Here is a 55,712-nt window from a genome sequence, read left to right as displayed (position 1 = left end):
TGATTTCATTCCCAGCTTTCCAAGGAATCTCCATACTGCTTTCCAAATTGGCTGCAACAATTTATTAAAATTGTGTAATAGGACACACATCCAGAAAGAGCACATGCCTTTATGATCATTGACAGGCAATTGTAATGAACACTCAGGTGCCACATTAGGATGCAGGGGCTCCTGGAATGCTTCTGTCCCCTTTCCTGACCACAGCCTCTAAAGTCATCACTTGGTGATTCAGGCAGTGGCTTCCTGTGTTCCTCTGTTTCCACGCTGCCCAATGCTGCTCACTAATGTCACATCTTGAACATGCGTCCCATGGCATTTCTGCTGAGGATGCACCAAGAGTGCATTGCTGGGACCTGGAATCTCCATAACATCAATTCCATTAGATAAGCTGCTCTTCACAGGGTTGACAGCGCCCAGATGCTCCATGGACGTGGTGGATTCCCGTCACTTATGTCCTCACCAAAGCTGGTCAGGAGCTTCTGTGCTCACTCAGGTCCCTCCACTAGGCCACAGGCTTCCTTGTATACATGGAGGCCAGGCCACAGGGTGAGCCTCTTCAGGCAGCAGTGGGGACAGTATGTCCTGTCTACTCAGCAGGCCAGTCCTCAGAATGGCTTAGAAAAGCATCCCTGGAACTCCCATCTTGGCTGCCCCTCTTGCTAACTGTGTAATCATGGGTAATTTAATTAACCTCCCTGTGCCTCCATGTCCTTGGTTGTGGAGCATTGGTGAGAACATGTGCCTCCCTGGGCCATCTTGATTATTAACAAGTGAAGGCTGCAGAACAATTGGAAGGAGGCAAGTACGCCATAGGGGATCCTTAACTGTGAGCCAGAACTGGAACCTTCCTAGGGAACAATGATGACTATGTTCTACAGATGGCTTAGAAGACAGAAATGGGGCTTGTTCCAAAATACTGATAGAGCTCTGTGTGTCTAAGTGTGTCACCTATCAGGGAGGGACAGGCATCAGCCTATCCAAGCTGAGTCCAGATGAAGGAGTTGGCTGTTTCAAGGACCTGTGTTCACCTGCTGTTCATCACAGTGACCAAAATGCCCCACAATAACAATTTACAAGAAGAAAACATTATTTAGACTCATGGGTTCACAGGTCTCAGTCCATGGTTGGCCCAACTCTAATGCCTTGGGCCTAAGAGTGAGGGAGAGAGATTATACAGCAGGGTATCCCAGAGGACATCTGTTCAGGTCCTGGCAACTGGGAATCAGAGAGAGAGGGAGGAGCTTGGCGGACAAAATATAATCCCCAAGGACATGTCCCCAGTGGCCTAACTCCTCCAGCCATGCCGCACCTGGTTATGGTTACCACCCAGTACAGTAGTCTTCAAATCTATCAAATGGATTAATCCATTGATTAGGGTCATGGTTCTTGTATTGTAATCATTTGAGCTCTGAACACTGCTACCTTGCCTATCAAGAGCTTTTAGGAGGATACTACACATCCAAATGATAACAGGGCTGGTCACTCTTTCAAGAGCAAGAGTGCTTCCTCTCCATGAGGTGTTCAGTGGACAGCAACAGGCTGGGAAAGGAGTACATGGGCTTCTGTTCCACGCTCACAGGGCCTTGTGACTAGTAGGTGGCCATAATGGCCAGGGATAGTACTTCCTTTTGGCAAAATGCACAGATAAAGTTGCTTCAGGGTTTCAGGCAGCTGAGGATGTAATGGTACTGAAGACGAGTGGAGGGTTGCAGGACCTAGCAATGGGCAAGACCACAGCCCATCCAGTACTGGTTCAGTTCAAATTCACTTTCAATCTTCTGATCACAGCAGGTGGAAGTTTCAGTGTAGTCCTGGGAGTGCTGAAAAACTAACATGTGTGTATTTTTTTTGGGGGGGGAGGAAAGGTGAAAACTGGCCATGCCCAGAGCCACCAGAGCCCATTACTTTGCAGAATGTATCATTAGAGTTTGTCTTCATTGGCTAGGATTCTCTTCTCACTGACCAGCATCTGAGGGCTGTGGCTGGGTGTCATCCATGGGGCATGAGTCTCTGTAGCTACTCAAAGATTAAGTCCAATGGAGTCACATCAGCCTTTGAAAATCCTTAATGAGCCTGGTGAGCAAGGTACCTGCATACCTAACCCTGAGCAACTGACCCATTGATGCTCAGCTTATGACAAAGGACATGTGTGCAAACTCAGGTGATGGTACATTTTTAAATACTTGCTTTCTTTCAATTTAGCCCACGCATCACTAAATCTACCCTGTAAAGCAATCCTCTCTCCCTCCTCAGGATATGCATCCTGGCACAGCCCCAGAGGTCTTAGCCATCACCACCATCTAGTTTGATGACAAAGTCACTGATTTTCAAACTGTGTGATTTGACCTCTGGTAAGGAGATGCACTTCCTAATTTGGGGCCCTGGAGGAGGCTCTGAGCTTTATCCCACTACCTGCTTTTACTCTTCTCTGCCTTAAGAGTTACTTTTGAATTGCTTTTATGAATCAGTATTCTTTGTAAATTTTAGGTTTGAAAATCTACGTACGGTTTGCAATTTTTAGGAAAAATCGTAAAAAGTTCTGGCTTAGGCAGTTCAATTGTTTTTGAGGTTGCTTTTAGTTTTAACAGTCCCTGATTATCTGTACCCATTTTCTTACCTGCATAATAACATACATCCTGCCTGATAACCCCTCATACCATCTCTGAGATCTGTTGTAATCCCACAATCCCAGGCCCAGGGCTGGGCAAATCAGAGGATTTCATGAATGTCTGTCAAATCAGTGAGTGAGCTCTGGGCTAACTGCTGCCAGTGTGCAAGAAAGGAAGGGGACAGAGAAAGATTTTCACTATGTTGTAATAGGTCATCAGTGACATTTCATTAACCATGTTGTATCCTACACTGAGCCTTGCATCTTAGCAAATTTTCTTTTTCTTAAAAACAAGCAAACAAATAATGAAGGAGGCCCTCAGTGCTGGTGGTCATGATGACGAGAGACAAAAATGCTTTTTATGCCACAGGGTTATGAGCATGGCCAGCTGACTCCATTAGCTCCTCCTCTGATTTCCCAATTCCATTCTTTTCAAGTCTGTTCAGGCTTTTGCCACCTGCTCTGCACCCTTTCCATCAGTGGACCCTGCTCTTGCAATCTCATCTTTTCAGGCCTATGCCTCAGCAACTCGCCCTCCACTGTTGGCACTCTGTTAGATAATGTGCCAGAAGGTTCTTGTTCCATGCTGTGACTCAGTTCCGGTCACATGTTGAACTTAAAATGCCATATCACCACTGCTCAGAGAAGAGGACCATTGTCTTAGGAGCCTTTTGGTTAGACAGACATCTTTAATGATGCAGCACATCCTGCAAATGCTGTTGTGGAGAGTGGGCTAAAGATGAAAAGCTACTAAGAGGTAGTGGAGGACAGTTGGTGAGGAGCAGAAAGTCCCATACTGATTCAGTCTCTTGTTTTCTACTGGTATGTTTCCTCTTTTCTAGAGAGATGCATACACAGGCCTGGTTGATTGTACTCATCAAGTGGGTTTAGCATGTCCCCAGTGACTGCATTTCATGGCACTGAACAGGCTTGCCTCTTCTCCACAGTGTTGAAATCATGGCAGAGGCCCCACACTGGGGGCCAAGAGACTGGGGTGGGATCCATGTGGTATCTGGTATCTGTCATCATTTGTAGCACTTATCTTCTTCCTGCACAGATGGTAATAGCCAGCATTTGTGTCTCATTTAATCTATCTGGCCTCTCCATGTTGTGTGTGTCTCTCTGGATTGAAATGGAACTTTATATTCTAGGACCCCTTATCTCTGAGTCCCTACTTGTGTTTCACAGTTCAGGGCATGTATAATCTGCTCCATTTTCTATGCAAATTATACACCCAGCCTGGCTCTCAGCAAGCAGCTTCTGTATTCCACACAATGAATCACTTCTGTTGTAACCAAAAAAATGCATGGAGTAATATTTTTTTTATTTGATTTGATGAAACATAACAGAACCAAACATCTCCTATTAATTGTAACTGTTGATTTTAAGGTACATCATATTTAGAACTTTAAATGAAAAAAAAAACTTTATCTTGCAAAGATGGACATATTTCTTTTGAGTAGCTTGCCTTTTTTTCATATACTTCTCTCAGGAGGTAAAAAAGCATTGCTCTAAAACATTTTGAGAGAGAGAGAGAGAGAGAGAGAGAGAATTTTAATATATATAGATTGTTTTTTTTTTTTTTTTAGTTTTCGACAAACACAACATCGTTATTTGTATGTGGTGCTGTGGATGCAACACAGGCCGCACGCATACCAGGTGAGCTAGCTCCACTTGAGCCACATCCCCAGCCCCTACGTTTAATTTTATCAAAACCAGGATCCATTTGTATTAAAATAAAACTACTATGAAAAAAATTCAAGATATACATTCCAAAGTCAAAGTACTTTATGAATTGTTCCCTTTATTTAATCCTTTTAACAGTTAGTTGAATGTTTTGAAATGCAAAAAAAAAAAAAAGAAAAGAAAAGAAAAAGAAAAAGAAACAAAATAACAACAAAAATGTACAATATTGGGAAGGTGGCCCATGCTTGTAATCCCAGTAGCTAGAGAGGTTGATACAGGAGGATTCTTAGTTCAAATCCAGCCTTAGAAGCTGGGAGGCACTAAGCAACTCAGTGAGACCTTGTCTCTGAATAAAATACAAAATAGTGCTGGGATGTGGCTCAGAAGCTGAGTACCCCTGAGTTAAATCCCCAGTATAAAAAAAAAATAAATAATTTTTTGCTAACTTGTATTTTTAAACTTTAAGACTTCACTTTAAGAAAAGGAGCTTTGATTTGTGTTTAGGAAATTTGTGAATATACCATGGGTGTGTGCATGTGAAGTAGCGAAAACTCTTTGTTAAATTTCTTTTTTCCACATTAAAAGTAACTTCAGCAAAAGTGCATGAAAATCATATCTAAAGTGTGTGAATTATAGAATTCTTATTTATAAAAACCTTTTTTAAGAGTAAAGTATTTAAATATTTGACCCAAAGCACTATGAGAAGACATCTTTTTTGATTTGCAATCCTGTGATTTTCTGGAATATCTAAACAGTTTTCCAAATGTGAGATCCCATTATACAAATACTACTTAAATATTTAAGCATGTATTAATGAGACAGGGCACCTATAGTCTGATATTTTTGCTGTAAGATCCTGAGGGTCCAGGAGCAATCCAATCCAGTTCTAACCAACTTGTGATAAGCTGTGTGGTTGAGTGTAATGATAATGTACAGGTCTTTATGGCATCAAAGTGTGGGCCACCCACCCTGTGTGGAATTCAGGTGGAGAAGAAAGTAGATGCAGAAGTGGAGAAGGTTTCTCAGAGAGATATTGTTTCAGTCCAGCATTCCTGTTTGAGAGTCTTCAACTGGGTGAAGAGGGGCTATATGTAGCATATGGAATGGGGTCCATCCCTGGATTTCTGTAATTCCCAGCTCTGTTAAGATGTTGTATACAGTATCTGTAAGATCATAGTGAGGAATGAGTTTCCAATGAATGTAGAGAGAAGATCATAGTCTAAGGTGAATCGTTTAATTGTTTACATTTTATTCTAAGGGACTTTACAAGTTTTTGAAGAATTTCAAGTAAAAGTATTATGAGTTTTGTGACCATGGATTTGAGATGTGTCACTGGGGGAAGGGAAGGCAAGTAGCAATGTTGGTGGCAAGAAGGTCATATGTATGTGTATATATATATATATATATATATATATATATATATATATATATTTATAGTTGTCGTTGTTTTGTTTGGGTTGTAGTTGGACACAATACATTTATTTAATTTTTATGTGGCGCTGAGGATTGAACCCAGCACCCTTCATGTGCAAGGTGAGCGCTCTACTACTGAGCCACAACCCCAGCTCCATCACATATTTCCTTCTAATTCTACACAACATTAAAGAGTGTTGCCATCCAAGTTGAGCAGGACCATTTTGCTGTAGAAAATGTGGAAAATTAAAGTTCTCAATTTTTTGCTTACTTATTTTTGTGGCTGTGATTCACCATATTTCTTATTTTTATTTTATTTTATTATCCAGTGGAAGAAGACAGAGAATAAAGTTCACAATCAGGAAAAGAATCTATATCCACAGCCAGTTATCTGTCTTTACACTCTCTGGAGAGACAAATGAATGGGAACCAAGAGAAGGGGGACCATACTGATAGGAAAAAAAACAAAACTGGAAAAGAGAAGGAAAAAAAGAGAAAAAGAAAGCCAATAAGGGAATGCTGAAGGGATTGGGAGACATGTTCAGGTAAGTCTTTACCACCATATACTGGAGCATCCTTAAATATACAGTCATGCCCTTAACAACAGGGATACCTCTGAGAAAAGCATCTTAGGTGGTTTCATCATTGTGCACACATCTTGGAACTTACATGGTATAGCCTACTGCATGCTCAGCTATGTGGTACATGCTATTATATATGTAGTCTTTGGTTTACCAAAATATTAGGTGGCATATGATTGTATATTACGGTGACATTTAAATAAAAAACACAAGAAGCACCAGTTTGAAAAAAGTATCTTTGAAGACAACGAAAATTATTTTATCATTATCAGCCTTAGCTACTGCACTTTTACTTTTTTCAGGATTTTGCTTTAGTGATTTCAGCAGCTTTCAATATGATATCTTGCCAACAATGTAGATAACCCTGGGAAGGAAGGAGGGAGTCTTCTTTGTCTTCACTCTGCACAACAGGAAAAGGCCCATGGAAACAAAGGGCTATTAAAGTAGGGTTTGTTCTTTTTTTTGTTTGGCACCAGTGGTTCATTATCTAGATTTAACCCAGAGTTCAAGTTGTGGTATCATTTAAAGGTCCATTAATAACAAGTCTAATAAAAAAAAATGTTACACATAGAGCTTTAATTAAGCTGTGTTGATTAATTTAATACTTATTACTTTTAGTCTGCAAAAATTGATTAAATGTAATCTCTGCCTAATTCTTGACAGTTGTTTTTGTGTCCCTACATTATACTCTAGGATTACATCATATCATTTTTTTACAAATCATTGCTGTAAAATAAAAGTCACAAGTTGTTCAGAAGTTTCACTGAAACTCCCCCTTAAATGTTCATCTACGGTGATTTTTAATATTCAGGTATTTAAAGTTAAATATAAAGATTGCCTGATTGTTCCATAAATTAAAGCCCTAAACATATCAAGATGATAGTTTAAAATTGAAATCATGTAGCACAGCCTCTTGACTTTTCAAAAAGGTGTTACCCTAGGTTAAGAATCCCTTTCTTTTAACTTGTTTTTAATTGCAGAATGTGAACAAGAGATTTATTTTCATTGACTTAGGATCCTCATGTTGACCTCAGTAACTTGGGGTGTTACAGGTCTGTCAGATCTGGAAACGTGAGGAATGAGGACTCAGCCAGAGGGTCACACAACAAAGCAGGTGTGTTCTGTAAATATGTTGAAGACAAGTGCATGCAAGAAGCAAACTATAGATTCATATTAACCTAAAATTTGGCCTTTTCAGAGTATTATCTTTGGTTTAAAATAGGATTCATTTCTCCAATCATTCAGAGCAGTGAGATAATCATCACTTTTATTAGACTTTTTCTTATTTATATACTGCTCCTTTTAAATCCATCTTCAGTCAAATCATCATTCTTTATTATATTCCATGTCCAAAAATATTTACGGAACAAAATAGCTCTTACTGCTCCTGTGTTAGCCAGGGGGCTTTTCTTTCCATATATACAATCTGACACCTCAGAAACTGGCACTTACGGAAAGCACAAGACACAGGCTGCTGTCCATCAATTAAAATTTAGGGAATTTGTGCTATTGTCAACCTTAGAGAATAATAGGTAGAAGGAAACCTCCTGCAAGACTGCAGCATAGTCGCATTTCTAGGGCTCTCCTGAAGGCATATTGAAAACTAATGGCTTGTTAGTTTTCATTCATCAACCAACATTTATCTGATGGATAAAAGGGTTCTGTACTTGTTATGATGTAATGGGTAAACAAATTTCTAGTCTTTTGAGATTACTTTCATTATAAATCAACTTTGTCTGCAATTTGCAACTTCAATGGTCGACTTACAATCTGGGGCCAGAGGAGTAGATTTTGGGCAAAATGTATATTGTTTTAAAGGAAGCGTGAACACTTCATGACCCTCCTTTTCTTAAATGACTTGCAGAACATTATATGAAGTTTTCTCCAGATCTAAATCCATAGACTTTACATATATTATGTATGGAGAGCCAGCCTTGTAGTAAAAAAATTTGACCTATTTATAACTTCAAAAACCTGCTTACTCTTGAAAATCAAATTATATATTCTGGGGCAGCGGCTGAAGTTTCTTTCATTTTATTTTCCTTTATTATTTTTTTTTAATTGTGCTAATATTCTTCTAGTACTTAAGAATGGCTGGTAAGAAAATCATAGATACCTAAACTTCTCTGGATACCTGGAATCATTGGTTTGCTAAAGTCAGCCCTCATTTATTTATTGATGGGATTAGTTTTATAAATTTTGCAAATCATTGTTAAACACTACCATTATTAAAAGTTAAGTGCATCAATTAAAAATCAGGAATAATTGATACTCAAAATTCATCCCTTCCTAATTACTTTTACCATACTATTATCCAAGGTTCTGAGATGTTGTATACCTGCTTAAATTTTGGAAATTAATATATGATAATTAACATACCCCTTTCCACAAAACTGACTGCAAGAATTTGTAATGAGATGGCATCAAATATGTAGATAAATTTGGGGAGAACTAATATCTTCATAATATTCAATCTTCTAACCTGTGAGCAGTGGATTTTGCCATGAGACAGGATACCATTCCAGCAGAATCAGCACAGCACCTGGCAGGATGGACATGAGAGGACAGTGGTAGCCAGGAAAAGGGAGTGCTGGAAAGGGAGGTTTCATAGTCCCATGGGCATCTGGAGTGGGGACATCTAATGGGAAAGTGAATAAGGGGCCAGTTGACACTGGGCTGCTTGGGTGTGGGGTCACAATGAACATGGCAGTACTCACTTGAATCTGAGAAGGGGCACTGAAGGAAGGCTCAGAAAGTTCTCTGAACCTTGTGGCAGCTGAGGATTGGTGGAGCTGATGAGGATAGGAGCGCTAATCTCCATGGAGTGGCAGTTGTGGGATGCGTGAAAGGACTTGTTTGCCATGGTGAGGGAAGTGAAGGAGTGGGGATTTTTGGTGTTCTTTTTGGTGTCAGGAGTGCTTTGGGGCAGTGCTACTGTGGGCTGCTGCTGATGTACATGTTTTAGCATCAACTCCTGGCATGGGAGGCTTATCCCATTCTGTCAGCTGCTTAGCATCCAAGTTAAACTCAATGTAGGAAATTAGAAATATTCTTATTTATTCTGCCAACATTCCTTCAGCACAGCTTACATCCACTCTTTGGATCACAGTCAGAACATCATCCTTAACAAACGGAAGGCAGTCATTATCTGCTGCTTTTTTGTCTTTCACTTCAAAGTCATATAGTGCTTTGTACTGAGGTGGGGGCTGAGGCCGTGGTTTAATAATCTGAACTAAGTTTGTTGGGAAAAAGCTATGGATCCCATTGACTTATCCTGTGGAACGAGTTTTCAACAACGTGTCATCAAAAAATGTGACATCATTTGCTGAATTTAAAGTCTCCAGGCTCCTTTTATTCATAGTTTTGTAATATGTTAGGACATGGTAAAGGTACCCCTCACTGGGGCCTCCAGCCTTGCACCCAAGTCTGCCATCCGCACTGGGAGCTCTACAGATCTTTTGCACTACAATTAGCCATAGTGCTGCCCTGAATCCTTAATGCATTTGTTCAATTGGTTCCACTGCCCTCACTGGCTAGGTTTCCAAGGCCTATGATTGATGCCATCCAGAAGCCTGACCAGCAGGATGTTACCTGGAAGCTCATCATGGGAGCCAACAAGAGTCCTCCACTTGGAACAACTGAGGGAACTTACGATCCCAGCAAACATGCTTTGCAAAACCTATGCTGGCAAGACAAGACTTTTGCGGAAGCACTCAGGACACTCCAAAAGATCCAAGGAGACAGATTCATCCATCTTGATGTACATTAATGAGAAAAGGCTTTAGAAATGTTCATAGTTGTGTGCAGCTCTTATAATGATTTGTGTAACATCCATGTCATAATTTGCTCTTGCATCTTGGCTCCTCCTCCTTGTTCCTGATCCTACAGTGGTGGCCCTGGCCAATGCAGATTCCATCCAGCCTTGCCTTCTGATCCCTGTTTCTCTAAAGCAGGCACAGTGGCCTCTGGATACCCTCATCTCTGCTGCCCCCCTCTCTGTGCAGACACATTACACAGATGTCACTGACTCCCACTTGCCCAGCCTTAAATGTTATTGTTTAAATCAATCAAATGCTTGGTGGGTTAAAAACCAATACATGAGAGATGGGATAGTACAAATTTCTATCCTGGCTTGAATATTTTGTGTCAGTGTGACTTTGGAAAAAGGACCTAACTTCTCTGCTTTTTTTTTCTCTGGTGGTAATCATAGTCCCTGTTGTAGGGAACCACAGGCATTACAGACAAAGCTCCAATGCAGTGCGTGTCAAGATACACACTTCAGAACATGGCAGAACTTGTTACCCTGATTTTAATAATCTATGTAACAAAAGCAGTAATGACAGTGACTTGTGGTGATGGGCAGCTGCCAGTGCAGAGGTAGCAAGGACCTTCACTCTTTCTGTGAAGCAGCTGAAGGTCAGACACCAAGGTAGATGGGGTCTGGATGCTTGACACTGGTGACATATTCACAACTCTCCCCCTTTTCTTGCAGAGTGTGCCCCAGGACCTGTCCATCTAGAGTTTTGGGCTGGAGTAGTCCCTCTGGTTGCAGACCTTGCAGGAAATGCTGGCTAACATGGTGAAGAAGTTGGAAGGAGCAAGTACACTTTAGGCTTCAGTATTTTAATGTGCTCAAGTGCTATGGGACAGTGTCTCTTACAGGTATTGAAAATCATGTGTGCAGAGATAAGTCAATGGCTTTCACTTGTGAATCCTTTGGGGTTGACCTTCTGCTTTACCTAGCCACCCTATCAGATCTTTAACTTAAAAACAGAAATTCAAGTGGAATGTGATCTGTGTGGCTGCCTCTTGTGCTCATGGAAGCATCCTTTCTTGGGCATCTTGGGCACAGATGTCTCCCTGCATCTTTAGAGCTCTGACTGCTCCTGTTTTGACCAATTGTTTTGTGCATGGATTTTTCTTATTGATCATTATTTATTGTCATAACTTTAACTGCGTGGCTATGTTCTAAGCTGTTCTTTGTCAAGTAAAATTTCATGGCACTGTTACTTACTTTAGGTTATGAAATCACGGTGATATGGCTTTAGTGAATTGTAAATTTGCAAATAGCTAATCATTTTCTTTTGAAAATTAAGACTTTTATTTCTGTCTACAAATTCAGATGTTTTCCTTCAAAAATTTATATGATGGTTTTAATTATTTTCCATGTGACAAGCTCTTACTGAGTGGGTAGTGCCCATTTTTAACCAATGCATCCAGTTTAATGTTAAGCAGAAGGATAAATGGTCATCTTTTTGGGTCTTCTCTATAATTTTTAGGAGCATTATAAGTGCTACACAGTTGTGTAGTTTAATAAACTCGAGTATTTCCAGGAATAGAGCCAATTTTTTTTCTTTTTCATTAATGATCTCTGCATAGCTTTTATGGTTGAGTTGTTATCCTAGTTGGGATGAGTAAATGGATTAGTAATACATGGTTCCAAAACAATGAATGGTTAATTATGTTGTAACTTATAGTTTTGCACCATCCACAAGGAAATATTATATCTCTTTAGTTTAAAAAAATTTAGTGTCACAGCTTAAAACTTTAATCAGGATGTGTATGAATTCTAAATTAAATTTTATCATACATAATTTGGTGAAAATCTCCTCTAGGGAAGAGATGCATTTCATGGAGTTAGATCTTATTTTCAGCTGCTGGTATTTTTTAGGTAGAAAACACTGTCAAGTAGCTCAAGGGAAAAGTGTCTAAAATTTTAATGGGGAGAAAGTTTCTTACCTAAGAAGCAGTTTTGATGATACCTAGGAGTGATATTCAAATATTTTACAACTGCCTTGGTATGAGTACCAGTCAGTCAGAGTAAAGACATAGTGCTGCAGGTTGTGGTGGTCTGAGTTATTTGTGGGGCTCCTGGAGGACCCCTGGTGTGGTCCAGTGATGTTTACCAAGAGGGATATTTTTTCCCACTGTAACGATAATTTTAGTTATGAGAGTGTTTACTGGTTGTATTTGATCCATGGATTCTGCTGGAACTCATAGGAAACATCTTCCGGACTCCCTGGATGCCCATAGCATTTCTCCTTGAGTTTTTTGATGTCTCCTTCAAATTCTTATGGTACTATGATGGTGAATCTTTTTGTCAAGCAAATTGACATGTCTCAGTAAATTTTGCACAGTAGATTCTCTGGAATGAAGATTCCCATTTCATAGGGTAACGTGTCAGAAAGGAAACATTAATCTTTTCATTTGGTGGTGGTGGTGGGGGGTACCAGGGATTTAACTCAAGGGCACTTGAACACTGAGCCACATCCTCAGCCCTAGTTTGTATTTTATTTAGCAACAGGGTCGCATTGAGTTGCTAAGCACCTCACTTTTTGCTGAAGCTGTCTTTGAACTCATGATCCTACTGTCTCAGCCTCCTGAGCAACTGGAATTAACAAGCATGCACAACCATACCCAGTTAACTAGTTTCTAATTGTAGGGTGCTACTGATTTCCTACAACAGAATGTTGCATCTTACAAAGAAAAACAGTTTGTACTAGAATTTTGGTAAGAAATGTTATTACAAGTTTTGGGAAAGTGCACAAATAGCTGTTCCTGAACTCTGGAAATATTCAGGAAGCACATGGGGTACTGCATCTGTCATCATGATCTCTGGTGATCTGGGGAATGATGATGTGAATGGTGCAGAACTTTCTCACATTTAAATAAGTGGTAAGACCTGGTGCTCATATCACAGAGTGGAAAGTCAAAGGTAATTGACTAAGACTTAACTTTTTTGGCTGGGTGTGGTTTGGTATCTTGTTAGTATTTGATATGCTATTATAGTTTCTATATCATTTGAAAATCCTAGAATCCTTCAAAGTAAAATGATTTTCAAGAATCTTTACTTTTTTTCTTTTCTACAATGAAACAGGAAAAGGAGAGTAGAAAGGAATGAAACAGCATTTGATGTCTGTTCTGTTTGTCCTTTTAATGATGGGAATAGCTCTTTTATAGTGAATATGATGATGATGATGATGATGATGATGATGATGATATTGTTATTGACCTCCATGTTCAGATGAGGAAAAGGCTCAGGAAGTTCACTTGAATGTAGGTACCTTGATACAGACGCTGTAAATGCAAGCAAGCTACTCTCATTTAGTGACTTTTACATCCAAACAGAAACAATTCTGGCAAATAAAGAGGAACTTCAGCCTGGTTTTTGTGTGTTTTACTTGATGGCTAACTGGTTATATTTTGTATGGAACTGGAGACAATTGGCTTGAGTTTGAGAGTTGTTGCCTTTTAGTTGTGTGCCTTAACCAGTAATCTCTCTGAAACTTACTACGATTTCTGTTTCTATAATTGAATATCGCCCTTGGTAAATTATAGAGAAAAGACATTTTATTTAGCATCCAGAGAGGCCTACAGGGTCATGAGGTGACAGAGGACAGCAGGACGTGGTGTTGCATCTTAATGGATCTGGAAGAGCCTGTGGTCTTTTTTTTTTTTTTTTTTTTTTTTTTTTGAGACAGGGTATCCCTATATTGCTGAGGCTGGACTTGAACTTGTGATATTCCTGCCTTAGCCTCTTAAATGGCTACTAGGATTACAGGTGTGTGACACCATGCCCAATTGATAATTTGATTCTGATACATGTATGTATATTGTGAAATATTCACCACAAACTAATTAACATATTTGTAACCTCACATAATTACATTTGTTAAAATGTTTCTAAACTTTTATACCCTTTGGAACTGGACAAGAGTTTTAATTTTTGTTGATAAAACTCTGGCTTTAGAAATAGAATTGGTCTAATCATACATGGTGGCATAACGCCTTTGAAATTTAGAGACATTTAGGAAACCAAAGACTACTAGAGAATGCTTTCCTTCAAACATTAGATTTGGCTGATCAAAAACTCAAGCATAACTAGGAACAAAAATATATTAGGTGTCTTTTATTTACATCAAGCAATGAACTCTATCTTAACAACAACATAATTCATCTACAGGAACTAAAGCCATTTCAAAGAGTCACATCTTATCCTTCTTTTTGCTATATATTTATAATTACCCAGGTACTTAGAAGTTTTTCATCCTATAAGGGTTCAAAAGAACCTCTGAAAAAATGATTTTGAAGACTTAAATAAGTGGTATTCTAGAAAAATTGACATGAAAGCCAACTCAAATTCCAAGTTCCTTTTTTTTAAAGATAGAGGGAGGGAGGGAAGGAGGGAGAGAGAGAGAGAGAGAGAGAGAGAGAGAGAGAGAGAGAGAGAGAGAGTTTTTTTTAACATTTACTTTTTAGTTTTCAGTTGAAACAACATCTTTATTTTATTTGTATGTGGTGCTGAGGATTGAAACCAGTGCAAATGTGCATGCAAGGCAAGCGTGCTACCTCTTGAGCCACATCCCCAACCCCATGTTTGTTTGTTTGTTTGTTTGTTTTTAGAAATATTGCATATGCAGTACTTTAAAAAAGCAACTTGTTACAACTGATTTTTGCCCATGTTAGCAACTTTTCTAAAAAAATACTTTTGAAATAGTCTCACTTGAGAGTTTTTATATAGAAATAAATCAGATTACTTCTATAGTATCAAAATGATGCAGATGTAGCTCAGTGGTAGAGAGCTTGCCTAGCATGGAGAAGGCCTTGGGGTTTAACTCCCAACAATGGAAGAAAAGGAAAGGGAGAGAAGGGAGAAAGAAGGAAGGAAGGAAGGAAAAGAGAGTGGACAAGAGGGGAGGAAAAGGAATGAGCCATAACAATAAAAGGGCAAGTGGTACAAATAAAAATGTATGATATACTAGCTCTTCAAATTATTTTACAAAGTTTTAGATTTTTAGTTATATTAAACTGGTTGACATTATGACTAATGCAATAGCACATAATAAGCTCCACTGTGGCCTGGATGAAACTAAACCAAGGGGTGGGTGGGATGCAAAGGAGCCCTCTCTGGCTCAATTGGGACAGATTTGAACCTGCACTGCTTTAGGACGCACAGCATAGTGAAGGGGCCCAGACTTCCCTGACAGGCACTTGAATGTGCTAGGCCCCTGAGAGCCTATGACTGTGGCTTCCCATGTCTATGCCCACAGCTACACCACCCTGCACCCCTGGAGCTTTTTCACAATGGTATGCTCTGTTGCCTGGTGCAGGTTTGAGTTCCTGAACAAAGACCCGAGTGTCCACAGCCTTTGGGCATGGATGGGCAGGCTGTGTCTGCAGTAGCTGATTGATCCATGGAATCTGCTGGGCCTCATAGGAATCATCTTGTGGACTCCCTGGATGTTCATAGCATCTCTCTTAGAGTTTTTTGATGTCTCCTTCACACTGCAAGCAGCCTTAGTGTGATGGAGGGGCTAAGGGTTGCCCCTCAGCTGTATTTGCAGTTGGTCCAGGAAGAAGTATACATGGCTTCAGCATCATTGTCTGCAGATATGAAACTGGGCCCTCATTCTTATGGATATCCTTGGGAGTTGGTGATACATGCAGCTGTTGGATTTTTTGCTGTTCTTCTGTTTATGTGGAGATGTTGTCAGTGTGTTAGAAGCAGGTGTTATGTGAGAAGAGAAAATAAGGTGGCTCTAAAACTTGCTGGACTAATTGAAGAAAAATGTCAACTACTTGAAAAAGTTAGACTTGTTCAAAAGGAGTATGAAGGCTTAGAGTCATCTTTAAAAGATGCCATTTTGGAGAAGAAGTCAATAGAAGCAGAAAATTTGGAAGCAATATATGAAAAGCTAGATAGGTCTTAATCTAAACTTGGGGATGAAATACTCTTTCTAGAAAAAGAGCTAAAAGAAGAGAAATCTAAACATTCTCTACAGGACAAATTGATGACAGATACATCAAGAAGGATTAAGTTCCTAGAAGATGAATCAAAACCCCTCAAGTTACTATTAGCCAAAGCTGAAACAACCTTGAGAATATTTCAAACGAATGCTGAAGGATTTAAGGAAGCAATAAAAGAGGTTTTCAAAGAAAATTCCCAACTTCAGGATAGTCAGAAACAACTTTTACAAGAAGCTGAAGTATGGAAAGAAAAAGGGAATGACTTTAATAAACAGAAAATAACATTGGTAGACTCTACAGTATATGCAAACAAGTTCTAAGAGAGAAAGAAAAACATGTTAGTCTCTTACCGAACACTTGGTGCAGATGAAAGATTGGGCTTCTGTTCTTGGAGAAGAACTAAAAAATAATGGTAACTTGGAATTCAAAATGAAGAGTGAATCAGAAATTGGTGCTCACTTAGATGATCAGCCAAAAGGAGCTTTGAAGGAACAGGGTTAAATGCCCCATTTAAAACCTTAGAAGGAGAAAGAAATAAAATGTTTACTTTCTTATCTGAAGTAGATGAAGTAAAGGAAGACCTTATAGAACATATTAAAAATCTTAAGACAGGGCAAGCGTCTTTTCAGTCAAAAATACACAATTGTAAAAGAGAGAATCAGAATCTTCAACAGAAATTTAATGTCAAGATTGAACTAAATCAAAGAATGTAATGAAACTCCAAAGAAAATTAATAGTAGAGGAAAATTACTAGGTAGAGTGAGAGGAAAAACTTTCCAAAGTGGATGAAAACATCAGCCATGTAACTGAACAGCTGGAGAACTATAGAAAGCAAGTCAAAGATCTTGAAGAAGAATTGGAGAGAACCATTCATTCTTATCAGGGGCAGATTATGTACTATGAGAAAAAAGCACATGATAATGAGCTTGCAGTTCAAAGTGCTAAAAGATACCTCAAGATTTAAGGAGATAAAATGTTCACAACAGACAAAAATTAACTGAAAATGTGGTTAAATTTAAACTTTTAGGAAAAAAATGATACGTATGCACTTGATGATTAAAATACAGCCTTTGCCAGAGAGCATTCCCCAAATGGTCCCCCAGTATTGGGAATTCAACTGAAATGAGAGGTCCTCTTTTGGAAAAGAAGAATCCACTCATATTCTCATCTTTGGTGCCAGTGGGAGGAGAAAGAGGCTCAAGAGGCCAAGAGAAACCTCTAGGATCTCAGTTTATCAATGAAAAGAGAAAATCAGGCTATGTTGAGTAAACTGATCCTCAGAGAGTGCCTTATAATACTGAGCCCCTGTCACCTCCATGGGAAAAGGCCTGTAGGATGAGGATCCCTTCACCAGGCCAAGCATAGTCTGATCCACATCTTCCTCTACAAAGGCATATATATATCAGGTCATTAGGTTAAGATGTGCTCATTCATGCCAGGATTGTTTGGTAGGAGTATGAGTAATTCTATGGGTTAAAATTATATTCCAATGAGCAGCAAATAGTGCAAAATCACAGGGTATATATGCAGGGGTGTTATCTGTTTTTAAATAAGCAGGCTTGTCCATAGTGGCAAAGCAGAGTAATAAATGGGAATTGTAAGTAGGTAAATATTTACATCAATCTGCAGTAGCCCAAATAAACCCAGACAGATATCAGTGGAAATATGAAGAAAGGAAAAAGAATTAAAAGGAGGAAAATGGGTTAATACCCATTTGCCTAAGTGCTTTAGAACGTTACTCCTTGTGGGTTTACAGATTCCCACATAGGGACCCAGAAGGGTGTACAATGAGAATAGTTATTGACAGTGGCCTGAGCTTTTGGGGAAGAAATGGAAAAATCTTCATTCATGAGCAGAAAATCCATGATTTTTTGATGAGAAAATCCATGAGCTTTACAGCATCTGACAATAAAAGATTAGGAACATTACAGCTGTGTCTTTGTGGATATTATTCTCTGTCAGAGGTCCAGGAATCTTGGTGTGGCCATGCATATGTGCAAGGAAGATGGGGCACTTGTGATGCTGTGAGTCTGAAGTGCTATAAAAAGAGATAGTAAATTGGAATACAGATGAGGGAATAACACAGCTACAGAAATATGAGGAACACGTTTAGATTTATATTCAGAATCTGTGGTAATGTTTAAAGTAGTAGAAAAAAATCTCAGTGCCATGATAATGGAAGTTAATTCAGCTTGCTGTGGAGAGATTTGAGGCAGGATCCTGTTGTTTCTTTAACAACTAAACAAAAAGGGAGAAAGTAGTTTGATGTCAGTAGTAATTTCTAATTTATTCATTTAAGAAATCATATTTATGGAGATTAAGCCAAATTATGTTAAATTTAATTTGCTTATTTTGATTGTAAATTACAATATCAGAAAAATATGATTAACAGTATTAATCATCTCTTCTCTGTAGAAGAAAAATTTAGAAGCAATGGACATTATGTTCCATTTTAAACTTTTTTTTTAGAAATAAAGACTTTATTTTCTGGCCATCTAGAATTTTTTAAAATTTATTTATATGCAGAAGTTTCTTACTCATTGGTGGCATACAAATTAAAACACAATATGTCACTATTGCTCACCCATATAAATCACTAAGATAACAAAATGCAGACTGCAATAAGTTTAATTGAGGATATCCATGTTACTAGTGGATTGAATTCATACAGTTGTTTTGGAAAGCATTGGTAATATATACTAAATTTCAAATATGTGTAACTGATGATCCAGAAATTTACGCTTAGGATATAAATAACAAGAATACTTACATGCAATTTACCCAAACACATCTACAACAGCAATCATAGGAGAATACTTCATCCTCCAAAGAGGAAGCAACCCAAATGCCCACAGGTGGTAAAATTCTTCAAGGCACCTCTTATTCATAGAAAAAAAAAACACACTAGGAGGCTATCAAAAGGCGATGAAGAGACTTGGGCTTCAGGCAGTGGGACATGTGATTCTCACAAACAATACTGAAAATAAAAGGTTACTTCTTTCACTATATAATTCCATATACATAAAATATTAAATGGACACAAAAAAATGCATTCCTATATTGCTAATAGGGTATGTTTAGAGGGTTATGACAGGAAGGGAAAATGGAATTAGAGGCTGCAGGCTCTGCTCTAGTTCTTTTTTGTTTGTTTCAGTTGTAGATGAAAGTAGAATGCAATTATGCAGTTTGGTATATCATACATAGATGGGATATTATTTCTTATTTTTGTGAGTGTACATGTTGCAGAATCATATTGGTCATGCAGTCACATATATACCTACAGTAAAAATGTCTGTTTAAATCAACTCTCTTTTCTATCCCCACATCCTCTCCCCTCCCCTTCCATCACTTTTCTCTACCTAATCTAAGGTAACTATTCTTCCTTACTGACCCCTGCCTTATTGTGAATTAGAATCTGCATATTAGTAAAAAAATAAGAGATGTTTGTTTTTTTGGGATTGCTTATTTTGCTTATCATGATATTCTCCAAATCCAACCATTTACAAGCAAATTCCATAATTTTACTCTTCTTCAAAACTGAGTATATATTCCACATTTTCTTATCCATTCATCTATTGGGAGACACCTAGTTTGGATCCATAGTCTAACTATTGTGAATTGAGGTGCTACAAACACTGATGTGACTGCATCACTACAGTATGTTGATTTTAAGTCTTTTGGGTATAAACCAAGGAGTGGGTCATATGGTGGTTCCATTCCTAATTTTCTGAGAAATCTCCATGATGCTTTCCATAGTGGTTGCACCAATTTTCAGTCCCACCAGCAGTGTATGAGTGTACATTTTTCACTGCATCCTCGCTAACATTTATTGTTGCCTGTATTCTTGATGATTGCCATTCGGACAGGAGTGAGATTAAATATTAGTTTTTATTTGCATTTCTCTAATTTCTAGAGATGTTGAACGCTTTTTCATATGTTGATCCATTGTATTTCTTCTTCTGTGAAGTATCTATTCAGTTCCTTAGCCTATTTATTGATTGGGTTATTTGGTATTTTGGGTGTTAAGGTTTTTTGAGTTCTATATATATCCTAGAGATTAATGTTCATCCTGCTCTAAGGAGTTCATTCTTTGAAGTTTGGAGAGCAGCACCTAGGAAGAAGAAATTGAGGGTAATCTTCTTGGGTATGTGCAACATTGGATGGCATGGCCCACTTTTAAGGGCTATGATATTTCTGGGCTGGAGAACTGCAGCTTGTGCAGACTCTACCTGCCAATGGAAGAAGTGAATTGTGTTTCATCTCAAAACTCCAGTTTCACTAGTGATTCTCCCCACACATCTGAAGGTAACCATGCCAGGTGATGGAAATGCTCATTGCTTGACTGGAAGTCACCTCATGGTGTTAACACACTTCTCAATATTATGTTGTACCCCTTGAATATACACCATTTTATGAATTATGTTTCAGTGAAGCTGAAAAAACAAACTTGCATATTTATATAGTGTAATGCCTCTAAATGCCAAGAAAATATTTACTGCTCCATATCTAGTGCCTGAGTAATTCTGAAACAGGGCTGTGGCCAGAGTCAAGGGCCACAATGTGGCCTGCCAGCCTTTCCAGTGTGGTGCAGGACCACATCTCTAGTGCAGGTGGTTTCCTAGAGGAGTACCTGGGATTCTCCAGGTCTCACTTAGCAGAAGCCAGGCTGTCAAATGATGCTGGTGGTGGGTCCTAGAAAGGTGGCAAGGGCATAGAGCCAGACCCACCTCTCCCTGTGCTCCCTGGTAACTGTACCTCAGAACCCCCAGTGGCTCTCCAAAAAGTCGCTGCCTTGGTGAGCAAAAGAGCTGGAACCCACATCCCTCTGAATTCACTGCATGCTCAGCACCTCTTGCACTCTTGGCTGGTTCCCTCAGGTCAGAAAACTCTGGACCTCTTGCTGGCTATGGCCTCCTGGGGTGGCTTCTCAATCTGGCTTCAAGGAGAAGCTGCACTCATTTGATTCCTACCTAGAGGCTCTGTGAAGCTTTCAAGTCTATTTTCTTCTTTGCTCTGGCTACTAGGAACCCCATTGACTAATATTTGATGGTTAGAGGGTCTCCAGCTACTCTTAATTATCATTAATTTTATTATTTTCCATTTTCTGAATTTCTGTCTTTATAATTTTATGTTACTGAATTATATATTTTTATGAAATGCCATGACTTCTCTTTTAGAACTAGGTTGAATAAAATTAAGAGGTAAGTCAGTTAATTTTTGTCACTCAAAGAGAAATCACTCTCTGTTCCTTTGAATGCTGTCTATTTGCCAAAGCTTACATTGAACTGAGGAGAAATGGGATTATGGTTGAAGGAAACACAGGACCTGAGCCACAGTGAATGACCTTCCAGCCCCAGAGGGCCCTGGTCCTCTGTGGACAAGGGTATGGGACCACTGGGCTGGTGGGTGGGGCAGGAGGGACCACTCCTCCACTTGGCTCCTTTGAGATCATCTGTTCCATCACACTGAATGAGTGCAATGAGGAACTAAGATTGTATTAGGGAAAGGAGCCCATTTTTTAGCAATCCAGATGTGTAAGTGGTTTTACAAGAGTTTGTCTCCAGGGTCTGTGTCAGGCCCTGGGTTCCATGGGCATTTTAGCCTGGCCTCTGGAGTGGGGCTGGGGTGAGTAGACAGAAAGGGGGCCTGACAGGGTGCTCTCCAGGGCCCCTGAGCAGCACCTGAGAAACATCAACCCTATGTTTGCCCTCCTGCTGCAGAGCCTTCAGGGAAACACTGTCATTCAAACGCACTTGAAATGCCTGCACCTGGCCTAATTTTCTATTTGCTATTTACTTGGGGAGTTCTTTGATCATCAAAGCTTGCAAGTAACTTCAAATGAAAGAAAAGAAAATGCAATTTTCTGGAATGGTGGCCGTGGATGATATCTGTACCTGGCCCCTCTATAAGGGTGAGCTATGCCCTTGACCCTTTTGCAAAGGCAGGTGGAGCCAGAGAAGCATTCTCCTTGAGTGAGATTACTGCCAGTTGCCTGGTTACCAGAGTGAGAACCATGAAGGGACAGGGCTCTGTGTGTCCCTGAAGGTGGGGTATTCCACTGTCACCATGATGCCATATGTGTGGAGCCACCAGCCAAGTCACTGGCACATGAAAGCTTTTGTCACTTCCAGTGAAGGCCTCCTCTCACCTCTTCACAGCCCATGTGTACAGGACAGTGGAGAAGAGTGGCAATGGATTAATACATAAACTTCATGAGCCTCTGCTGGGGAGCAGGCAGGCACTCACTGTGTGATCTGTGACACTTTACGAAAGCATTCTAAAGTACACATGTCTATTGTCCCCATTCTACAGATGAGAAGACCGAGGAGGAGATAGCATATAGCCCAGAGAGCAACCAGGAAACCATGCATGGATGTGTCTGCATTCGCAGTTGACCTGGCTGTGTGCAGCTAGTGACAGGACCTCCAGCAGCTCCACAAAAATGGTGGAATGAAGAATGCTTCAGTGGACTGACCCTGAAAAGGATGGCCTGTGCGACACAACAGCAGAGCCTGGTGAAGCTGGGATCCAGTCCATCATGCTCAACTTGACTGAGGGGTCCACGCAGACCAAGGGGCTGTGAAGCCTCTGTGCCCTCCTGTGCTCATTCCAGAGGGGAGGCAGGTAGCTGTGCCAAGGAGCTAGTGGAGTGAGAGCCTTTAATGGATCTTAAGCAGCCACATTGGGCCCAGGCTCACACAGGGACTCCAGGTGACCTTGGAACAGGTGGTTTCTGTAGCTTCCTTTCCTCATCTCCAAAAGTGGAAGACTTGAAATGGTAATTTCTAGGGTTCCTCTAGGTCTAAAAATTACCCCTCCACTCCAAGGAATGTGGACATTGGAAGTGACATGGTAATCCAGCATCAAGATTGTAGGCCATGGAGGAGGCTTGCCAGGGTTTGAATCCTGGCACTTTGGCCTCCTGTGCAAATCTCATTAAGTTAATCTGCATAAGCCTCTGATCTCATGTGTGTAAAAATAGAATGCTGCATATCCAACTGCCCTTGGGAGGATTAAGGAAACAGAGTGGGCGGGACATGCAGTTCCAGTCACACAGCCTTCCTCATGAGGCCATGAAGGTGGTTCACAGGGGAGATGTTTAGATGAGGAGGGCTGTAACTCATGGTTGGGCTAGTCTGTCTGGTGAATTAATAATTTAAAAGACCTACTGGGTGGTAACTTAGGTGGGTGTGGCTGGAAGAAATAGGTCACTATGCATGTGGCCTTGGATGATATCTGTCCCTGGCCTCATTTTTTTTTTTTTTTGGTGGTGCTGGGGATTGAACCTAGGGCCTTGTGCAAAAGGAGGCAGCACTTTACCATCTGAGCTATAGTCTCCAGCCCCCCCCCTCTGTTTCCTTCCTGCCAGGAGTCCAGCAACTTTCCTCCGTGACACTCTTCTGCCATGATGTTCTCCCTCACCTCAGACCTGGAGCAGTGGAGTGGGCCAAACATGGACAGAGACTCAGAAACCAGAACTCAAAATAAACTTTTCCTCCTCTAAGTGCATCCTGTCAGGTATTTTGGTCATGGTGATGACATCTGACTAACAGAATAACTGTTATGGGCAAGGTGGGGTAAATGTTTTCTAGAGCTCACCATGGAGGATATACCGAAGATATCTCTCTGATAAAATACTCATGGATGCATTTTACCATGGGGCAGAACCAGGCACAGAGGCCTAGCAGTTTGAGGAGTGAGGATTTCTGTCCAGTGTGTGTAGGCGAGAAGGGAGAGTAGTCTGGTAGGCAGAGGGTGGCAGGAGAGCCAAGTGTGTGGGACAGGAGTTGAGTATAGAATGTCTGGGCTCTGATGAAACACCATGCTCATGAGAGAAGCCCACAGGTATGGGGGTGCCAGTTTAGGACATTCCAGGTTTAAGTTTATTCCTGCTGGGAATAGGGCATATCCTGCTGCCTGAGTTCCCCTTGAGTTCTCATGGGATTCAGTCAGTATTTTTTGTGAGACAGAAGCCCAGTGGGGGTGGATTTGGGCAGAGAACATGGATTTCCCCAGAATGAGATTGTAGAGTGCTGGTGTGAGTTTGGGAATAAAGAGTTGCTGTTTGAATCTACAAGCTGTGTGGTGGCTCGTGATTTTGTGCCCAGCCAGACTGCACATTTGGTGGCCCGTTCCGGGAACGTCTGAAACTTCGAGGTAAGTGAAATTGCTCGCACCTGAGGGAAGGCTAGAGAATGGGGGATCAATTCAAAAAACAATGTGTTCCTGTTTTGATTTATTTTCTTTTTGTTTCAAGCTGCCTATCCCTATAAATTTCTCAGGCAAACTGGAAAAAATGGTTGACTAAAGGTTTGAAGTTTGTCCACCCTGGGGAAGGGAAAATTGATACAATGATTTTTTATTCCGTTTTTGTTTCATTCAGTTTCGGTTTTGTTTTGTGTTATTTTATTGGTTTGTGTTATCTTTATAGTAGATTAAAAATTAGTAAAAAACAAACCAAAAAGATGTTAAGTAAACTGTTAGAGGTTCAGACCATGGAGAAAGACATTTTAGATCAAAAAAAGAGAAGGTCTCTCGTGCTAGTCAGACAGAGGAAGAAAATTTAAAGGAAAAGGGGTTGTTAGGAAAAAGGCCACAACAGGAGGCTGTTACTAACTCCGTTTTATCACAAGAAGGCGTAATTCAACCAACTGCACCACCGATGGAGACAGCTGAGTGGCCCTCAAACCCCGTAGTTGATAAATGGGATCCTGAGACAGGACCTCAAAGATTAGCATGCCCTGTACTTGAACAGGTAGGAGGGCAGTGAATTCACAATGCTTTAGATTTTAAAACAGTGAAGCAGTTAAAGGAGGCTGTAACAACCTATGGTCCCCAAGCTCCCTTCACGGTAAGCATGGTCGAGTCCATTACTAACTTGGACATGATGCCAGCAGATTGGGCTAGCATGTGTAAATCTGTACTAAATGGAGGACAATATTTGTTATGGAAGGTTGCCAATGAGGAATTTTGCGCAAAGACAGCTAGGCAAAATGCAGCAGCTGGTTACCCTCAAAGAAATCTAGATATGTTGTTAGGAAAAGGACCTTATGAGGGTCAACGACAACAAATTGAATATGATCCTGCTATATATGCACAAATTGCTGTAGATGCAGTTAGGGCATGGAAGACTTTACAAGGACATGGAGATTTACAAGGTCAGCTATCTAAGGTAATACAGAGAGCTAATGAACCTTACGCTGACTTTGTAGATAGGCTAATTCAAACAGCTGCCAAAATTTTTGGGGATACAGAACAAGCAATGCCATTAATAAAACAACTGGCTTATGACCAAGCAAATTGTTGCTGCAGAGAGGTTATTAGACCATGGAGACATGAAGCTTTAAACACATATATTAAATTATGTAGAGATATTAATGAACAAGGGCAAGTCTTGGCAGCTGCAGTACAACAGGCTTTAGATGCCAGGCCAAAAACATGCTATGATTGTGAACAAACAGGACATTTTAAAAGGAATTGCCCCATAGGAGGAGGGTTTAACAAAACTAGGTATCAAAGAAATAGAATACCAGGTATTTGCCCACGATGCCGTAGAGGGAGACATTGGACTAATGAATGCCGTTCTCAAACCACCATAGAGGGTACTCCCTTATCAAAAAATGGACAAGGACCAGGTATTTATCCATGATATCATGGAGAAAGGCATCAGGCTCCATTGCCAAAAAATGGACAGGGGGGCCCAATGCTCCGGGGCCCACAACCACAAATCTACGGGGCATTGGAGGAACCCAGCAACACCATCAGGGTAGTGCCCAGGACACATTGTCCATTAAATCCCTCATCAGACAAACCCGAGGGAGCACAGGGTTGGACATCTGCGCCTCTGCCAGAGCAGTATTAACTTCAGAGATGGGAGTTCAAATCATTCCCACAGGAGTAAAAGGACCTCTTCCCCAAGGAACAGTAGGCTTATTATTGGGACGTAGTTCATCTACATTAAAAGGACTTATGATAAGTCCTGGGGTAATTGATCCCGATTATGTAGGTGAAATAAAAATTGTAGCTAGTTCTCCAAGAGGTATATCAGTAATTTCACCTGGAGATAGAATAGCACAGTTGTTAATAATACCCAGCCTACATAATAAATTTCCTAGTCGTAGTGTTGAAAGAGGTTCCAGGGGATTAGGCTCCACAGGTGTAGATTGTGCTATGTTGTCTTTAAATTTAGATTCTCGCCCAATGCTAAAACTAAATATTCAAGGACATGAGTTTAATGCACTACTGGACACAGGTGCTGAACTTAGCATCATATCTCATCAAGAATGGCCAAAACATTGGCCATTAAAACAAGCCACTCAAATGCTTTGAGGCCTAGGAGTGGCGACTAATCCCCATAGAAGTTCTATGATATTAGATTGGAAGGATCCTGAAGGATGTGAAGGAACTATACAGCCATATGTATTGGATCATCTTCCTATAAATTTATGGGGACAAGATATCCTAGATCAATTAGGTTTGACATTAACAAATAACATCAATCCTAATGCACCCACTACTAGGGCTAGACAAGGCTTTAGGAAAGAAAAAAGATTAGGAAAACAAGGGCAAGGTATAGCAGCACCGATACAAATAGAGCAAGGAACAGACAGACATGGGTTGGATTTTCAGAAAGGGCCTCTGAGACAATCAAAATTACTTGGAAATCAGAAAGACCAGTGTGGGTTCCTCAGTGGCCCCTGATTAAAGAAAAGATACAAGTAGCCCATGATCTGGTCAAACAACAATTAGCGGAAGGACATATACAACCTTCCATATCTCCCCATAATATTCCCATTTTTGTCATCAAAAAGAAATCTGGTAAATGGAGTTTATTGCAAGATTTAAGAGCCATTAATAATGAGATGTTTATTATGGGACCTGCTCAATCAGGGATTCCTCAATTGTCTGCTTTGCCAAAAACCTGGCATGTTTTAGCTATAGATATTAAAGATTGTTTTTTTTTCGATTCCAATTCATCCCAAAGATAGTCCACGTTTTGCATTTACTATCCCTGCATTAAATCATGAAGGTCCTGATCAGATATATGAATGGAAAGTACTCTCTCAAGGGATGGCTAGCAGTCCAACTGTGTGTCAAATATATGTTAACAAAGCAATCCAGCCACTTAGAAATCAAAATCCTGAGCTACAAATATTTCACTATATGGACGATGTATTATTGGCACATAAAGATAAAAACATATTGATGGAATGTTATGCCACACTTACAAACTTATTAAAAAATTATAATCTGGAGATAGCAATAGATAAAATACAATTAAATTTTCCAATTAATTATTTAGGAGTTCTATTATCCTCAACCATGGTCCATCCACCAAAAATTCAAATATGAGTAGATCAACTCAAATCACTTAACGACTTTCAAAAGTTATTGGGAGACATAAATTGGATAAGGCCTTATCTAGGTATACCAACAGGAGAGTTGGGACCTTTATTTGATATTCTAAAAGGTCCATCAGATCCAAATTCACCCCACATGTTAACTCCTAAAGCAAGAAAGGCATTAAAAATTATTGACACATATATGGAAAATATACATTTGGATAGAATTGATATAAGTTTGCCTTTATTATTTATTGTACTACCAACAAAAAATATTCCTACAGGAGTATTTTGGCAAGAAGGTCCATTATTGTGGATACATCTATCTTATTCTCCTAACACTATTCTTACTAGGTATCCTGAGGCTGTAGGACAATTAATACTCAAAGGAATAAAAGCAGCGAAGGGAGTGTTTGGAATTTCTCCCAATAAAATTATTACTCCATATACTATGGATCTAATTGATGAGTTAGCTAATGAGTTAAATACTTGGGCAATAATCATGTGCAAATCTAATGTTTCATTTGATAATCATTTACCATCTAATCCTTTGTTGTCTTTTTGGTCTAAGCATCCTGTAGTTTTTCCTAAAATGACAAAAAAACACCTATCATGAATGGTCCAAATATATTCACTGATGGGTCTAATAATGGTACAGCAGCAGTAGTTACCCCAGATCGAACTTTTACATTTTTAGTACCCAAACAATCAGCTCAAAAGGTAGAGCTTAATGCAGTTTTACAAGCTTTTTTGATGTTTAAAAATTTTGTATTTAATTTATTTTCTGATAGTCAGTATGTAGTTAATGCTATAGTATCTCTTGAAGATGCTGGTAGGATTTCCCCTTCTTCCACTGTTTTCTCTTTGTATTCCACTATACAAAGTCTAATCTGGGACAAAAAAGATCCATTCTTTATAGGACATATTAGGGCACATACAGGATTTCCTGGAGCCCTTAGTTTAGGCATTGATTTAGCAGATAAAACTACACATGACATACATATTTTCTCTACATTTGAAGAAGCTACAAATTTTCATAAAAGGTTTCATGTTAATGCTAATACTTTACAAAAGTGTTTTAAAATAACTAAGGAACAAGCCAGACATATAATAAAACAATGTCAAAATTGTGTGACCTTTTTACCACAAGTTAACCTTGGAGTCAATCCTCGAGGACTGATACCTAACCATATTTGGCAGATGGACGTCACACACTTGCCAGAATTTGGAAAATTAAAATATTTACATGTTACAGTTGATACTTCTTCTGGATTTTTGATGGGCTCCCTTCATGCCGGAGAAAAAACTAAAGATGTTATAGCTCATTGCTTACAAAATTTTGCCACTGTGGGCGTTCCTAAACAGTTAAAAACCGATAATGGTCCTGGCTATACCTCTACCTCTTTTAAACAATTTTGCTCATCATTTGGAATTACTCATATAACAGGAATCCCATACAATCCACAGGGACAAGGCATAGTTGAAAGAGCTCATCAAACTATTAAAACGTACTTATTAAAGCAAAAAGAGGGAATTGGAAGGGGGTATATATCCCCCAAAGTAAACTTAAAACAACGCTTGTTACTCTAAACTTTTTAAATTTGGATTCATCAGGACTTAGTGCTGCGGAAAGGCATATGTATCCAAAAAATGTACATAAGCCTAAAGTACTTTGAAAAGATATTCTAACAGGACAATGGAAAGGTCCTGACCCAGTGATTGTCTGGAGTCAGGGCTCTGTTTGTGTGTTTCCACAGGGAGAACAGCAGCCGATTTGGATTCCAGATAGAGTAACTTAAACAATTTCTACAGATCGAAAAGAAGATGATTTGACTCAAATCTGTAACAGCTGATATCCAGAACTCCAGCTTGGCCATTCTTACATCTGCAACACTGATTAACCAGGATGCTTTTTTCAATAGCTATTTTATTATTGCATTTTTCCACATCATAAGGTTCTATTTTTATTTTTTTGAGCTCATACAAACCTAGGTTAATGTTTTTCTGATCAGTTTTATTTTTTGACTGTGGAGTTTTTAAACATTGCAATGGAGATTTCACCTAGGTAAAGCTACAAGGCCTTTACTATTTTCTTATGTGTTGTACATTTGTGTGCACTCTTGCATTTTGTGTTGTATGTCTGTATGTGCGTATGTCCATATTTGTTATATGAGGAGCGCTCATGAAAAAATGGATCCAAATTATTTTTATTTTTTTTATTCATGTGCTTTAAATGGTTTAATTTAAATTAGGTAAACAGCTGTTAAGGATTGTTTTTAAAGTAGGTTAACAGATCTGTTTGTTTACTTTCACCTTTCCTTTTCATTATATTTAATAATTCTTTTCAGGATAATGTCTCTTTAGCATCATTGCCAGAATTCCTATCTTCATCCCAGTGCCAGTGAAGACAAATATAAAACCAAACTACAGCTTCTATGATAGCTATCACAGTAAACTGTATAAACTGATGCATCAATGAATATAACTCAACAAGTAATGCTCAATCAAGGAGTCAACTTACTTTGAGAGGAAACGGATATTGGGAGGAAATGGACATATTGATAGATTCCTCCGCTTTGAACTGCTTGCAGAACTTGCCTGGACTATATATCAGTTGTATGCATTGTGAACTATCGTCTGGTGCTGCAAATTATGGTAGTGCTGGCATATCTTTGCTGATGGTGTCACCAATGATGCTATTTTTCCCAAGGAGCCGTCAATTGTCTTGGTGTTGTGGCATTTCTGTATCCTCCTCCCTTCTGCTAGTGATGGTCTAAAATTTGGGGGCCAACAGAGGTGAGGCAAAGAACCTCACCCCCCACTGGTGCATAGACCTATCCACAAGTATGGCTGTATGCTGAACCGGTAGTCAGTGACGGGTATGATCCAATTGCAGTGGTATCAACCTAAGACAGGAGGCTGACGCCTAAAGGTCAGTTTTCTGATGACGGGTAAGAACCATATGTTAAATTGGACAACCTACCAGGCACGGTCCTTAAGCCACATTAACCTCACTCCCCCACTGGCACCAAGGCCAAATTTGGGGGCCATCAGAGGTGAGGCAAAGAACCTAACCCCCCACTGGTGCATAGACCTATCCACAAGTATGGCTGTATGCTGGACTGGTAGTCAGTGACGGGTATGATCCAATTGCAGTGGTATCAACCTAAGACAGGAGGCTGACGCCTAAAGGTCAGTTTTCCGATGACAGGTAAGAACCATATGTTGAATTGGACAACCTACCAGGCACGGTCCTTAGGCCACATTGCTTGTTGTTTAATTAATCAGAAGGGGGGAGATGCTGGGAGCCATTAGCCAAGTAGGTATGACAATTTCCTTGCCAGAGTACCCCATGTTGCTTAGTGGAAGGACTCGTGGAAACAGGACATTTTGCAGTGACATTACATGTAGGTGACCTTGCTCAAGGACCAGGGCGGATCCGGGTTTAGGGTGTTCCCGGTTTAGGATAATCTGGGTTTGGGGTGTTCCTGGTTTAGGACATTCCAGGTTTAAGGTTATTCCTGCTGGGAATAGGGCATATCCTGCTGCCTGAGTTCCCCTTGAGTTCTCATGGGATTCAGACAGTATTTTTTGGGAGACAGAAGCCCAGTGGGGGTGGATTTGGGCAGAGAATGTGGATTTCCCCAGAAAGTGATTGTAGAGTGCTGGTGTGAGCTCGGGAATAAAGAGTTGCTGTTTGAATCTATAAGCTGTGTGGTGGCTCGTGATTTTGTGCCCATCCAGACTGCGGCACTCGCCAGCACTTATTGTTGTTTGACTTCATAATGGCTGCCATTCTTATTGGAATGAGATCTTATCTTAGAGTATTTTTAATTTGAATTTATCTGATTGCTACAGATGGTGAGCATTTTTTCATGTATTTGTTGATTGATTGTATGTCCTCTTCTCAGAAATATCTGTTCAACTCCTTGACCCATTTGTTGATTGGGTTATTTATTTTTTGTTGTTGTTGTTTAAATTTTTGAGTTCTTCATATACTCTAGAGATTAGAGCTCTATCTGATGTGTGAGGGGTAAAAATTTGTTTCCAGGATGTAGGCTCCCTATTGTCCTCACATATTATTTCTCTTGCTGAGAAAAAAAAAAAAAAACTTTTTAGGTTGAATTCATCCCATTTGTTGATTCTTGTGCTTTAGGTGTCTTATTAAGGAATTTGGGGCCTGCTCCCAGGTGAGAAAAACAGACATTTAACACAGTTTATATCTGAAACTTCTGAACTTCAGGGATCCCTGTGGGTTGCCTGTCTCCAGGTCAGACACACAGTTCTGTGCTTACTCAATACAGGTTTGGAGAACCTTGAATCCTCTCCTATAACCATGAGAGCCAGTGCTTCATAGTCAGCAGGCCAATTCTGAGTCTCCAGCTCACATAGATGACATATCCCTATGGTGCTGACTTCCCCCCAATCAGTTCATCTCCTGCATTCACATACTCACTGGCTTTCATTTAGCTGGAAGGCTCTGTTCCATAATGGGAATTTTCTAGACTTTTCCTTAATTGTTCAGAGCTCTTGGAGAGGGGCCTGGCCTTTCTTAATCCCCAGAACTCTCTCTGTGTCCTCTTCACATGATCCTGTTATTACTGGCTCTGAGTGTGCTTTTTGCACATGGTGGTGTACTGCAAGCTCATGCCACATTCATTTTGTGTCCTCTTCCTTACAGCACTTACCAAGGTGCTGAGAGTTGGTCTGAAAAATGACCCAAAACTTCATGACCATATGGTTAGGAAAACCTAGGGGTTGGAGGTGATGATAGTCTGGAGAGAAACCAATTCCTCCTAGGGAAACACATGCACAATCAAACTTCATTTTAGTAAAATGACATCCTGCACACCAAAACCAAGTAATTCTGGATGGATTTCAGAGAGTTAAAAAAAATGAAGGGAAAAGAGAAGTAGAACATAAAATTGAATAGTTTTTCAATTTCTGCTTGGGATCCAGTTATCACTGTAAGATCACACTGTGCTGTAGATCATGAATATATCACATGAAGTGAGAGATGTAGAAACACATCTCCAATTACTTGTCTTGTTGTGACATATTTCCTTAGTCTTTTATGGGGGAAAAATTACACATTTCCTTTAAATATTGCTCCTAATGAATGCTGTGCTAGGGCTGTTTTGCCTCAGCCAATAAAGACCTGGGCTTTGTTCAGAGGGATTTTTAGAAAAAGGCTAAGCAGCAGAGAGAGAGATACATATCAAATCAGTTGTCAGAACAGGGCTCCACCATGACTATAAATATTGAGCAATCACTTCTGGTTATGTGTTCTTTGTATCTGTGCTGCCTCCCCACCTGGTGGTCTCTAACTGATAAGCTGGCTTTTGACATTGGCCTGCATGAGGACACCACAGGTGAGGAGGACTTGGGGATGGTGGAGAGCCTGGTTGTGGTTGGGTTGGACGATTGTGTGAGATGCCATGGAAGATGCATTAGACCAATGCCCTTGTGGGTAGAATCAAGAAAAAGTGCTATCTTCTTGACATATTGATAGAGGAAGGAAGTCTGAATTTTTCCTAATGGCAATCCCCAGGTAATTAGTTGGATATTCAATCTAGGTTTCAAACTCTACTGTTTCATAAGTTTGGAGGGGAAAACTAGTACTTGCTATTCATATCACTGGGTGTTAACTATCATACTGTGCACTGGTTAGTTTATAAAATATCACTGCATATCTCTCATTTTAATAGATTTTAAGTATACACATGTAAGGTCCTCAGTATCAACATACAAACAAAAAATAGAGAATGAGAACCTCCTTCATTTCTATGACCATAGGCCATTGTGCTGAATTTAATATCTGTTAAGGAGATATGCATTTCCATGTTTTTGAAACAAAAATAGGTATATATTAACATACTTTTACTTTTGGAAAGTCAAAATAAGATAACTCTTCTCAGTTCTCTGAGGACTTTAATTGATAAACCTCTTAACTGATAAACCTCTGTGCAGTATTGATCTTTGTTTTTTTTTTTTTTACAAAGAGTATGCATGGCTTTTGTAATTGAAAAGCCAAGAGACCAAGTAGAAAAAAATAATTGAAGTAGCCCAATTTTGTTGCTATCAGGAGAGGATTCAGTCCATCCTCTCACTCCTTCCAGAAAACCTTTCTGCTGGGTTGTGAGTGTAGCACTATGGTGGAGCCCTTACCCAGTGCAAAAAGCCCTGGGGTTCAGTCCCTGGTGCTGCAGAAATAAGTAAAGCAGAACAATAGCAAACAGGGCTGCAATTCTAGCTCTGTGGCAGAGCACTTGCCTAGCTCCTTTGAAATACTGGGTTCAAATCTCAGAACCACATTTAAATAAATAAATAAAATTAAGGCTCATTGGTAAATAAATAAATAAATGAAAACCAATAGCAAACATTTTCTGGAATGCTATTGCACAGTAAAGTGGTGAGTATTGATAACAGTTAGATATGGTATATTTCAACAAGGTGGAAGAAAAGAGCCCACATGTTTTCACCACATAAAAAGGGGAAATGTTTAAGGAGGTAGCTGTCTTTAACCTGATATAAACATTGTACCTTATTTGGTGTATCAAATCATCACATGGTACTCTCTAAATACATAGAATTTTTACATTTTATATATCAGTTAGCAACAAATTTAAAATATTTTCCATATTTTCTGAAGTTTTGTAAATAAAACATGATTAAAAAGTCACTTATGAATAAATAACTTCTGAGAATCCTAGGCACTCTCATTTTTATTTCATTTTCCATAGGCTCAGTAATACTTCTGTATTTTCTCTAGGGTTTTGGTATTCTCATTTAATATATTTTGGCACACTGTTAAATTAAATTTAAAGACAAGGTTGCTCTTCAGCAGACATATAAGACAGGTTCTGGAAATTGTGTTTCTATGATAAGATGTTAAGATGATACAGTAAGTCCTTCCCCCTGCATCAGATCCCTTGTGATAATCTGCACCCCCATAGATCTACTTTTTCTGAATTACTGGATTATTTATTGTATTTTATTTGTTGTCTGCTTCTCTTCATCAGAATGGCACCCACAAGGCAGGTGACTATTTTTCTTGTTTATTGATGTATCATAAGCTGCTGTGAAACAGTGGTTGGCAAACAGTGGTTACAGTATAAATGCTTGTGTGAGTGAATGCAAAACTAACTACAACTCTAAAATGTGGATCTGGTGAATAAAGATAAGGAATTCTGCCAGGTGACCTGCAAGTAAGAGAGATTGTGTAAGGAAAGCGTTATGAAGCACAGGCTACATATTGATGCTAAGGATGCTTCAGAAATAGTACTGGATTACTCGTTCATTGACTCAAGCAAAATTAACTTTAATTGAGTGCATACAGTATGTTACTTAGAGCTGGGAAAACCAGGACAACTGCCTCTTTAGGACAGGAGATTTTCTACCTCAGGGGCAAGTCTTTTGGGATAAAGGTCAAGGCAAGGTGTAGATCCCCATCTGAGCTACTCTTTTCCTTGGCTCTGAATGTAGATTTAAATGCAGAAGTACATGGAAAGTGAAATCCCCTTTTCTTAACAAATAAGATAACTGGGAATCAGCAGTTTCTTAAAGCAGAAACGATTTCGCTTTCCCTCTTTTCCCAAAGCAGCAGATTTCTGGTCTCACCAATCAACTAACCAAGTGAGTTGGGGGAGGAGGCAGCTGCATTTGTTACTGGGATCAGTTCCCTCATTCCCAGAGCAGGTGGCTACAGACTCCCCAGTCCCCACCCTGTAACAACTGAAGCTGCAGACAGCCTTCCATCCAAGAGCACCTTCCCAGTGGGTGATCTGGTGACACAGGGGAACCAGGACTCTTCTGGGGTCTAGACTGACAGTTTCCCTGGACCAGGTAAATGCTGCCTGCTGGGCCCTGGCCAGGCATCCTCAGCTAATGGGATAACAGAAATAAAGTTACAGTCCCCTGTCAGGGACAAGAATGCAGGCCAGGGGAACTGGGACTCTTATTGCTGCAAAGCAGATTTCTCTGACATCTCCCTGCATTTTGCTGTTTTTCCCCAGTGGTGACCAATAACATCCTAAGCTGAAAGAGTTTTGTATTGTCTGGTTGTGCAACAAAGGAAGGAGAAACACAGGTCTGACCTTGTGTCTCCTATTTATTTCTTTAAAAAAATTCTCTTTTTCTGCAATGGATGGCATCCAGGGCCTCACACATGCCAGGCAAGTGCTGTGCCCCTGAGCTCCACTCCGGTGCCATCTTCTCTTTCTTTATGCTCCATTCAGTAGTCAGCAGCTGTGCTGGTTCTTATTTCCAGTGTATCCAGAACCTGGCCTCCACTCCATGCCTCCATTGCTCTGGCCTCCCTGGTCAAGCTGTGGCCTCTCCTGGTGGCTGGGATGACCCCAGTGGGCTCCTGGCTTCTCCACCACTAGATTCTTATCTGTAGGAAAATACCAGTGGAGGGTATACTTCCAATCCTTTACTTTTTAAATGAAGCACTGCCACTACTAAAGTCTGAATCTGGAATGATCCCTACAGGCCCAGGTGAGAAAGCTTTGATCACAGCCACAGGTGCTATTGGGAGGAAGTGGGATCTTTAAGGGGGAGGCTAGTGGGGAGTTTCCTGTTAAGGGCCTCCTTTCAGGGGACTGAGGAACCCTTGTCTCTTAATTTCCCACTCTATGCTTCCCAGCCACCATTAAGTGAGTCACTTGCCACCATGCACTGCCAGGGTGATATGTGGTTTCACCCCAGGTCCAAGAACAACAGGGCAACCAATCGTGGAGTGAAGCCTGCAACAGTCAGCCAGAATATACCTTTCTCTTTCTAAGCTGATTACCTCAGATATTTTTCACAGTAATGGAAGGCAATGCAGTACAAAGCAGGGGAGGGGACCACAGAAAAAAGGTGTAACTTAGTGAAAAATTATGTCAAACTCCCTAGAACCAATTCAAGAACAGCACCTTGTCAGCATCCCACATGGCTGCATCCTAGCCCTAGTCCCTCCTCCCTCCAGAAGTAACCAGCCCCAGGGCACATATGCTCAAGGGCTAAGACAGACACCCCATGCATCACTTGGTATGTCTTTGTGCAGTTCTTGGTTTGCAGGTTCCCCGCCCTGTGTGTCTTTTCCTTGGTCTCTTTGTTATAGTGGCAGGCCCTGGGACCCTTGGTGGTCCTCACATATGGATTTTGCTAATTCATATTTAGAATATTGTACACACCTTCCTTTCTCTTTCTTCCATATCTCTTGCAAAATGGCAGCTGGATGTAGAGACCTGTTCAGAGTAATCTGTGATGCTGAAAAAAGTTCCAAATTTTAAAATAGATATTGGGACCTGAGGCAAATAACATTAGAAACAAGATCATGATGTTAATGTCCACCAATTGAAGCTCACCAGGCTGTCACCTGTGGTCAGAGTCAGTTTACCTAGTTTTCGGGTGGCTCCACAGCCACACAGAAGCATTTCAGAAAGAAACATGGAGCAGTGACCCTTAGAAGATTCTGTCTTCTATTCAATGACTCCAAGATGTGAGTCAGGACACGGTCAAGAAGTGAGGCAGCTTGGTGATTGAGCATCTTCAGTCACTTTTGTACTTTTGTCTCAGGGGTGGGAAGATTACTGGAGAGTCACAGTCCCTGTTGGTAAAGAGGTTGCTCGCTAAATGGCCATTTCCCGTTGTTCTGGGCAAACCTGGGGTAGGTAATGCCTGGTAAGAAAAAGGTTGGCTCAGTAATTTCTGTTGCCTCAGAGTCAGTCTCCACATAGTTTTTGATATGACCACCATGTGGTCCTGCCTGAGGTTTTCATTCTATTAGCAGTGCTTTTGTTGACTTGTGGAGATCATGGACGAGCCACCTATTATCAGGAAGGCCATTTCCCTTTCTCAGTTCCTTTCTGGGTTTAGATGAAAACAGCACTGGCTTCTATCCATATAAAAGAGAAATTGATACAAAGTTCCAGGTTTTATTGCGTCTGTAGTGAATTTTCACATTTATATATATATATATATATATATATATTTTTTTTTTTTTTTTTTTTTTTGACAAAGGCCCTTGTTCCCATGTAAACAACTGCTTCACACATTACCCCAAGGCTGTGCTAAATACCAACATATATCCAAAGTAAAATGATGTTTGAAGTAAGCCATACATCTTTGTTTCAAAAAAAAAAATATATTAGTAAAAGGAATACATGTAAACAGGGATTGAAGTTGATTCAGCAGAGAGAAAACTTGTCCACTGCCACCTATAATCCCATTTAGCAAGAAGTATGTGCACTCAATATCACATAGATTGTAACAATGCAAAGGATGGCCAGAACCAGCATCATGAAGCCATAGACATAATAGATGTGAAGATGAAATACATTTCAATAAAGATAGAGCCAAAAGGTAAAATTCATCCCAGGCAAACAATAACTGCAGGCTACATAAAATATTTTTTCTCCAGTATAGGATGAGGCACAGCATTGGCACAACAAAGGAAGTTGGGCTGACCTAACAAATTTCAGCCAAGTAATATACCAATAAGATTTAGATTTTTGCTCCAAAAGGAATGGCTCTAAAATTGGTAATAAATGGCTATAAAATTGATGAAACATGGTAATAAATGGCTATAAAATTGATGAAGAAGGCCTGCAACACACCAAAGCTGGGATAAAGAATGCCCCAGTGAACATCTGTTTTATCCATCTCCTTTCTCCTTGTCTAGCATACAGACTTCTTCCAAAATAATCATTCACTGGTGATGTAGCGGCATAGAAAAATATATAAATCTTCTATAATTGCAATAATAATAACAATGAGAAACACAGCAAATATCTGAAATCCAGAACCAATGAGAGAGGAAAATATTAGCTGGTGTCTTGATGGTCTAAATACATCTCCATGCACCTGTTTCTATTCATATCCATCTCCTAAGTCTCTATCCATGTCAGTCATTTCTTCTTCATTACTAAACCAGACATAATCTTTCCTTAAGTTCTCATTAAAATCATTGAAACCAACCCTATCAAGAAGATCACCATCATGAAGGAATTGAAAATTAAAAACCAATGAATCCTCTGTTGAAAAAAGGATGGATCAAGATATTTTTTCTATCGTTCTTCAAATTTTACATCTGACTTTTTCCATTTTACCAAATATGACATCTGTATTTTGGTATTGGGAACAGTTTCACCTTTCCTCCAACAATTAAATTCCCATTAAAATCTATTTCAAGCTTTCTGTATGTCCAAAGATAACAAACTTCTACATTTTCATCTGCTTCACCAACAATACCCCATATTGGTAAATCAACTATGTACATCTTGTACCAGTAGTGAATTTTGATAGCATAAACAAAGGCATCTCTCTTTTCTTTATCTAAATCAATTTCACAGTAACTGGCTGGCATCACATCATCTTTAAATTTAATATCCAGACCACTAAATTCCATTTCAACTCCTTGAAGTGCTTCTCCTAGAGCTTCATGGTAATAACTGTTACTTTTTTTGACCCCACACAGATTAGAAGTGAAAAGTACTTATATGTTTCCAGGCGATTTTGGAAGGGCCCAACACTATTGATCTATAAGACAAATACTTCTGTATCTTGAAACTGACTTTCCTGCCTTGCTCCAGTCCACCATTTTGAAAACCATCCAGTCCTAAGTGAAAGCCACTCTTAGAGTCCATAACATCCAATCTTGGATGTGAAAACGCAATTAAACCACTGATCAACTTTAGACCAAATGCAAGAGATTGTTTTGGGGCCAGGCCTTCGACTGGGAAACTGGAGACTTTAAGGTCAGAAGTGGCCTAAATTAGAGACTACCAGATGGAGCCTCTGCTGGAAGCATGTGTTGGTGCTCCTCTGCCTGGGCCCTGGGCAGCAGCAGCAGCAGCAGTGCAGCAGAAGCTGACAGGCCAGGAGTGCCCTGCAGAGGCCTCATCATGGGCGCTCATGCCTGACTGGCGGATCAACTGCTTTGCCCCTGGTGCTTATGCAGCAGTGATTCACATCCACAGGGCACTGGCAGACTCAAGGCCTGGGCCCAGACACTCCACCACTGCCCCTGCCTTAACAGCTCCTGAACCACACTCCTGTCCCCTGCCAGCCTCTTTCTCTGACTCAGCCACAACAGCATTATGCAGATTTAAGTGAGTTTTTGAAAAATGCTTATCCCACCCCCAAAAGATAAAAAAAATTCACAGGGACAAGGACATCACTTGTTCTCATCTTGAATCCCCCACACACCTGGCACAGAGCTTGCCAAAGGTGGGTATTCCATATTTTTTGAAAGAATATATAAATATTTTTTTTTTCAAATAGGTGAAATAAAAAGTAAATGAAGAACTAACGAGTTGAGTGGATAACTAGAGGTTAAAGAGTCAAGGAAGTAATTTTAAGAATGCTGTAGAGGGAGGGGTTGACAAAAGACTAAAGACTGGGCTATGCACCCTGATTGACAGCCTGTTGGATCCTAGTGCCCCACTGTTCCCAGGTGCTGATCAAGGGTAGGAAGCATTCATCACAAGACCTGATGGGGACTCGTTCCCTGATTGTGTAATTGGCTGGGAGCTATTATCTTACTTTGGATTCTAGTTCCATACTGTGTATAAAGTAATTGTGTGATAAGCCAGAGACCATCTGTCACACAATTGCTATATGTGGAAAGACTGGTTTTCAGACTGGATGGTTTTCAGTATGTGCAAAGCATGTGAGCATTAAATAAAGGCTATTTTCATTTCTTCAGCTCCCTGTGCAGTTCTTTAGCATAACAGAAGATAGATAAGGAAAGCAGACAAACAGACATTTTTTAAGCAGATTTTCAGAGTGGTCATCAATATATCATTATTGTAATTCTTCAAAGTTCTTGGTATCTTTTAATTGTACATCCATCAGGAACAAATCTAAGCTTATCTGTCTAAGGTAAGGAATTAAGGAATTTGTTTTTGCCTCTTATTTACTAAACTTTTTAAAAAGTCCTCAAGTTTTTAGAAAACATTTATTCACGTGCCAGGCTTGATGTTGGGGTTACTAAGATTAAAAAAAAATTGATTTTATCCCCAGGAAGTTCATTGTACATTGGAAATAGAGATGCAGAAACCATGCATTTCTTTACACTGTGATAAGTAATATAATAGAGGTTTTCACACAACATATAAAATTGCTAACAAAGGCTAGAGGCATGTTATTTAGCTTCAAAATTGACTTTGGCAAAGAAGATTTTGTAAGGCAACTGTAAGAGTTTCTTTGTTTGAAGGAAAAGAAAATAGGAAACAGAGGGTGTGTGTGTGTGTGTGTGTGTGTGTGTGTGTGTGTGTGTTTGCAGAGTCTTCATGGGGGGTATAATTGGGGTATTTCAAATGTGTGCAAAGTATGTGAAAAGTCATTAAGATTTCATATAGCAGTTTCTCACTTTTCATTCTATATAGCATTTATGTTTAGTAATCATTGATGAGAATGCTGTGGCAGACAAACCGGGGCCATAATGACTCTTTATTCTAAGGATATCGTGAACCCACTGGATTTTATTCAGAATTGTTTCTTAGCTTTTCTTTTTCCTTTCCTCTTTCTTTCTTTACACCACACACTCTCATGCAATATTCACAAAAAGAATATGGCCTCCTTTAAAAGATTTTGACAATTCTAAATAAACATTATAAAACAATTGTGATTTCATCAATAATATTTTTCCAGGTACTCTATGGTGAATATGATTCATTTAATTAAAGATGTCACCCTCCTTTTACCATATTCCTCCCCCAACTGTTAGATGAAATTGTTATATGATTTCTTTGCAGTCACTGTGTTGAAAATAAAAGATTTAGGATCAGTGTGGTTAGTGGATAGATAATTTTCAGAATGAACTTAGGGGATCTGTTAGGAGGTTATTGTGTACTTCACATAAAAATGACAAATGCCTGAATTGAAGTAATAGTGGTAAGAGCAGAGAGAACAGGATTGGTATGGAAGATACTTAAAGAGGTTGGATCAATAAGACTGGGTCAAAGTTTGAATGTGGGTTGGAAAAGATAGAAATGTTCAAGTTGACTGCCCAGGTTCTGACTCAGCCTTTTGGGTAGAAGGTTACCATATTACAGTGTGCTGAAGGGTTAGGTTCAGAAATAAGATAGGAAAAATTCTGAGTGTACCTGGGAATCTATTGATTTAGAGATGGATAATGTATAAAGTATATTGACATATTGACTGTAGCTCAAGAGAGAGATCTGATAGGCAAACATAGATTTGAAACTCATTGCTGAACAGAAAGTAGCTGAAGTTACAGGATTGACTAAAATGTTCCAGGACAAAGTTAACTGGGATCATAAGAAAAAAATTGAAGAAAATCCCATATTTACAGGGAGGAGGAAAAGATAAAACCTGAAGGATACTAAAAGAGAATATCAGTGTAGTAGGAATTAAGGAAAATTATCAGAATCTTGGGAAATGAAAGAGAAAATAATTTTAAGATTATTCAAGAAGAAGGAGTCAATGTTAAAAGTGATTAAGAAGTCAAGGGGGTTAACCTCTACAATTGTCCATTTAATTTTGGTGTTAAAAAGTCATAATGGCCATCATGAGGTGGCATTTTAATTTTTTTTTCTTTTAGAAAAGTGATTTCATTTAGAAACAGAAAACAGAACGAAACCAAAAGTATACTGATATCACAAAAACATTTACTTAATTTTCTAAATGTTACAGGACCAATTGATCATTTTATGAAAAGGAAGAGAAGAGAAAAGGGCATATTTTATTTGCCGCTTCCATATCATTATTTCAGTGAATTGTTGATAGTAAATCTATATTACTAAAAATGACAAAACTGCCTTCTCACATCTCTTTTTTTTCAGGACATTAGCTGTATTTTCTTCATTATGTTAAGGAATAATTCAGAATGTTATTTTCTAACATATTATTAACAATTCTAGATTCATGTCACAGGGGTTATAGTTTGAAATTTTACATCAAACTATTAATTCATTTTAAAGCAACAGCAACGAAACCTTGTAGCATCTCTTATGTGATTCACCAAATTAATCATCAATTAAAAGCATCAAGGAAAATTTATTCCCATAGTGAGATTCTGCTCTTTGATTCAGGTCTTCAAGTTTAACTTCTAAGTATGGGAGACAACATATACAAATTTCAAATCTGGTGTCAATGAAGACAGGAAAGAGGAACAAAATATAAAGTTTCTCCTCTATTCCCTAACCATATCTGGTAAACAACAGGTCAACAAGTATTTCAAATTAATGTGAACACAAAGCTCAAAATAACTTTGGCAATACAGGAGAGCAGAGAAAGCACTCAACTGTATACCAAGGGCAAAAATCAGATGAGAGGGTACCAGTGAAAAAACTGGCAGCAGGAGTAACATTTTGGGATTAGGAAGGAAAGAGATGCTTCCCTGGATTTCCCCACTTTCTGAAACAGGATTGTGTGAGTTACGCTTCCTAGATATGTAGCATTTACAACATGCATGGCTAGTAACTCTGGAGATGTTAAATCAATTATGTATTTAATCCCAGGTCTCAATAAATTATTTCCTCAATAAATAATCTCTTCAATTAACTAAAGAAGATTCTAAGAATACATAGCATTTCCTATGTGAGGGTATCCTTTGTGAATAAATACATGTCTTTTATTTCTTTGGTCTCTTGTTCACCCAAAGGGCAGAGACAAGACGGCTAAAATGGGATTTCTATTTTCTCAATAAATTTAGCATTAAGAGTCTTTAGCCTTCAGAACATCTACAGAGCAATGGAATTATCTAATTCATATCAGGAGGGACAGAAGACTGTGTCTCTCTAGAATCAGAGAGGCACTCTAGATACTTCAGAAAATTATATGCACAGAACTTTCCAAAATCTCCTATGAAGCTATATCTGCTAAATGTAATTTACTTTCTAATTGACTTAAAATGTTCTCAATTGGGAAATGAATTAGAATGTATATCTAAATATTTCAATAATCTAGCACAATGCATGACTTTAAGACTTGGAAAATCACAGCACATGTCAATATAATCACATGGACACACACATGATTTGTATATTTCATTTAGGATATGACATAGGGAAATGTAAGATTAAATTCTGACATGGAAAATTTTCAAGTCTTCATGAAATTGCATGCAGTTGAAGAGATTTAGAAAAGGCTTCATGTCTTGCTTGATGTGCATAAATAGTTTTTAAAAGAACTGCAAAAAGATACTTTGTAAAAGAGGCATAGAGTTCTAGAAAGTTTATTAAATCAATGATAGCCAAAGGTTGCCAACAAAGGAAAAGTATTTTGATTTCTGTGATCCTAAGAAACATCCTAGTTATTATTAGAAATAATAAAACATTATTTCATAAGATTGATTTCCAGTTTTTCAAATGTGAGGGCTGTTGGGAACAAATTAAAAAGCATTAGAAAGTGCATCAAAATCTCTGTTTGGAATGAATAAAATTGACACTAGAGATTTGAGGGAGTTTCTTAGCTCCTGCTTGTGAAACCCTGGCCACATATGGGTGACTCCTTTCTGACACCCAGCTCTTATCTCTGTTATTCAACCAGATTCATAGGTTGTATGCTAGCTAGAAAATAACCCTTCCCTTGCTCCACTTAACAAAAATCTTATATGTTTTCAGGTTGTTTCTGAAATGTCACCTGCTTCATAAAGCCTTTTCTAAATCTCTTCAACTGAATGTAATCTCTCCTTTTGCTGCCCTTGTAAAGAATCTCACTCCTCACCTTGTGACATCCATTTGTATTACTTGTTCATTGCCCACACTCTTTTTCAACTTCCTAGAAGGAACAGTTTCTTGTTGAGATATGTATTCTTTGTCTCCTTAGACCAATATCAGATAGGTGGATAAACAGACAACTGATGCTCAAATATTTTATTTTTAATTCAATTAAATTACAGAGAGGAAGAGTAGGCAGGTATGAAAGGATTTTAAAGGACAGACAGAAGACACTTTGGTCAAAATGTTCTTTATCAGAAGTGTGCAAATGGGCCTAAAATAGAAGGCATCCTGCCAGTCTATGGATGGACGAATTCTCTTTTGTCCACGCAGGTTTTTCATTTTTCACTCTTATCACCATGGCTTGTTTATTATATTTTTGTCTTACTCACTTGCTTCCTACAGTTGATTTTTTGAATGGTCATGTGCCAGTTGGCTAGACCATGAAATGTTTCTTTGTGGAAGTGAAAAGTGGTACAATTATAAGGTCATCTTATCTCTGCACTTTTAATCAACTATTTAATTCATCCTGATATTTGACTTTTGTGTACTTCCAACTCATGAACATAATTTTACTTCTGACTTTGGATCCCATTTTAGAAATGTCAGCTCTGAGTTTTGATTCTATTATTCTTCTTGACTCTCCTCACTCTGACTCTTACAACTGTGGCATCCTCTTTTGTAAGATCATTTTAAGCATTTTTATTGGATTAAATGGAAAGAAGAGCCAGGGCATGGTATAGAAGACAGTATTTGTGGTTGCTTTTCAGTATTACCTAAGTTTTGAATTTTTTTTGTCATCTAGCTCTTCCCCTTTAGTTTGTCTGATGCCTATTTCTGTGCTAAGTGGTTCTGAAGTCTTTGTTAGGGACAGTTCTGTTTCTATAATGATCCCTTAAATCAAGTGCAATATCGAACATTCAAACATGTGATTTTATCTTCTTCAATTACTCATTCACTCCAAATTCCAATATACATAAGTAAAACTTCACAGAATTAGTTAAAGGCCTTTAAGTGATTAATTTCAAAGTACATGTAAATTTATTTCTGTGGAATATCAAGATTAAAAAGATGATATTCTAGAAGGTAATATTGTGGTCCTAAAATAAACTTTGTATATTCTGAGATAGTATATACCATAGCTTTCAAAAAAAATTAAGAAAAATATGAATTGAATTAAGATTCAAAATACATTAGGAGGAGTAAATTATGTATTTAAAAACCATTATATGTGTGCAGTAGAAAGGATGTGCACAACATTAATTTATTTTAAAATTTGAGTATGTAAATTAATTTAATTTTGAAATAGTTCTAATCTTATAATTTTGAAATTAATTTCTAAAATTAATTATATTCTCTAAAATAAGTTTCACTTTATAGAAATACTGAATTTCATTTTCTCTAAATGTACTCTAAAAATAATCTCACAATTTCCAATTCAAATTGATTGAATTTAATATGCCATCTAAAATTTGTTTGCAATTCCTGGTACAAATAGGAAAAGTCAACTATGTGTTTATCCAGATTATCAGTATTGTTTGAAAATGCATGAAATATTTACTTATGATCTGTTTTTACTGCTGATAAATTTCACTTTGGAGGAGTATGGAAGTTAATAATATATTCTCACTTTAGGAAAAATAAAACATAAGAATGTATGCTTATTTAATGCTTACTATATGCACTGTATAAGTAGTCTCACAATTACCTTTTGAGGTTTTTGAGGTTCTGAGTTTTTCTTTCTTTCTTTCTTTCTTTCTTTCTTTCTTTCTTTCTTTCTTTCTTTCTCTCTCTCTTCTTTTTTTTGCATTTTTGTAGGGTTTGAAGAAAAAAAAAATACCAAGAAGTTAAGTAACTAAGTTGGAAACATTCTAAACAAGTCAAAAGTCAATTATTTAAATAAGTTCACAGGTTATCACAACACAAAATAAGCAAAGAAAATGTAGTAAGTTATTATTATTTGGTGATATAAAATACATACTAGATATTGGCAATTAAAAAGAGGTAAAATGCATACTATTTTAATGTGTGTTCATCTTTTAAAATGTAAGTTAAAAACATATAAGACAGACTCAGAGAATCACATAAAAACACCAAATCACATAAAAATAGAAAAACCTGTTAAAATTTGATTTAGCATTAATTTCAGGGTAATAGAATACAGGTTATTTTCATTCTTTTATTTACTCTAAATTTCTGACTATGACTATTTCTCAGCGTGTTTTCTTTTCTTTCAACCCCTCCCTCCAATCCCTGCCAGTACAAGGGATTGAATCCAGGTACATCTCTAGCCCTTTTCCTGTTTTGTTTTGTTAAAGATAAGGTACAGGGTCTTGCTAAATTGCTGAGACTAGCCTCAAACTTGTAATCCTCCTGCTTTGGCTTCCCAAGTCTCTGGTCTCATTTTATTTAACAACAACAATATATTTTGTTGGGAATGTTGCTCAGTAGTAGAACACTTGCCAAGCATTTGTGAAGCCCTGGTTCCATCTCCAGTACTACAAAAGGAAAGAAGGAAGGAAGAAAAGAAAAAAAAAAACAATATATTGTTTTAGAATCATAGATACATATACACATAATTGTAAACATATGAACTCAGATTTGAAACATAAGGTTATATTCTTTTTACTACTATCAAAGACTGACTACCTAAATCTAAGAAAAGCTTTCAAATACTTTTGTTGGTGTTTGGGTGTCTGTGAGTGAGAGGGAGGGAGGGAAGGAGGGGGAAAAGAGGGGAGGGTGGGAAGCACACAAGCTCACCTGTCAGAGAGACTCTGTTTACCTTTAGCTGATCTCTGTGTATACAACCTTCATAATAATTACTTTTTGTGCAGATGGGAAAATCCTTCCTAAATTGCATGTAACATTTTTTTCTTTTTGAGTTCTATTGGTTGTTATTGAAGATTCATTAGAACATTTGGAATTACCTTCAGAGCAATTAAAAATTTAGAGTTCCAGGGAAATCTGACTATAAATTCTCTTGAAATAGCTGGGCTAGTTGAACTTATGGTGAGGTTAATATTCAGCATTAGGAGATTTGACTGTTTCTGTTTAAATGTCAAATTTAGCTAAAGTCCATTTTAGAGAGTTCCAAGTTAAATCAATGATGTACACAAAAGAACCTGGAAAAAAGAAAGTAATCCACTTCAATGGCAGACTAAGGATAGTAATCATAGACCACAGGCCCAACCACCAACTAGTAAGATTGTATTACAAAGCCAAAATCAGTAGTAAAAGAAAATAAAGCCAGGAGCCCAGGTCAAAGTCAGGTTTGACAAAGTTTATAAATCAAAACAAATAGCATCAGAGTTTAAGGACAGGTGGACCAGCAGCAAATTAGTGGTAAACCTAAGTGAGTTGTTGCATGTGGGTGTTGACTCTGATTCTCTTCCTTCCCTGTTTCTCTCCTTGCCTTCCTCCTTTCTCTTCCTTTTTTCCACTTTCTTCCTCCATTTTCTTCCTTTTCTAACAATCATCTCTCCTACATGCACTGTTTAAAGTGTCTATTATAATGATGTATACGTGTGTGTTCCCTGTCCTCACAGTGTTCTTAGACTATGTGTGTTGAGACCATAGGTTAATATTTGTCTTTGTTTAATTTATCTTGCATACTCATCTGCAGTGTTTTGGTTTTGTTCATGATCTAAAATATGAATCTAATGCTGAACACATGGCCTGTGCTGTGGAAAGTTATGGGCTTTGGGGCAGAAACACCACCCTTGACCTTCAAACTGAAATGAACATTCTATGCAATGTAGTGTCTACACCTACTGATATTGTAAAGTAGAGTTCACTTGTAACAGTGGTGCAAAAAGCCTTGGATAATAGCCCCATGTTGACTTTGTGATAAAACTCGAGAAATTCATGATGAAACTTCAAGGAAGAGGGATCATTTTTCTTACAAGATAAATGAGTTCTAGTTATCATAAGAAACACTGGGGTGAAATTTTACAATTTTAAAAAACACACTTGCCCACTCTTGTAATAGTATGGAGTTTGATATCAAATCCGGACTTGGAAAAAATAGGAACACAGGCTTAAAATATGTTATATTTCAAGTGGAAGTTCATAACATCTGCATAAGGGATAAGATATTGCCTTTTATTGAGCTAATTTCTTCCCAATTTTAATAGTGATCACAGGTCAGTTCTTTTGGATTGTGTGCAGAACACATTTGTAAGTTAGCTGTTATAAATCATCCTTATGTTCAAGTGCAAGGCAACTGCAACACAAGTCTATGTATTAAATCAAAAGTGTCTTTTACAATGTGGGACAGAGAAGCAAATGTTTATAGTAACAGTGTCTTAAGTGCTTTATGAAATAGAAAGTTAACTTTGTTACTTTTGTGTTGGACAGGGTTTATGTAAAAGAAAGTTTTTTTGTAGAGGATACCAAACCATGCAGAACAATCCTCATTTTGATGTGGACATATGTGCTGTCTGTCTGTTTCTGTGTCAATCTTTCTATCTTAACACCACATTTTAGAAAGTATTAACTGTGTCTTGAATGTCCCTAATGGATTAGATTTAGAGAGGGCTTGTTGGAACATTGGATCAATTCTGATTGATCAGTTAGAGAGAATGAAATACAACTAGTGCCACAGCTGACACCAGCACAGAAACTAGAAGTAGGTGATTGGTGTTGATGGATGGATAGAACTTGGGATTCATCACAAACTTCAAATGGGATCCAGAGAATTATTTCTGATAAAATGATAGTTAAAGGATATGGCAATGGGAATATAAATTAGTATAATCTTTTTGACTTGCAAGTTATTAATAAAAATTACATATGCTTTAATATTTTTATGTATGACAGGAACTATGCTGTTTATACATATAATTTAATAACAATTATTTATGATGTGTCAGGAGTCTTATAAGTTTTAATTTTCCTTTTCTAATATTTCTATATCTAGGAATATATACTATGTAATAATCAATATCAATATAAAGAATTAAGTAATAAGGTATTTGCTTCAGCATGATTTATATGGCATGAATTTTGAAACAAATGTCTAATAATGAAGACTGCTTAGGTAAAATTACATAATAGGATATATATATATATATATATATATATATATACTTATTGAAATCATGTTTGCAAAGAATACCTAATAATGTGGAAAAGTATTCTGCTTGCAATGTTAAGTAAAAAAAAATGAAATGCAAAAGAGTATATGTAAAACAGCTTCAAATTACTGAACAATAAACAGACACTTTTACAGAAGGAGAGGAAATAGAGCAGAATGTTAATTGTGATTGTATCTGGGTGAAAGAAATTATGAATCATTTTAGTCTTTTAGAATGCATTTCTAAGTAATCTACAATAAGTATACATTCAATTTATAATTAAAGTAATAAGCTTAATTTTTTCTGGCTCAATGTGATTCCTGACTTCTCTTCAGGAAGATTTCCTTCACATGGCTCCCTGCCCAACTACCTTGTCAGTCAGACACCCTACCTGTCTGAAAATAAAATCTTTGTGCTAATTTTTGAATCTTCAAAGTAGAGTGGTTTTTTGGTAAACTTAGAAGATTTTTGTTTATTCTTCTTAGGAATTCAGCCCCCACCATAGTCAACTATTGATTATGGAACCTCCTTATCTGAATATAATCTGGGATGGAGATGTAAATCATTCCACACTACATTCATTTGCTCACTGACACCCTGGCTGACTTTATACTTTCCTGAAGGAATTCTGTTAGGACTTTCCAGTAATATATGTAATGTCCCAAAACTTGGGGATGTCAAGGGGGTACATCAAGTGCACCTCATCTCTCAGAGACTTGGCTCCATCTCACTACATATATGTCTGTCTCCACTGAGGACTTTGCTAGTAAAACAGGCTACCAAAATGTTATCCTAAGAATCCCTAGGACACCTTGGTAAATTAAAAGTAAGGGGTTTGGGCATTAAACATAGTTTCTCTAAGAGACGTTGGTACAGTGTAGGGAACTCAAGAAATAGTTGATGAAGAAAAGAATGCTACCTCTAGTATTCCCAGTCAGATACCCTGCCTGTCTGAAAATAAATATAGTTTTCAATATAGCAAATAGTTGTATTAATCAAAATATTAAAGAGTGTTTCAGAGAATAAGTAGGATGTGGGTATGACATAAAATACAGAGATCACTTTGATGTAGGGGATTTCATAGGATAAATGTCCCATCTTGGGACAAATATTCATAGTTAATAAGGAATATTAAGAGGACAGTTTATAGTGTGATATATGTGAACATGGAGGTCAATTGTTTTTTTCCTAAGGATTCTAAGCGCTAAAATTTTCATGGCCCTGAACTTCTGTCTGACTGTAGTAAGGTTGAATAATGGCTGCACCAAATATAAAGTCCTAAGCTCTGGAATTTTTATATTTGAACCGTATTTGGAAAAAAGGGTCATTTGCAGATGGACTAAATTTTGAGATGAAAAGATTACCTTGGATTACCTGGGTGGACTCTAAATACTGTTGCAAAGGTCCTTATAAAATAGAGGTAGAGGGAGATTCCATGCAGACCTACCAACAAGAAGCCAAACAGAAGAGGAGGTAGTGATCTGATGATAGAGGCAAAGATTGGAATGATGAGCTCCCAAGCCAAGATGTGCTGGGAGTCACCAGAGGTGGAAGAAGTGAAGCAGGACACCAGGGACTTGGGGACTACAGTCTGTGACATGTTGATTTATGACGTCTGAATTTCAGAACTGTAAGGAAATAAATTTCAGTGATTTTAAGCAAAGAAGTTTGTGGTAGTTTGTTTTATGGCAGCCCTGACAAATGAATACAGTGATTAAAATAACCCTTACATTGGATAACATCCTCAGTGTGATTGGCTATGATGAAGTCCTTCTAAACAGTGTGCTTGTAATTCAATGAGAGGTAAAATCAGTATTGAAGAGCAGGTCTGCAGAGGTGGTAGGTCAGAAGAACAGAGGTAAGAGCACTTGCTATCATAAGGCCACAGGGGAGGAGAGTGATGGGGGAGCACGTGAGGGAGGGGCTCTTCCCTAGGTACATGTCTGTCTTTTAGTCATATTCCACTGAACCACCCAGATGAGATGGTTTTCTGGTTACTGTGCTAGGTGGGAACTGGGGCCATAGTCTGTGGTGTTATTTATCCAAATTCTGCATTACTCTTCAAAATAATGTGGATTATGGTAAACAGGATCTATGGTATCAACCAACATGGAGACCATTACAAAGGAAGTTTCTAGACTAAGTGTTTCAGACCTGAAAAACAGTTATTTTTAAAGGAATGGATTAAATTACTGTCTTGAAAATAAAACATCAACACTAACAAAAAAACCTCTGCTGCTTCAAAACTCAAAAGAGACCACCTCCAAAAGCATTCTTTCCTCGAAACTATCTGGTAGATGGCAGACTTGGTAAATTTACATTTGACAGACAAATACAAAACTTTTTCATGTTACACAAAGGCAATGTTATAATCTAGCTGTGAGGCTTTAGCTCAATTGAGATACTGAGATTTGGGCCAGATGAAGATAATTCAGGGAATCTAGCTGCAGTGAGAGTCTCAGGGAGCCCTCCCTCAGTTAGATGAAATCTCAACATTTACTGCAAAAGCAAGAGCAATATGATAATCACCTGGAAGTGGTGACCAGACTTATTCTTGCTAAAATAAGAAAGGTATTGACATACTCTTCAAATGATCAAAAGGGAAATGCAAGAGCTTTCTTTTCAGACATTCAAGTCACACTGATTTGGTCACATAGTGTGTAAGAGGCTCAGCAAAGTCACTTGTTAGAGTATATAAAATAAATTTGGGAAATAAAAGGAGAGATTGGAAAGAATGAGGTATTTATTTACCTCATTGAAAAGGACCAATGAAACTGATCCCCTCTGTTAAAGGAGGAAAAGAGGATATTGCCAGGTATTTAAAATGTATGGACAGGGCATTATTTTTAGAACACACCTAGAGGGTAGTTTCCATGAGAGGTTTCAAAGTAACAGAATTCCCTTATGTCAGTTATCACAATACCTGTTTAAACAAATTGATATTGACGTTTCTGTTACAAAAGTGATGCAGTTCACTATCAAAACAAAATAACCCAGAACTGAAATTAAGGTACATGACATGGACGGTGACATTCCCATGGAAAGCTACTTCCTGGAGTCATCCTTGGTTAAGAGCTCAACACCCAAAATCATAAAAGAAAGGCCTGGAAAATTTGTACATGTCCCCTAATCCAATTCCCTTAGTTTAGAGAACAAAGGGATACAAAGAAGGCTATGGAGTTGCTGAAGCTTGGCAGGTACTGAGAAGATCCTGGTTTTCTCTCATGTCACCTACAGACACAGAAACCTTTTATCGACATGATTTTTCTCTTTACGTTAACAGGGAAAGTTATCCTAGATTTCATGAATTAAAGTTGAGCATGGAAGAGATTTTTAAAAGGAGAGCTGACTAAGTTGGGCAAATAAAATGGTAGTTTATGATTTCATTATCATCTTGAATACATTGTAGATGCCTCCATTTTTAGTTTCAAATTGCAGGTAAACACAATAACAGTATTTACCAACTTCTGGAAGTTTCTTTATTGGAAACATGTACATATATTTTAGCTCTTTATCTGGGAACTCAAACTTCAGTTAATGAATAATTTGGATAGTTACTATGTGCTTTTCTATCTTTCCTCTGCAATACTCCCAAAGGCTACTTATTATGTGGCAATAATATCAAAGAATTTTAAAATTTCCTTTGAGATACTACAATTTTACTGAATACTGATACTTTTCCTATAAAAGAAATTTACAAATTCCTTTCTTGATTTCTACACTTTATAATTTTATGTAGTATTTGCCTTCTCTAGGGAGAAGGCTGCAATACTATGAAAGTCCCTGAAAAGGTTTACAAATGTTTTGCATATTCTAACCTAACCTATTGCAATTTATCTCTTAAATATGTGCCCCTTTCTTCATGATTTTTAATGCCTTCTCAGATTTTCAAAGTAGTAAGTGAGCCAATACAGAGATGGTCTAATTTTTGTCCTCACAGTCCTGAACACAGTGGTCACAATGCCCTAAGATATGTGTATGAATGATACTGTGAGAATATGTACATATGACTGGTATATGTTTAAGTGTATTTACATATGTACATATACACTGTTAAGTATAGGGTTTACACAGTTTTCAATGAGAAGAGAGGTTGGACAGCAAGCCAGGTGGATTTGGAATCAAATGTTGACTCTTGCTGGTTGTGATTTGGACAAGTCACTTAGCTTCCAAACCATAGTGTCTTCATGTATAAAATGATAATAACACGTGTCTTCAGGTGTTGTCTGTTCCAAGGATGGAAAAAGATAATGAAATAATAGGCCCAATACAGTGCCTGGCATATCGTTAAGTGTCAACAAATGGCAGTTATCATTGTTTTCTCATGAAATCACATTATATTTTTAAAGGACTTAAGGGTATTGCCTAAAAATATTAAGCATTTCTCTTCCCCACTCTGCTTTCTCTCCTTTAGGAAATCCTACTTCTTGGAGATATTTGCTGATTGCAGTTTTATTCATTCTTTATCAAACTCACATTTTCTCCTCTGAACTATCTCTGACAGTGATGGCTGCTCTGCTGTTATTCTGGCTCTTCTCCTTCTCCCTGCATGTTTCAGGCTGAACTGTGCTGAGTTATGGAATCATTTCAGGCACTCTGCCATCTGTGAAACTGCCTCAGAATTAACTTCCCCCATGATTGGTTGCCACTGGCTACATTTTTATCAGTTGACCAAAATTCTTCCTTGGGTGTAGATTAGGTTGTCCTGCCTCTGGAGTGCTTGCAGTTCAGAACTTTTACTGGACACTTTCTCTTGTCACTTGATGCTAAGAAGAACATGTCAACAGTAAAACTTATCTGGAAGCTAAAGATGATGTAACTGATAGATGTAGGTGTCACATTGTATAGCAGACAGTCGTGAAGCTTGATAGAATTTTTTGATAGATTTTTTGACTCTGTGCTGAATGACACAGTGAGTTCATTCTGGCTGTCTAGCTCTTCCCATATCGCATGTCATTTGCCATCTTGCTGAAAACATAGCAAGAGGCCAGGATTATATTTAGTTTGAAAAGCTTCATTTACTTCTTCTTTTAGCAAAAATATTAATTTTTTTGTAGTTGTAGTTGGACACAATAACTTTAATTGATTAATTTATTTATTCATTTTTATTATGTAGTGCTAAGGATCAAACCCAAGGCCTTGTATGTAGGTGGCAAGCAATCTACTGCTGAGCCATAACTCCAGACCTTCATTTACTGCTTATAGACTAAATAGATCTTTAATGAATAACTTCTTTAACTTAGTCTTGTTTTTAAGACATGTAAAGGGAATAAATACTCAGTGATTTGAATGATGGGTTCTCTGTAACAATAAAATATCTAAATACTTTAACTAGGAGCATTTAACCACATAACATTTCTTTTTGGCACTCACAAGTATTTTCTTTTAAACAGGGGTAATTTCTTTAAAACTAAATGTAAAATCACAAACATAAAGGACTTTTGTATTGAATTTTTAATACTTAGATATTAGCCTGTGTTCAGATTGCCCATGGAGGTATTATTCTTAATCATGGAGGCATAAGAATCTGTTCTAAATCAGCATTAATTTTAGGACTAATTTTAAAATAAAAACCTTAATTAGGGTCACTGGCATGAAATGTTTTGGGGCCCAGGAGACTGGAATTTTTTTCTCCTTTCCCACAGTCTCAGTCATCATTTAATATCACCTCATACTAAATGCCATATTTTTAATAAATTCAGATGATGGGTAATTCATAAAATATCTCAGTTGTTGTTAGATTAGATATGTTGTTAGACTAAATGTAATAATACCATCTAACTAATAATGAATTTTCTGAGATTAACACTGGAGTCTGTGGAGATATCTGTAGAGGATTATCTTGCCTTGTGAAAAGGAACTGTGAAGGGGTTCAGACATTGGACTAAAGATTTTGAGTTCATGCTTGCGTAAACTGTTTTCCCTTCATTTTCTATTAAAAAAGTGTAACAAGAGAAAAGTAGTTATTTTGAATAAATTCAACAGCCTTTCTATACCATACGCACCGGCTTGAGGAAGACAATTTGCATAGCATGAAGTCCTGATCTAGGACTTCACCAGGACCAACATTGATGTAGTTTTTGATGTTGTTTGTTTTCCATTTAAAATTGTCTAAAAGAAGACTTGGGCCATTTCAAATTTATAGCATTTTTCCCCCATTGGTAGATGTATGGTTTAAATATGAGATGTCCACCAAAAGTTCATGTGTGGGACAGTGTATGGTTTAGAGGTGAAATGATTGGGTTATGAAAGCCTTAACCAATCACTAAATTTATCTGATGATACAGAATTAACTGAGTAGTGGCAATAGTCAGGTAGGGTGTGGTGGGTGAAGAAGGGTCATTTGGGATATATTTTTGGGGTATATGTTTTGTAACTTAAGAGTGGATCTCGCTCTCTCCCTCCCTCCCTCCCTCCCTCCCTCCCTCACTCACTCACTCACTCTCTAATTCCTGGTGCAATGCAATGGAAACTTTCATCCTCTTCTGCCATATTGTTCTGCCTCATCTAAGGCCCTGAGGAATGAAGCCAACCATCTATGCACTGAGAGCTCTGAAACCTTGAGCACAAATTACACTTTTCCT

At 38.3% G+C, this 55,712-nt stretch overlaps 2 pseudogenes; both read right to left on the bottom strand.

The window, feature by feature from the left end:
* Nucleotides 1–8,818: 8,818 nt before the first annotated feature.
* On the bottom strand, nucleotides 8,819–10,042 carry LOC124077519 (E3 ubiquitin-protein ligase SH3RF1-like; annotated as a pseudogene).
* Nucleotides 10,043–37,375: 27,333 nt separating this feature from the next.
* LOC124077510 (transmembrane 9 superfamily member 3-like) lies at nucleotides 37,376–39,267 on the bottom strand (annotated as a pseudogene).
* Between the last annotated feature and the right edge of the window lie 16,445 nt (nucleotides 39,268–55,712).

This window comes from Marmota monax, unplaced genomic scaffold (assembly GCF_021218885.2).
Source record: "Marmota monax isolate L192 unplaced genomic scaffold, Marmota_monax_Labrador192_F-V1.1 WCK01_AAM20220418_F8-fsc01579, whole genome shotgun sequence".
Classification (NCBI taxonomy): domain Eukaryota; kingdom Metazoa; phylum Chordata; class Mammalia; order Rodentia; family Sciuridae; genus Marmota; species Marmota monax.
The sequence above is the reverse complement of the archived record's forward strand: the minus strand, read 5'-3'. Positions and strand labels throughout refer to the sequence as shown.